Source organism: Mytilus galloprovincialis, chromosome 6, assembly GCF_965363235.1.
Source record: "Mytilus galloprovincialis chromosome 6, xbMytGall1.hap1.1, whole genome shotgun sequence".
Lineage (NCBI taxonomy): Eukaryota > Metazoa > Mollusca > Bivalvia > Mytilida > Mytilidae > Mytilus > Mytilus galloprovincialis.
In genome coordinates this window covers 76,975,863-77,047,951 of record NC_134843.1, presented here as the reverse complement: position 1 = coordinate 77,047,951, position 72,089 = coordinate 76,975,863, and the positions used below count along the sequence as shown (strand labels likewise).

The 72,089-nt window shown below is 32.4% G+C and overlaps 1 protein-coding gene across 2 annotated transcripts; it reads right to left on the bottom strand.

Annotated features, from left to right (window-relative positions):
- Positions 1-47,588: 47,588 nt before the first annotated feature.
- Positions 47,589-63,436, bottom strand: LOC143078330 (fibrinogen-like protein 1). 2 transcript variants are annotated; one of them, XM_076253219.1, is made up of 6 exons: positions 63,321-63,436; positions 57,031-57,275; positions 53,064-53,179; positions 52,706-52,802; positions 50,644-50,808; positions 47,589-48,071 (listed from the first exon to the last, which is right to left on the bottom strand). In XM_076253219.1, exons 1-6 carry the CDS (start codon positions 63,329-63,331, stop codon positions 47,797-47,799), a joined length of 909 nt encoding a protein of 302 aa, XP_076109334.1. In that variant the 5' UTR covers positions 63,332-63,436; the 3' UTR covers positions 47,589-47,796. The 2 variants fall into 2 exon arrangements, with proteins under 2 accessions (XP_076109334.1, XP_076109335.1); XM_076253220.1 differs by lacking the exon at positions 57,031-57,275 and adding an exon at positions 56,896-56,994.
- Between the last annotated feature and the right edge of the window lie 8,653 nt (positions 63,437-72,089).

Genomic DNA, 72,089 nt, shown 5'->3' with positions numbered 1-72,089 from the left:
AAAGGCCCCAAACTGACAATGTAAAACAATTCAAACCAGAAAACTAGCGGCCTTATTTATGTACAAAAAAATGAACGAAAAACAAATATGTAACACATAAACAAACAACAACCACTGAATTACAGGCTCCTTACTTGAATGTTCATAACATACTAAATGTATGTTCATATTGAAATTGATAGAAAACCAAAAAATGGGAATATTGGAAATAAAGGAGGAGGGATAAAAAAAAAGCATTTTCCTGACCCCAATAACCTATGACTTATGATACTTTTGCTGAAATTGTCAAGTCATTCAATATTTTACAAAATTCTTCCAACAACACTTTCCATACTTTAAACTACGCTCTGAATGCCCGCGATCTCGCGGGTGTGTTCTAGTTCCATTTACAATGTAAGATTGAAAGGTAATTACTTTTTTTTTTATCTTAGCCCAATAAAATGACTTCAAGTTAGTCATGGGAATGCAATGACACTTTAGATTACGACAGAAACAATCATTTTAAAAATCTCTGTAAAATTATGTTGTTGCAATTGTAACTGGTTTAAGTCAATAAATAAGTACTAAATGTTTGTTAAAAAAACATGACCGCTCCATTTCTAGTAGGATGTTTCTGAATATACGTGTGCACTTTATACTAATCGATCAACCCATTTTATCCTTGGTTAACTTTTAAAACACGAACATTTCGTAGGTACTTACCACCTAAAGACATCATTTCTACATTGAAATGAATCAAAATGTGATATTGGTAATAGGTCTGAAAGGCAGTTACCAATGTTTCAATTCATCTATTTCAATATAGAAATGAAATTGTTTTTTCAGTTGCCACTACTTATGAAATTCCCATGTTTATAATGCTTATAATGTCCTGTACCAAACAAGACAAATGGCAATTGTTATCTTATAGTTCGTTTCTGTGTGTGTTGTGCATTGTCGTTTTGTTTTTGTTGCTCTTCCGTATTTCTGTTGTTTTGTTGTTTTCCTCTTAAATTTGATGTGTTTAGTTTGTAACCCGGATTTTGTTTTCTGTCAATCGATTTATAACTTTCGAAAAACACTGTTGCCTTTTTAAACAAGTTTTCATATGATCAAATGGGTTTATATAGTTCGAAATTTGTATAAACTGTAAACACATATAAATACTAAATCCGTCATATGTAAGAAGAATTTAAATTGAAAAAAGAACATATTTATATTTAAACGAATGCTGAATAATGAATTTATAAATCGAAAAAATTATTTAACGATGTGAAAAAAATCAGTTTTTGTGTATGATTTTATTTCCGCAGTCAGCTTAATTCTTCTTTTTGATATCCACATATACCACTTTGCGATTATTTGGTTTTAATTTCAATGCTTGATATAACATTAGAAGATTGATATAACTGACATTCCAACATTTATCCACCGGGTACTAAATGATATTAGATGGGACAATACCCCTAAAGGACCTTGAGATGAGGAACACAGATTTTTGACTCTCATTAAAAAATTAGTCCGCCATGCATATGTGGGAGCTGTGATTTTAAAAATTGACATAAATGAACTAGGACTGGTGTTTTATAGAGCTGATGTGATGTGAAAAAAAGTATACAAAAATAAACCTGATAAAAAAATTACAAAGGACATAATTTTTAATGATTTTTATGGTCAGAATTTTGGGATTATTTCCTGTGGAGAGTGACATTTTTCACTATCTTTCGGGGTTGGGCACTTGACGGGAAAACGAATCACACTTGCCACCCCGAAAATCGCACCACACATGTGTAAGTGTCTCAGCTTCAAAACGAGCTATCATACATATCCAAGTTTACGATATGGCCTGAGCAACAGAAGAAAACGTTAACATTACCGCCTATGGAGAATCTATTGCGCATATTGCCCCAGATGTTAGCAGCCACATATCAGATCAGTCAGGCTTTCACCTATTATCTTAATTCACACATTGTTGTAAAAAGTAAAATCACAAAAATACTGAAATCCGAAGAAAGATCAAAACGGTAAGTCCCGAATCAAATAGTAAAATCAAGACCTCAAACACATCAAACGAATAGATAACAACTGGCATATTCCTGACTTGGAAACAGGCATTATCTGTAAGTTATATAAAAAAATATTCACACAAATTCATAATACTAACTCATTTGCATGATTTATAGACACAACAAAAATAACCACCTGATTATCTTACTTGTGACAGACAAATGATATTGTGACTAGTTAAAAACATGATTGTTTGGTCCAAATCCTCTGTTTTGAACTGAACATTGGTGTAACAGCACAACATCTGAACAAACTATATAAAAACTGTCGAAAAGGGCTTGACTAATTAGATCGAAGCAAACCACAAATACTCTATAGACACAAAGTACCGATCTTCGAGAACTCGCAGTTACTCAAATCCGACTCGAAACCGAAATTGAAATTAAAATATCATATATCGAAGACATAAGATCGATCATTACAATGAATTTTGTTTAAAGACGTAATTAAAAGTCTCAGACAAAAATTACCTTTGGCAATACCAAAATTTAAGTATCGAAAAGATGTATTCACTGTATTGCAATGCCTAATAATAAGTATCGAAAAGATGTATTAACTGTATTTCAAGCCAAAATCTAAGTTTCGGAAAAGATGTATAAACTGTATTGCAATGCTTAATTCTAAGTATCGAAAAGATGTATTAACTGTCTTTCAAGCCAAAATCTAAGTTTTAGAAAAGATGTATAAACTGTATTGCAATGCTTAATTCTAAGTATCGACAAGATGTATTAACTGTCTTTCAAGCCAAAATCTAAGTTTTGGAAAAGATGTATAAACTGTATTGCAATGCTTAATTCTAAGTATCGAAAAGATGTTTTAACTGTATTTCAAGCCAAAATCTAAGTTTTGGAAAAGATGATTGTTATTGTCTGTTTTGCAATACATTTTTTTATAATAGTATACGCATTACAACATCTTATTACAGTATTTTAGTAAAAGAGGGACGAAAGATACCAAAGGGACAGTCAAACTCATAAATCTAAAACAAACTGACAACGCCATGGCTACAAATTAAAAAAGACAAACAGAAAAACAATAGTACACATGACACAACATAGAAAACTAAAGAATAAACAACACGAACCCCAAGTTCATACCAAATATTAATATCATTAAAGAATTGATGAAAGCTTTTAAATCGTTTATTGTAACACAATCCCCCAGTCACTGATTTACCTTATGGCATATATATAGCATAGTACAGTAAATGAGGTGGGATATATAGAACCCATAGGTTTGGGGCAAAGGCCAATAATCAATATCTAGATATAGTAACAGGAAGATATTGTTTTATATTAGATTCTTAACAAAGTTATTTCACTTGGGTAAGTTACGACAGTATGTAAAGAAATATCTTTTTATTATTTAACTAAATTATGGTATTTATGTATGTGTTGTTGCAAAAACCAACTAAATGCAATTTAGACAAATACTTACTGAATTTGACTTTAAACTGTGATTCCTAACAAGACATGAACACATCTGCTTTTAAAAGTGCAATGGTTAACAGATTACCTTTAATACCAAAACCTATATAAATGGTGTCAAGAAAAAATAAATAAAACTTCAATAAGATCATCACAGCATAATGTATATTTAAGTATATCTATCTCGTCCACCATTTTATTCACAGAAGAAAACTAAATACGAGTAAGTTGATCTATTACATATGCAAAAGGTTGGAAATGATTTGAAAATGCACATGTATATTATTAATCTGTCATTTTCTTTTACTTTAGTACCTTCCTGGTTTCTAAGAACACAATTATCATATGATTGGTATGCAGATTGGAACATTTGCCAATGTGGAGATGGTGGTGGTTCAAATAAACTTTTCGCCTATGTTAACGAATGGACTTCCTACTACAAAGATGATACTGACGACCGCTATGGTGGTTGTCAAATGAGATGGGGTATTGAATCTGTTGGATATGATAATTGGTTTGATAATGTTTAGATATGTTTCCGATGGTCTGCTGTTGGTTCAGGTGTTGACCAATGTGGACAAGGAGTAGAAAATGATCTATGTGCCATAGTAAATAACTTCACAGACTTCTATAGGGATGATACAGACAGTACATCGAAAGGATGCCAGATGCAATGGAAGTTATCTGTCCCAGACGATGCTCCCGAATCGATACAGAATCTTGAGCTCTGTTACGAGTGGTATACTGATGATAAAGGTCAATGTGGAGGAGTCACAAATGGGACGTCATGTGCTATTGTAAACTCGTTTACCGCCCCTTACGTTGATAATACCACCAGAAGTGGTGGTGGATGTTATATGAGATAGAAAATTCTTCTTGAATTTTAAAAGGTATAATCAACTGCCTTCATTATAACTGGGTTAAAAGAATAAACATCTCAATCTTACGTAATTTTGAACCATTCGCAGAAGCTTTATTTTCTTGCTGTGGAATTGAAAACTGTATATATTTTATTAAATTCATTCTGTACTACTTAAACAGGTTTATATTGCATCAAATACTAAACCTGACAGTTGTTTACTTTTATATGTGTATGTTTTATATAAACAATTTGGCTAGGGGAGGGATGAGATCTCACAAAACATGTTTAACCTGCCGAAATTTTACACCTGTCCCAAGTCAGGAGCCTCTCTCCTTTGTTAGTATTGTACTTTTTTTTTAAATTTTAGTTCATATATATGTTTTGCTGTTTAGTGTGACGGCCATTTTCATTGAACTATTACACAATTTTATTTAGGGTACAGCTGAGGACCATCTCCGGGTGCGATATTTTCTCGCTGCATTGAAGATCCGTTGATGGCTTCAGTTGTTATCTGCTCTTTGGTCGGGTTGCTTTGGTTGCTGTATCTTTGACATATTCCCACCCTCTCCATTCTCAATTTTACTGTAATTTGTATTGGAGTAAGCTGATTTGTTATTGTTGAATGTCCTACCTTATACCGTATATGGAAAATGATTTCAAATCAAGACATGTGACATTCGTAGCAATTTTAACCAGCATAACGTGTTTAAGGTGTTTTTAAGGTGTTGCATCATGTGAGTACTTCGTTTTTATAGACACTAAAATTATAAATTGATTTTTAAGATTTATACAGAGGCAGACTATGTTATATTCAGTGGATACCTTAAGGTCGGTATCATGATTGGCGGCAGTTGTGAAATAAACGAAATCCAGTTTCCAAGTGATTAAATCATATTCTACATTGTTCTACTATCAATTCTTCAAGGATGACTTCGATTTTTAGTTTTAAGATACAAGAACAGTCGTTTGATCTGGTCATTTCCAAATTCTGTCATTTTAAGTCAGGAATTTTTGATAGATATTTGCATGGCGGGGTTTTCAAATACAACAGAAATGAGCGGATGATGTACTAATTTATAAACCTGGTATGTTTGATTTGTTTTTACTTTAACACAGCTAACTATAATACGCTCTATTTGTAATGTATGGTTTGTTGATATGTATTTGAAAACGTTTCTACTTTATATGTAGAATTTTATTATATCTGTTAGTTTTTACATATTTATTCATAGAGGATTAGGAAACAAATTATTTCAACTTATATTAATCCCTTCACACTTTGCTGGTGCGAGTGCTGCCTTGTAGTGGTATAGTTTGGTCTTTTTCGAAATCTACAAGGCTGTCTTTTACTCGCAAGAGATATTGCTCTCTCTTAACACTGATCAGCCATTTATCGTCTCCTTCAGACGGACTAATCATCGTTTGTTTAATACCGTACTCGGAAATAGCGTCAAAGGAGAGCCATAAACATTTAATGTTTTAGTCCAATGCGCTAAAAGAGGGCCGAAAGATACCAGAGGGACAGTCAAACTCATAGATCGAAAATAAGCTGTACAACATTAGGGCTTTCCTATTGTATCTGTTATATGCAATGTTTTGCAATGAGTATTAATTTTCCCAACAACATGCTTTGACATTACATGAAGGAAAATGAAGAAAGCTGTGAAAAAGCAAACATAAAAGAGTAATCAAAAGTTAACAGGAATATAAACAAAAACCTTGAAAATGTGTACCCAAGATTTAGAGGTACACTAATAATGCAAAGTTTCATCCGCCTTACTTTTACTATTTACTTAGCTTAATACTATGTATGTGCTCAACATGACATTTATGCTTCAAATAACCAGTAATACAAAGGAAAAAAACACATTCATTTTATCGAACAAAAAAGTCATACAACCAAATCTTAGAACGTTACATCCAGTTTCATACGAAAAAGGGTCGAAATAAATATTCCCGTGAATTTAACAGTTGCTGGAAATTAATCCTACATTTCATTGCAGTAAAAACAAAATTCGGTCATAAATTTATATCTTGAGTGTTTCAAAGCACCATTATTTTTTATCTGTTGTTTTTTCTATAGAATATCTTAAAAACTTGGTTACTGAAGCTTGCACATGAGAATACTATAACACATTATAGTGTTGTGTTATAGTAGTCTCAGCTTGCACTTAGGGAAAAAGGGTGAACATTTGATTGGTTAAATCCAGTGATGGTTATTTTCTTATATGCAATGACATGATATGTGAAATGTTGAATAGTACAGGACAGGATAAAACTTTACTCATGCCTAGTATTTATTTATTTGAAACAAAGACAAATTCTGCATATTTTTGTTAAAAGTCCAAATTTAACAAATACTCATAGGGGAAATCAATTGGGCCAAGATCCCTAATGGACCTCAGATGACGTTATTCCACCATACAATTATAGATGCTGTGATTTTAAAAATGGACATAAATTAACAATAAGAACTGTTTTATAGAGCTGATGTGATGAGAAAAGAAATATGTAGATTTGACTTTAAATAAGTTATAAGAAAGGACAAATTTGTTATTAAATTTTATTATCAGAGTTTTGGGACTATTTCATGAGGAGAGTGACATTTTTCACCATCTTCCGGGGTTCAGTAATTAGCGAAAAAAGTAATTTTACTTACAAACTCCAATGCACCACACATATTGTGCATGGCACAAACTATACAAACGGCATGCTGAATCTGAAATTGTGGTTTGTTATGATTTTATATTTAAGAAATTCACGTGGAACTATACATGCCTTGCACATTTTACCTCCAACTTAATCAATCTGAAAATACGAGTTTTTAACACAAGTAAAAAACCAAAATGGGGAAAAAGCCCACCCTCATACCCCAAGACACTGAAACATTATAAGCTCACGGTCAAACATTTATGTGTTTTGTTTACCAGTATTGTCTAATTTTTACAGTGGAAGGGGAGTAACTCTTGATGGTTTCATTTACTGTGTCTGAAAATTGGGTCATTCAATCAAAGGAAGTAAACATGCTTGAAGATTTTGATAAAAGGCAGGTGGAAGAAAGGTCCGCTGATGTAGGCCCTGAGGTAATCGATGCCCTCAGGTATCCTAGGGAATTCGTCATCGATTAATTCGGACGAAAATATAGTTCCCTATTTGGATCTATCTTAATACCAATTACAAACCTGCTCGTGCATTTTTCATTGTTATTCAATGCAAAATAATTATCTAAGAAACCGGGGACGATCTTATCTCACAAAGGACTTCTATTGTCTACTTATTGTACCTCGAACTTATTTACCCGATGTAAGTCTTTAAGTTGAGGTTCAATTTACTTAAAGTTAATCGGGCATGACTAATTAGATACGCCCTCTTAAAATCAGGGGGTCCGAAATAGGATCGGGAAAAAAACACCCAGCAAAATACCTTAATTTACGATTTAAGAATTTGTTTGATTCAAAGTGCTTTTGGTTGCTTTAAATATCTCCGATCAATAATCAGGCGGTATTTTGTGGAAATAATAACTTGTCCCGAACCGGGAGATGTTGGCTGCAATAGGAATGTATTTATAAAAAAAAGGCCATATCTCATTTACTTATAGTGGCCGTTATTGATTGTAAATATTCATGCCGTTTTAATTTGTTTATGGCATTCGTCTATCGTGGAGAAAAAGAGGAAAGGAGGGCTAACAGCTTAACTTACGAGTTTGGTCATTAGGGTTCAAATCTATTCTATTACGGCATTCGTTTTACCTCTAGCGAACGCTCTGTCTTCTTGTGAAAAGAGCCACTCCAAATTTGTAAGCAGATTGATCCACTTAGCATCTATAGTCGTGAATATGCATGACATATTTGCCACTGGACACAAAGGAGCAATAAATTAATCAGCTTCATATGTCCTCAGTTGATTATAGTCTCAAAACAGTTTTCCAATTTTTATGTATTTTATTATTATTTACATGTGAATAATAATCGAGGATTACATTGTATAATTTCCAACAAAACTAATAGGGGAGGGGACTAGAACAGAAAAAAATCTTCATTGAGTGGCAATAACTCCTATATTGAAGCGTACAATGACGGCTGTCTCGTCTAGGTGACAACATTTGATGTTTCAAGTTTATTTGTATCTCAAGACTGGTATAATAGTTGTCACAAAAGCAAAAAAAAATATAAAAAAGGTTGACAACAATTTATAAAAAGATTCAACTTATTTTGGGCGTTTCATTTTGTTAATATTGTCTTGCTGATCGGTTTTGTTATATATTTTTTTCATCTACTATTGTTCTAGCAAAAGTCACAAAAAATGTTGTTAAAATCAGGCATGCGACTTATTTGAAAAAAATTAGCTGACCTTTCTTATTGTTTACACATTTCAATCATTCAACTCGTGCGTACATCGTATTTCCGTCTAATGTTTTTTTAGGAATAGATAGTGTGAAATTCTCGGTGCACCAGGCATCGGATATGCATTCCTATTATATTTTGATCGGACAAAGCTGCGTATTTATATATCCAATAAGCCAAACGAACGCACCCATTTAGCAAGGGTATACTATGGGACGGGGGAGCTCCAGAGATGTAAATATTTCTATACCCCGAAGCGAATCATTTGGTTTTGAATATTTTGAATAGATAAAGGTATACATTAATGCGACAGCAACCCAAAGACGCAGATAAATAAAAAAAAAATAGAGTCAACATTCGGTCTTTTTTTTTATACAAAGATCATGCGGATATAATACAGAATAATAAGCTCAAAACCGACCAATGACTAAATAATAGTTATACGGAGTTAATTCAATAATACTTTCCGTCAAATATTATATATCCGAAAAGGCACATTTGATTTAATGTTATTTACCGTCAAAGATAATCACAAGTGTTTGGTTGAAAAAGTTTACCTGCCATATTTTAATTTTGATCTGTGAAAATTTAAGAAGTTGTAATATAAACCAGTAAAAGAAAAACACTTCACTGTATAATATAATGGTAAAATAAATAATGATAATGGATGACGACCAGCGGCAAATAAAATTAATATTCAGGACGATAACATGTAAATATAATAAGAGTATTAATCCCGTTTTTTTACTGGACTGACAAGCTGAGTCTGGTTTTTTTTATCGTGTAAGTTCACAAGATATTAGTTCGCAGGAAGAAAAGTCACCCGACCCGGACACATGTCCGACTCTGAGCCGGCCAGTCTGTGCTCTTACTCCAAGATGCCACGTGTTTAGCGTTGAAATAGAATACCAATTTAATTAACGTCTTTGTTTGACTCGTTTGGGATTCGAACAAATGACCTCCCGCTCTCGAGGCGAACACCCCCACACGAGACCAACCAGGAGACAGTAGTGATCGGTAGTACAGAATATTATACCAAAAACTAAAATACAATACACAAAACACCTTCACAGAATTCTCACAGTTACAAAAGCGAGCTAAAAGTATCTAACCTAAATTGGATGCGTGAAATTATATTGTTACCTACACGTAAACATGGAGCTGCAAATGTTTGCAACTGTCCTTAAATCAGGAATCTGATGTACAGTAGTTGTCGTTTGTTTATGTAATTTATACGTGTTTCTCGTTTCTCGTTTTTTATATAGATTAGGACGTTGGATTTCCCGTTTGAATGGTTTTATACTAGTAATTTTGGGACCCTTTATTGTAGCCTGTTGTTCGGTGTGAGCCAAGGCTCCGTGTTGAAGGCCGTACATTGACCTATATAATGGTTTACTTTTATATATTGTTATTTGGATGGAGGGTTGTCTCATTGGCTTTCACACTGACTTCAGGGTAGATTTTATGGATCAACGCTCTCGGCAAATTAAAAACTCTTGCACCTATTATTTGAGTGGTCAGAATATTGCCAGCTGTTTCAAGTCTAAATTTCTGCCCCTATTCAATATACCCTCATTTTCCAGTGGTATTTTAAAGTTTCACGTCCAACCTCACTGTCGACCTCCTATTGTACGACCTACCTATTGCATTTAAAATGTATGTGTTATAGTCATGAACATGCATGAAATACTTGCTACTGGACGTAAAGCAAACAACAATCAATCAATTTAATTAATTTCTCTGTACTAGTACTCAGCACACAAAGACAAGATCTTGTAAAATGCTATAATTTACAATTTCCATTTATATTTTTATGTTGTTGGGGTTTTTTTTGGGGTTTTTTTTGGGGGGGGAGGGGGGTTCTCTTCAGTTTATCACATAACTGACTGCTTATTAAAAAGTTTTAAATATTTTTTCACTATGGTTCTTATCTACTGTTTTGATACGATTTGTAACATATGATTTTTTTTTTTGTCAGGCAAGGATAAAACTATGAAAGATAAAAGTTTTTTCAGGTGTTTGGGCTTCATTTAGACTTGAAAAGGGAATAACGGACGACTATATTGAAAAGTTTGTTTTCATGTAATGCATTGAAATTGCGAATATATCTCACCTCACACGTTTTGATCGTGCCAGTGAAACCTAGCTATATATATAGTTTAATACGGTTTTATTCATTGAAGTTTGCATAAATAATTTTTATTTAAAAAAAAAGACACAAATAAAGTAAGATCTATTAATTAAATGGACTGAATAGACAAAACTAATTATTTTGCATTTTAACGTAATGTAGGAAAATTACTAAATTACCAAATCAGAAACAAAAGGAACATTACCGGATGAATATTGTGAAGGACCTTATGCATCTAGCACGGCTTGATTTTCAATATTTTGATCAGTTGAATAAGAAAATTGAGATTTAGAAATGTACATACCTTTTGAAGCGGTGACAATTACTCCACTCAAGCACAACCGGAAAATCCTCTCACGGTTTTCATTGCAGAACCAAATGTTCTGCGTGTGTAGATTACCAGCCGTGTCTAGGTCTGTCCGATTAGAAGTTCTGAAACAAGCTGTTTAAAAAGCTAATTGTTGGAAGAGTTAACTTACTGTTTTCTAAGGTCTTTACGAATCTATTTCATGATTACTTCATATATATACAGATCAAAAACATCAAGTATATATAGCATGAAGTTGTGGGGCATACTATGATTCATTGGTCAGTTATAAATGAGGTCTGTATGGGGTTTTGATTGCGTGATTTATTAAATAAAAAATCGTTATTTTGAAAAGTTGGCAAAAAAGTATAAATTCACCCCCTAATTGTATAAAACTATCATTTGGTGTTATTTAGAAGATATTTTTTTTTTATCATAAATAAATAGTTATATGATGCAATGCCATTCAATCCGTCCGTTTTCATTTCAATTTTGTAACTGTTAATTGTATATATCCGTCTGAGTACTGTTTAACTATCATTCAAGTTGAACATATTTAGACTCGTCCAGTTCAGGGGAATTAGGTTTCTACAAGTGCTTTTTATGTACTTTTCTTATATTTTTGCCGGTTTGTAAGTCAGTAAAAGTTCAATGATTAAGTTAATATTGAAATTAAAAGACCTCCTCACAAAAAGGGCTGTTCAAATCCCCTCGCCCTTCGGGCTCGGGGATCTGAACACCCCTTTTTGTTCGGAGGTCTTTTAATATCAATATTAACTTATCATTGAACTTTTACTATTACTAAAAAAAATTCGGGGGAGGGAGAGTGACCTCAGGTAACTCTATTATGAAAAAAAAATACGATCCAAGGGTTTATAATTATACTGTAAGTAATAGTAAAAGTTCAATGATAAGTTAATATTTATATTAAAAGACCTTTTTGTGAGGAGGTCTTTTAATGTCAATATTAACTTAATCATTGAACTTTTACTGACTTACAAACCGTCAAAAATATAAGAAAAGTACATAAAGAGTACTTGCAGAACCCTAATTCCCCTGAACTGGACGAGTCCAAATATGTTCAACTTAAATGATTATTAAACAGTACTCAGACTGATATAAACAATTAACAGTTACCAAATTAAAATGAAAACGGACTGATTTAATGGCATTACATCATAAAATTATTTATTCATGATAAAAAAAAAAAATAGCATTTAAATAACACCAAAAGATAGTTTTACAAAATTAGAGGTTAAATTTATATTTGTTTAGCCAACTTTTCAAAAAAACGATTTCTTTTTTAATAAATCAGGCAATCAAAACCCCCATACAGACCTCATTTATAACTGACCAATGAATATTATGCCCAACAACTTCATGCTATATATACTTGATGTTTTTGATCTGTCAGTAATCATGAATTAGAATCGTAAAAATCAGACCTTAGAAAACAGTAAGTAAACTCTTCCAACAATTAGCTTTTTAAACATCTTGTTTAAGAACTTCTAATCGGACAATCCTAGATCCAAAATGTCCTTCACAATATTCATCCGGTAAATGTTCCTTTTGTTTCTGATTTGGTAATTTTCCTACATTAAGATACATGCGAATGCAAAATAATTAGTTTTGTCTTTTCAGTCCAATTAATTAATAGATCTTGCTTTATTTGTGTGTTTTTTTAAATAAGAACTATGCATGCAAACTTCAATGAATAAAACCGTATTAAACTAGGTTTCACTGTCCCGATCAAAACGTGTTGGGTGAGATATATTCGCAAGTTCAATACATTATATGAAAACAAACACTTTAATTAGTCGTCCGTTGTTCCCTTTTCATGTCTACATGAAGCAAAAACACCTGAAAAAAAAAACTTTTATCTTTCTTAGTTTTATCCTTGCCTGACAAAAAAAAATCACATGTTATAAATCGTATTGCAACATTAGATAAGAACAGTAGTAAAAAAATATTTAAAACTTTTGAATAAGCTGTCAATTATGTGATAAACTGAAGAGCCCCCCCCCCCCCCAAAAAAAAAAAAACCAAACAACAACATACAAATTTAAATGGAAATTGTAAATTATAGCATTTTACAAGATCGTGTCTTTGTGTGCTAAGTACTAGTAATTTAACAGAGAAATTAATTAGATTGATTGATTGTTGTTTGCTCTACGTCCAGTAGCAAATATTTCATACCTGTTAATGACTATAACACATACATTTTAAATACAATAGGTACATGTAGGTCGTACAATAGGAGGTCGACAGTGAGGTTGGACGTAAAACTTTAAAATACCACTAGAAAATGAGGGTACAAAATGTATATTGAATAAGGACAGAAATTAAGACTTGAAACAGCAGGCAATACTTGGACCACTCAAATAATAGGTGCAAGAGTTTTTAATTTGATCCATAAAATCTACCCTGAAGTCGATCATCCATATTTACGTGTAGTTTACAATATTATTTCACGCATCCAATTTAGGTTAGAAACTTTTAGCTCGCTTTAGTAACTGTGAGAATTCTGTGAAACTCTATTGTATATTGTACTTTAGTTTTTGGTATGATATTCTGTACTACCGATCACTACCACTCTCCTTGTTGGTCTCGTGTGGGGGCGTTCGCCTCGAGAGCGGCAGGTCATTAAATTTGTTCGAATCCCGAACGATCAAACAAAGACGTTAATTAAAGTGGTATTCTATTTCAACGCTTAACACTTGGCATAATAGAGTAAGAGCACATACTGGCCGGCTCAGAGTCGGAAATGTGTCCGGGTCGGTTGACTTTTCTTCCTGCGAACTAATATCTTGTGAACTTACACGATAACAAAACCGACTCAGCTTGTCAGTCTAGTAAAAACCGGGGTTAATACTCTTATTATATTTACACGTAATCGTCCTGAATATTAATTTTATTCGCCGCTGGTCGTCATCCATTATCATTACTTTATTTTACCGTTTTATTATACAGTGAAGTGTTTTTCTTTTACTGGTATATATTAAAACTTCTTAAATTTTCACCAATCAAAATTAAAAAATGGTAGGTGAAATTTTTCAAACACTTGTGATTGTTGGGATTATTGTCTTTGAGGTAAATAATATTCAATCAAATGTGCCTTTTCGGATTTATAATATTTGACGGTAAATGATATTGAATTAACTCCGTATAACTATTATTTAGTCATGGGTCGGTTTTGAGCTTATTATTCAATATACGGAATTTATATAAAAAGAAGACCGAATGTTGACTCTAAATATTTTTATTTATCTAAAATTATCTGTGTCTTTGGGTTGCTGTCGCATTAATGTATACCTTTATCTCCTTTTATTCAAAACAAAGATTCGCTTGGGTATAGAAATATTGACATCTCTAGACCTCTCCCGTCCCACAGTATACCCTTGCTAAATGGGTACGTTCGTTTGGCTTATTGGTTATATAAAAACGCAGCTTTGTCCGATCAAAATATAACAGGAATGTATATCAGATGTCTGGTGCAGTGAGAATTCCACGCTATCTTTACCTTAAAAAAAAGATTAGAGGGAAAGACGATCTACGCACGAGTTGAATGATTGAAATATGTAAACAACAAGAAAGGTCAGCTTAATCTTTTTAAGTAAGTCGCATGGCTGATGTTAACAACATTTTTTGTGACTTTTGCTAGAACAGTAGTAGATGAAAAAAAAATATATAACAAAACCGATCTGCAAGACAATATAAAAAAAATGAAACGCTCAAAATAAGTTGAAACTTTTTTATAAATTGTTGTCAACCTTTTTTTATCATTTTTTTTTTGTTTGCTTTTATGACAACTATTATACCAGTCTGAAATATGAATAAACTTGAAACAGCAAATGTTGTCACCTAGACGAGACAGCCGTCATTGTACACTTCAATATATGAGTTATTGCCACTCAATGAAGATTGTTTTTCTGTTCTAGTCCCTCCCCTATTAGTTTTGCTGGAAATTTTACAATGTAACCCCTTATGTGTACTATGACAACGTTTTTTTTTTTAATATTAAAAGAAAAGAGAAAATTCAAAGAGAAAAAAATGGAAGAAATGCTAAGATTTACGCATAAAAATTCAAATGTAAATAAAAATGAAATATATAAAAATTGGAAAACTTTTTGTGACTATAATCAACTAAGGACAAATGATTATAAGTCACTAACTGAAGCTGATTAATTTATTGCTCCTTTGTGTCCAGTGGCAAATATGTCATGCATTTTCACGACTAGATTCAAAGTGGATCAATTTGAAGCAAATGTTTACAAATTAAGAGTGGCACTTTTTACAATAAGGCAGAGCGTTCGCTAGAGGTAAAACGTACATGCCGTTATAGAATAGATTTGAACCATAAAGATCGAACTCGTAGGTTAAGCCCTCCTTCCCTCTTTTTTCTCCACGATAGACGAATGCCATAAACAAAACGTCACGAATCAATAACGGTCACTATAAGTAAATGAGATATGGACTTTTTTTTATAAATTAATTCCTATTGCAGCCAACATCTCCCGGTTTGGGACAGGTTATTCATTTCCACAAAATACCGCCTGATTATTGATCAAGATATTTAAGCAACCAAAAGCACTTTGAATCAAACAAATTCTTGAAATTGTAAATTAAGGTGTTTTGCTGGGTGTTTTTTTTTGTCAATCCTATTTCGGACCCCCTGATTTTAAGAGGGCGTATCTAATTAGTCATGCCCGATTAACTTTAAGAGAATTGAACCTCAACTTAAAGACCTACATCGGGTAAATAAGTTCGAGGTACAATAAGTAGACAATAGAAATCCTTTGTGAAATAAGATCGTCCCAGGTATCTTAGAGAATAAATTTGCTTTGAATAACAATGAAAAATGCACGAGCAGGTTTGTAATATACTTTATTCTAAATGAAGGAATTTATGAGCATGATGGACATTGAATAGTTTAGGTTATGTACTTGTTATGGTTAACTCGAGTTAAGTGGGTTATACTTATTGGTTATTTCCGGGTGACCTCAGGTACCCCTGTACTGACAGAATGATATATACAATGCTAGGGTATATAATTATGCTGTAGTAAACTAATTTCTTCATTCTAAATATAGTTCTGCAAGGACGTTGTATTGTTTATGTTATGTACTTGTTAATATGACATGAGTTAACTTGAGTTAAATGGTTTATATATATGTTGGTTTTCGGTAGGGCGACCTCAGGTACACCTGTAATGAATGAATAAATGATACAATTCAAGTGTATGAAATTATGCTGTAATACACTTATTTCTTCTTATTAGATTTATGACTTCATGGACGTTGTATTGAATATGTAAATTACTTGTTAAGGTGACCTGAATAAGCTTGAGTTAAATGGTTTATGTTTGTCTGTCTTTTTGGGATGACCTCAGGTACCCCATTTATGAAAGAATTAAAGATACAATCAAAGGGACAACTATATAATTATACTGTTATTAACAAAAAAAATTAAGCAATGTCCATCATTTCAAAGAAGTCCTAAATTAAGATGAAAGAAATTAGTTTATTGCAGCATAATTATTTACCATAACATTGTATCCATTATTTTTTCATCGCAAGGGTATCTGAGGTCACCCCAAAAAAAAAAATATTACCCATTTAACTCAAGTTATTTGAACAAATATATGACATTAGCTTTGTAATGTTTATCATGTCCATGAAGTTCTACATTTAGAATGAAGAAATGAGTTTATTGCAGCATAAGTATATACCATAGCATATTATGTACTACTCTTTAATTACAGGGGTTACCTGAGGTCACCCCAAAAAAAACACAAAATGCAACCAAATCATTTTTCACCATCTCAGTTCAGCTTAACAAATACATAACATAAACATTACAACGTCTATGAAGTCGTACATTTAAAATGAAGAAATTAGTTTATAACAGCATACTTATATAACATAGCATTTTATCTATTATTCTTTCATTATAGGGGTACCTGAGGTAACCCACGTAAATAAAGAATAAAAAATACTATGCTATGGTATATAATTATGCTGCATAAAACAAATGTCTTTATTCTGAATTTGGGACTAATAAATTGATTCCTTCATTTAAAAATTAAGGACTTCATGGACGTTGTATTGTTAATGTAATGTAATACCCCAGTCCCACTAGGCCACGATCGCACTACGATCTGCGAAAAAAAAAATGCAAATTTTGATGATCGTAGTACGATCGTGTAGATCGCAGTAAGGTCGTAGCACGGTCGTGGTGAGGTCTTCAAGATCGTGATGAGCGTGGCCAACTTTGAACATGTTCAAAACAATCGTGGTGCGGTCGTGATGAAAACAGGTCGTAGTAGGAGCGTAGTGAGAGCTCACTAAGGTCGTGGAAAGATCGCGAGAGCGTAGCGAAAGCGTGATTCTATTCGGAGAGACTGCGATACGATCTCACAGCGACGTTATTACGACTTCACTACGACTATCAGGTTCTCAACGCGACCCAACTACGCTTCCACTACGACCATACCACGTTTTCACCACGTTGTTCAAGACCACAGTACGATTCAATACGCCCTTGCCGTCCTCATCACGCTCTTCTTACGACCTCACTACGTTCATACTACGACTTTCATTCTTATTGTCATTTTCAGTGGCGAATCCAGTTGGGCTTCCGGTTTGAATGGTTTTACACTAGTAATTTTGGGGCCCTTTATAGTTTGCTGTTCGATGTGAGCCAATGTTCGTTGTTGGATGCCGTACTTTGACCTAGAATGGTTTACTTTTATAAATTGTTACTTGAACGGAGAGTTGTCTCATTGACTCTCTGCTATCGTTCACTAAAATATCGTCATTTGATCTTGATAAACCAGTAATAGGTTGTAATTTAGGTTGCCTTGATCGGTCCGTCATCTCTGCTGGATCAGGATTCGTTATTATCAGAACTCCCTTTGCCTCTACATCAACCCCTACCATCACGCCCACGTTTTCTAGTAGATTTTGGTGACATGACTGTATTGTTTCAGAGAAATCTACGTATTAATCAGAAACAGAAGGAATGGAACTGTATTGATATGGAACACGATGTTGACGTTTTTGCTGAGAACGTAGTAAGATCGCAGTATGAACGTAGTATAATCGTGGTAAGAACGTGCTATAAGCGCAGTAAGATCGTGTTGCAATCGGATAACTCGTGGTATGGTCGTAGTGAGAACGTGATGAGCGTAGAAAGATCTTGATAAGCGTAGTGAGGTCGCAGAATAAGCGCGGTGAAAACGTCGTATAATCGTAGCGGGATCGTTGTAGAAGCGTACTGAGGACGTAGTAGCATCGTGAAAGCAATGGAAATTTACATTTTCATGCCGCTCATACTGCGACCTCACCACGATCTGAATTTATTTTAGATCGAGGTGATCGTGGTCTAGTGGGACTGGGGCTTAATTTTAGATTGACCTCAGGTACCCCCTTTAATGAAAGGGAAAAAGATACAATGCTAGAGTATATAATTATATTGTAATATTTCACAACAGATTACATGAGAGCTTTATTAAACCATTTTCCATACACTACAGATTACATGATTTCAGCTTCATTCAACCAGTCTTCATACACAACATGTTACCTGAGGTCACCTTTATTAAACCAGTCTACATACACAACAAGTTACCTGGGATCACCTTTGTTAATCCAATCTGCATACACAGATTACCTGAGGTCACCTTAATTAAACCAGTCTACATACAAAACATATTATCTGACCTCATCTTTATCAAACAAATCTCAAAACACAACAGATTACCCGCGGTCACCTTTATTAAACCATTTTTCCTACATAAGTTGCCTGAGGACTTTATTAAACAAGTTTTCATACATAACAGATTACCTGAGGTAACCTTTATTAAACCAGTCTTCATAAACTTTGTATTACATACGGTCACCTTTATTTAATCACTTTTCATACACAACATATTACTTGAGGTCCTCTTAATTGAATCGGTTTTCATACACAACACATTTCCTGAGGTCACCTTCATTAAACAAATCTCAAAGCACTATAGATTACCTGAGGTCACCTTTATTAAGCCAGTCTTTATACACAATAACTACCTGAGATCACGTTTATTAAACCAGTCTGCATACACATATTACCTGAGGTCACCTTTATTCAACAAACCTCAATACACGGATTACTTCAGGTCACCTTATAAAACCAGTCTGCATATACAGATTACCTGAGATCAACTATTTTAAACCAGTCTGCAAATATACAAATTACACTGTACCTGAGGTCATCTTTATTAAACCAGTTTGCATACACAGATTACCTGAGGTCACCATTATCAAACCAGTCTGCATACACAGATTACCTGAGGTCACCTTTTTTAAACCAGTCTGCGTACTTAAATTACCTGAGGTAACCTTTATTGAACCAGTCTGCATATACACATTACCTGAAGTCACCTTTATGAAACCAGTCTGCAAATACAGATTACCTGAGGTCACCTTTATCAAACCAGTCTTCATATGCAACAGATTACCAAAGGTCACCTTTATGAATCCAGTCTACATATACAACAGATTACATGAGGTCACCTTTATTAAACTAGTCTGCATATATAGATTACCTGAGGTCACCTTTATTAAACCAGTCTGCATACACAGATTACCTGAGGTCACCTTTATTAAACCAGTCTTCATAGACAGATTACTTGAGGTCACCTTTATTAAACCATTCTTCCTACATAAGTTGCTTGAGGACTTTATTAAACCAGTTTTTATACAAAATAGATCACCTGAGGTAACCTTTACTTAACCAGTCTAAATAGACTTTATATTACCTGCAGTCACCTTTATTCAATTACTCTTAATACACAGCATATTATCTGAAGTCCCTTAATTAAATCAGTCTTTATACACAACAGATTTCGTGAGGTCACCTTATTAAGCAAATCTCAAAACACTACAGATTACCTGAGGTCACCTTTATTAAGCCAGTCTTCATACACAATAATTACCTACACCTATCACTACAATTACCACTATAACAATTCACGACAGACTTAACCACTTGTTCGGTTTCATTTTCAGCAAGTTTTACAACCTTGTCACAAACATTATTTGTTTTTATTTAATATTAATTGAATAAATATGGTGTTTATAAAAAATGGGTTAGTTTTCTCAACAGTTTACAAGTTTGAAATTCGAAAAAATATTTCATCCCATTATACCTTAAAATTCTTTCAACTGGTTGACCAAGATGATGTGTTTATCCTCATTGGAAACGGTACCTCAGACCTAGATCAGAATCGACTGAAATCTACGATGACCTAACTGCATTGGAAGAACAATCGAGACCCAATATCCACCCGGCGCCATTGCTGCAACTGTAAATTGTTCAGAAAACAGCAACAAAAGAACAACAAATCGCGTTTACCGACGAGATTAAAGAATTGCTGTAAAAAGGTAAAAAAAAAATGTTTTCTTAAATGTATAAAATAAGTAGAACAGTGGAAGGGGGTGATACAAATGTATTTTGTAGATTAACACCGAAGCTGTGATCAACATCTTGCAATTAATTCCTCTTCGTTAGGATTAGTATCCATTGTGAACTTAAAGTAAGGTGAGAGGGTTTACTCCATATCGAATTCCTCTTTTTTTTAACTTTGAGATGAAAAACGGCAATTAAATCGCCGTATCTTAGATTTTTCAATGTACTTATAGTAATAATGTGTCAGTACCATAGTAATCGATACACCATGATTTCCTTTCTTTTACTAAATTCTAAATAAATTTTAAATAAATTTTATAAATGTATGACAAATGAAATTGAGAAAGGAAATGTCTAGTTTTTGATTAAAAAAATAATTTTAATAATATATGAATTCTTTCTTATAAACCTGCATAATAACAACAGTCAATTTATGTTGTGTCTATAAAATTCAGAAATTAGATTTAATAACTAAAAATATTTATTTCTAATAACTTTTTAACTGACTGCAGAATGATTTAATTCTTATTTTATTATTGTTAACTTATTTCCTCTTCAAGACATATTATATTGTATCATTTAGGCAACACAAGAAAACTACCAAAATATGAACACATTTAAAACCATCATAGAAATATTCAAATTATTCAACACTCATTGCCGTTTAGCTATTTTCTCAAAACAAGTAGTTGGTCGATAAAAGTTTAAATGTATTAAAATACATTTTCGCACAAAATTTGAAAACACTACACCCTCGTTCGTATTTAGTGTCACAGGATAGAAGTTTGGCAGAGTATTTTATAGATTATAGAGATTCGTTTTTTAGACTGCAAACCATCTAGATTTGTTCTAAATCATGTTGAATGAAAGATTGAATGTTGTTTGATTAACGTCCATTGGCAAATATTTCTTGTGTATTAAGTGTACTTAAGGTAGATTATAAGTATATTTTTTTTTAGATAGAATTTTCTTATACTTTGCCAAAATGAATATTTTACTATGCTTTTTTAATACAAAGTATGGGTTACCGTGCTATTTTCAAAGCTATTAATCGTTGAAATTGACTAAATCTGGTTAGATTGTTCATTAAAAAACACATTTGTGTGCATAAAAAAAGTCTATGAGATAGAATTTTGAAATAAATTGTGAGAAGATAGATTTTATAATATGTTTTAAAAAATTAAAAAGAAAAAATGGTGTCATCGAACTTGTTTTCTTGCTAAAAATTAAAAACGTTCCTATCAGTCTAGTGTAGCTTTTCACTAAAATAGTGTTTTCCCCTTAAAGGCTAATTGGGAAAAAAAATGATTCTAAAATCACAAAATTTAATATTTCTTTAAATATCTTGAATAATACAATAAATCACCACAGTTTCTTTATTTAAATATAAAGTCTAACCAATAAATTACAAATCTGTCTCCAAATTTGCAGACTTGGTCAAATAACTAGACAGATTTTGTACTGCGCTTGTACAATCCAAGATGGCGGTATGCAATAAATCTACCTTAAGATTAAATTGTATTTTGAACAGATATATCATGTTATGGAGGGGTATTTGCGAAAAATACCAGTCAAGGGACTGTGAACTTACCCGAGCCGCAAGTCGAGGGAAATTCTGTCCCAAGACTGGTATTTTTAGCAAATACCCCTCCATAACATGATATATCTGTTTAATTACACCGAATAGTTTTGGATTGAAACGCTCTGTAATGGTGCAGATAAATCTTTTTTTTTTTTACTTGTAAGATGTCATCATGTTTATGCATAACTTTGAGGATAGGTGGATATTATCATGGAACCGCGGGAATTATAAATGTACTAATACGCGTTAGCTCGCTTTCTTTATGTAACGTCATATCCGAAAATCTTTGGCGGAAAGATGCTCGCGAGGGTAAAAACGGAATATTCAAAATGACAAACACCATGGTATTTGAGGCATATTCACCAGCAGTGGTAAAAACAGGCAAATTAGTTTTAATTGAGGAAACGATGTTAGAATTGGAGAAAAATACACTGGCTACCAACCAATCAAAATCTTGCTTTCTTAAATAAGGTGTAATTAGGAAATCATTCAATTAGATAACGGTCTCTAATATAGTAGTAAGATGTTATAAAAAATAACAAATTGTCTTTTATTTTCAGTGCTGCTTATAATAAAAAGAAAATTTTGAGATGGGCTATAAACGTTTTTAGAATGTGGCAGTTGGAAAGAAAGGAATTTGCGAAACCCGACGTGAATATTAGTTGTATCCAATCTGATCTTGAAAAAATGACAAAAAGTGAACTGTGTTATTCATTATCACAACAAAGGAAATGTAAAAAAAAAGTTCTGAATGACGATTTTTCAAAAGTTTTTCCCCCTTGAGTGCCAGGAATGTTTGTGATTACTCCCTTTGAGTGCCAAGAATCGGCCCAACATAAAGTTGTTTTTTCGTGAGAACGTCATAGACGTAATTATTATACAACGTCATAAACGTCAATGGAATTAATTTGTTCTGTGGACAGGCATTTTTGAGACAAGAAGACAGATAGAGAGAGTTCACTTGTTGACGATTTAAAAATGCAAACAGATATCTGACATTCGAAAACTATGCATATGTTTGTTTTTATACTTTCTTCGTTTTAGATTGTGTACTTCTTCATCGTTTTGAGTTTGTAAGGGACAAACCATTTTACTTATAAAAAAGGTTTTTTTTTCCTGTCTCTCAAAATTATTTATGTTTGAAAACGAAGCAACAAATTATATTTTATCGCAAAAATTTCTCTCTCAAAATATGTTTTTCTTCCCTTGTTTTTCTACGAAAAATCCTTGCCCCCTTTTTGAAAGTTAAATTGTCCGCCTCAAAGGGATCAACTTTTTAGCTAAAACAAAATCTCTGATCAATTATTTTTTTTTTTTGACGTGGTGCAACATTTCCCTCATAGTTTGGCATCATAGTTTATGTTAAACATTCCCTTTCAGAATGTTTTCTTCCCTTGAATGTCAGATTATTTTTTTTTTAGTAAAGAATCAAATTATTTATTTCCGAAAAACAACCATGCACTCCTTCCTCCAAGTTTAAAATGGTCGTTCCATAAGTAAAGGAATTGGCAATAACAATTTGACGTCGCCAGTGCCAAATTCTGTTGACGTCGTCTTTTTTGGCGTTTTTTATTTTCATTTTTAATTATATTTAGTTGTTTTTCTCATAAAGCTGGTGTCCAGGAGAAAATTTTCATATTGCTTTTTTGACTGATTAAAATCTTTCTATACAAAGTTGCATCTTGATGGACCAAGGAGATTTATGAATGTAAAGTTCACGGATACATTTTTGAAAATACTGTGGAATTTGTGCAATTTGTAAAATAAGTATTATGCAATTCGTATTTGCCACCTACAATTTTTGACTACACATTTTCATATCATAACAGTTTTTAAAAATATATTTCAAGGTATTTATGGGCGGATTTTACCAAACCATGTGCTGAAAGACACGGAATTGTCGGAAGTATATTTGTTTATTTGGTCATAATTTTATATTCGATTGTGATTTTTTTTTACAGATATGAACATTTATAATATATATTGCAAACCAATTTGTGTAAAATATATATATGGCAAATTTCAGGACAAAACAAATTGTGTGTATGTCACCAGTAAAAGATAATTGTTCAAGGAGGAATATAACCTGATAAATAAATAAGATATGTGATTAATAAAAAATCTATTGGTTGATTGAAATCTGATTAGAATAACTTTATAATTTTTTTTAATGTAATATATAGCCAAAAGTTGTTCGTGAAAAATACTTCTCGCCACTGTATAAGGGTTTGTACATAATTTCTTCTAAAAGGGGCGCTGTGGTTGTCATGAATAAAACAGATTATATAGCAGAGGGGAATCGCCAACTTTCAAACTCCAATTTTTATAAACAATTAACCACAGATCCAACACTAAATACTATTCGAAGGATCAACACCATCCTTCAAGAGATGTTCGACAAAAAACATATAGACAATGACACCTTTGCTTATCTCCGACCTCTTGAGAACGAAGCAAAGGCCGGAAGATTCTATATGTTGCCTAAAATAAATAAAACGGGCAATACAGGTCGACCAATTGTGTCAGTGAATAGTCATCCAACTGAAATGATATCAGGAATTTGTAGACCATCATCTAAGACCTCATGTGAAAGAACTACCCTCTTACATTCAAGATACAACTGATTATCTAAAGAAAATGGAAAGCCTCAATCCTCTACCAAACAATACTATACTTGCATCCATGGACGTGTCTTCTTTATATACCAACATTCCACAAGACGAAGGAATAGCAGCGTGTGAAGAGGCATGGAACACTCGTAGTGAAAAAATACTCCTACTGAGTGCCTTGTTATACTTCTGAAACTAGTGCTTGAGAAAAACAACTTCTCTTTCAATGAAAAACACTATCTCCAGATAGACGGTACTAGTATGAGCACAAAAATGGCCCCGTCATATGCCAACATATTTATGGGTCAACTTGAAAAACGCCTCTTGGCTAGTGCTCCATACCAGCCCTTATCATGGTTCCGATTCATTGACGATATTGATTTCAAATGGACAGATTCACAAGAACATCATAATAAATTTCTAGAACACTGTTACTCTTTCCACCATTCAATTAAATTTACATATGAATCATCAATGGAGAAAATAACCTTCCTCTATACTACGAGTTACATCAAGAACGGAACCATTATAACGGACCTTCATACCAAACAAACGGACAAACATCAATTCCTTTCTCCTCAAAGTTGCCATCCTAAACACTGCTCCCGTGGTATCACATTCAGCCAGGCATTGCGAATCAAGAGAATATGCTCTACTGAAAATACGAAAAATGCTAGACTTGGACAACGACGTAAACATCTATTTGTTCGTGGATACAATAACACCATCATTGATAGCGCTTTCGAAAGAGCAAACGGAACTAGTCGCCAAGAACTTCTAGAGTACAAAGATAAGAAAAAAGCAGCTAACAGAACACCCCTTGTACTCACTTACCATCCTGATTTTAAAAATCCATTGTTCAGAAGCATTGGAAAATTGTAGAAAATGATTCAAATCTAAAAAAAAAGTAATTTCCTCACCACCAGTCATGGCCTTCAGAAGACATAAAAACATCCGTGACAAATTAGTGACATCTGTATTAGTAAAGCAGCCTACTCCATCTCCTGGTTGCTACAAACAATGTGGTCGAAAGAATTGTTTTTGTTGTAAAGCTGCCAATACAAGCAGTTCTTTCATCAGCTCCGTTACTAAACAAAATTATTCAATCTACTCAAATTCCGACTGTAAAACGGAGAACTTAATTTATATATTAACATGTGACACTTATGGCATTCAGTATGTGAGAGAAACAATGGACAAATTTAATATTTGTCTCAATAACCATCGTTCATGGTACAAAACCAAGAAAAATTGTCCTCTTACAAGACATCTTCGTTCAACGAAACATACTTTTGAAAATGTTACTTTCCAAATCATAGAAGTCAACACCGAGTGGGACACCACGGTGAGAAGGAGAAAAGAAAACTTTTGGATCCACCAACTCCACACTTTAGAACCTGAGGGTCTTAACGAAACAAACGAGAAAAGATACAGGAAAGATAAAGAATAATTTAATACACAGCATCGTCCTTTTTATCCTGTAATATTGGCCAATGGACGTTGCTAACTTCGACTTCCAATTTTGTAAAACTTCATCCAAATTATGTATTATTTTCAATGCAGCTAAATTCAAGTTCAACATATACATTGAGCTGCTAAAATTTCTTATCATCTACATCAGATTTGCATAGATTTGGATAGATGCACGCTTGATAAAGCTAGTTAGTCTAGCGAAATATTGCGTTTATTTTCATCATTTTGTAAATATTTTAAACATTCTTATATTTACATACTAAATAGTGGGTTAAAATTACATTGTTAGGCAATCTATATATATATAATTTACAGATCTTACATTGTTGGGTTGATGTTTAGACAAGTTGTATGTATATGTATATATAGAGAAGTCTATAAAAAGGACCAACCAGCAAATTTACTATGTACCGGATCGTCTAGAATAGACGATACTATGCAGATAAGGAAAAAATTATATCAGTCTAAAAATTTGCACAATGGTACTGATATAAGATGTTATTATACCTTACTTAAAACATTGTTTAACACTTCCAAAAGGTAAAACAAAAGAAAAAGCAAGCAAAGATTTATTTTCATTAAGTATGAAAACTGTTTTGTGAATACACTTCTTTACATTAAAATATATCCTACATGTTGGCCCCTTAAAACAGTAGCTCATTATATTTTCAATGGAAAAACGAAGAAATAGATGTCGTTATTAGTTATTGTGTTGGTTCGAACTTTGGATTAAAATCAAATGTGTATTTAGAATCTATTTAGATACATTATTTCAGTGTGGATTACAAAAAGGATATAGGTAAAGCAGCTAATAATGGCAAGTTATATATATATCATATTTCAAAATGTAGTCCTCTCCTATAAGTTTCTTGTTTCTTCTCGGGTTTCTTTTTTTTACAAGGCTAATGAGAAAAAAAAAGAATAGTATATGAAGACAGGTTCTTGTTAATCCATATCGAATGCACCGCCGTTGATTTTATTTCAAATACATAATTAATATGAACAAACGAAGAGCAAACAACATGCAATCAGTTATATTCTTTTGTTTGAATTTTCAAGAGAGTTATTTTTTTACTCAAACGGTACCACCTGAATTCTCCTCCCCCCATCTTTTTCTGATTTTTTTTTCTTTCTGCAAGGTCGTATCGCTTTTTTCGTTAATTTGTGTATTGAGTCCATTGCGTTTTTAAATGTTACCGAAACGTAATTTTGTCTCGATTTTCTTTTGAATATTTTTTTTTATAAAACGATAACTGCGAGCAAAGTGCGAATCAAACACACGATTGGTTTGTTTGACAGTTAAAATGCAGTAATGTCTTCCTTTATTCTACTTCCCAAATTCATCGTCGTTCATAAGCGAAGTGCAGCAATACATTCATATTTAAACAATTACTTAAAAAATCAACAACTTGTAAATCAACGCCGAAAACTGAAAATTCTAAAAAGTATTATAGTCCCGTAGTTCATGAAGTAAGTTCTAGATTCGCACTTTGTCCACATGGTAAGGTTTAGGTTGTTACTGGTCCTTGTATTGCGGCATGATCTATCAAATTTAAGAAGCATTACTTTATTGTTTTTTTTTTTCATTTTAATTGTACATTTGTAATTATGTTAGGAAGAATAAGAGCAACACTAGAGGTAACGTTTGAATACATAAAGACGGACGAGAATACATCTTTTGAAAAAAAGAAACAAGACTGGCAACAAAAACAAGATTTACAAGGAGCATAATCAACTTATTGAATTACTGTAAATAGAGAAAACCCCAAAACATAAAACAATGGCTGTGATATAGGTGTTGATAGTGTTAAAAATCCATTTGAAAGTGATTTTTTTCCTCAATGCGTGTCATCTTTACATGATGAAAACAATTAGGGTAATTAATAGCTTTTCTATTGTAGTGATCGAACTATCATTCACTTGTAAGAATCCGTTATGCTACCTTTAGCTGTCCAATATTTTTAAGAAAGAGAGGGGTTTTCTTAAACATATTGGACAGCTAAAGGTAGCATAATGGTTTCTTACAGGTAAATGATAGTCCAATCACTATAATAAAGAACAGGTACAACAATAGAATGACGTCACAACAATGTTTCAATTATCTATTATCAAATCGTTTTTATGTACTCAATCTTGAATGTTGAATAATGTTTTTAATAGACAAATTCGGTGATTAGGTACTATCAAACTTGATAATATATTTGGCCATCAAATTATATTATTTTATTATAACAGAAATATCGAATAAAGACATTTATTTTAAGTTATAATTTTGGAGAATGATAATTCCTTATTTTAATATAGGTCTGAAATGGTAAGAACCAAGAGGAAAGCAGTTTTCAGATGTTATAATCTCTTAAAAAAGGAAACAACTACAAAAATCAATGTACCAAACAAAATCTGAGAGAAAGACAAATGGAACGAGATAGGATGTTTCTACAGGTTATATTAAGTGTGTCTCCTGATATTAACGCATCACCTAACATGCATATCAAAACTCAGTCAACATTCATAATTAGGAAGAATACACAATCGATCAAATTTTAGGCAAACAAATATGGTGGTAACACAAGATCTATGTCCATGAAAATCTATATCGTGAGTGAATTGAGACACCGACCGATCGTGACGGTCAATCTATTTGTGATGATGTTGACCTCAACCGTTTTTCTTACTTATTCCGATCAGCTTATTTGTAAGACGCACAACACTTGCAACAGGGTCAAAATATTATATCGTTTTAAATGAAATATCTAAACGCCTTATGCTGAGCAGAGGGTATATTGATGACAAAAACCAAGGACTCTTTATATACACATCATTCGTAAATATAGCTCAACATGCAGACTTCTAATACGTTCAGGTATTTCACATCCAATTTTTTATGGAAATATTCTTTATAAAGCACAAAGGTGTCAGTATTCACCTCAGAAACTTACAAAACCTTTGAATATACTTATTAAGAAGGGATATAATTACGATACTGTTGTCAAGTCATTAAAGATTGCATATTCTGGCGTTAATATTGAGTCACTGATAAGGTCTTTGCATCGGAACTAAAGACATTTATTCTAAAAACAGTTGTTGACATGACACGGGTTATGTTCTTCTCATATATGTTATGATGGTATGATACTAAACCCCTAACGGGAAGGATTGTGCCTGATGTTCATATGATGAAATCATAATCTTTCAGTCAGTTTAATTGAAGTCTGGAGCTGGCATGTCAGTTAACTGCTAGTAGTCTGTTGTTATTTATGTATTATTGTCATTTTGTTTATTTTCTTTGGTTACATCTTCTGACATCAGACTCGGACTTCTCTTGAACTGAATTTTAATGTGCGTATTGTTATGCGTTTACTTTTCTACATTGGTTAGAGGTATAGGGGGAGGGTTGAGATCTCACAAACATGTTTAACCCCGCCGCATTTTTCCGCCTGTCCCAAGTCAGGAGCCTCTGGCCTTTGTTAGTCTTGTATTATTTTAATTTTAGTTTTGTTGTGTACAATTTGGAAATTAGTATGGCGTTCAATATCTGAAACCCAGCAAAGTGCTATTAATTTATGTGCATGGAATATTTCAAAAGGCCTAGTGCGAAAGCTACGTGATAAGGAATTTGTTCAAATTGTTTCTGAATACGACGTTTTATGTCTAAGTGAATGTTGGATCAAATGTCCGGATGAGCTTGAATTAGATGGCTATGAAAAGAAATATTTGGCTAGATCAAAATGTGGTGGTGGTGGAGTAGTATTGTTCTATAAAAAATGGCTATGTCAATTTATTGATGTAATTAAATATAAAGTTGATAGTATGATCTATTTAAAATTTGACAAACGAATTATGCCAAACAATAAAAATTTATATATGTGTGTTATTTAAATGCCACCTGATCGAAATGTGTATTATAAAAAGTATAATATAGATGTATTTGATGTTTTACAAGAACAAATTGAATTATTTGCAACTTTAGGAACTGTGTCTGCCATAGGTGATTTGAATGGAAGAGTTGGTATAGAACCAGATTTGATTGTAGAAGACACGTTAGATAAACGTTAACTTGACACTATTGACTTTATAAGTTATGTTTCTGATGTTAAAATTACAGATAGATTGTCCGAAGACTTAAAAGCCCCAAATAGTTTTGGGCGTCGTATACTTGATATATGTAAATCTACAGGTTTACGAATATGTAATGGCAGATTTGGTACTGATAGTAGTAAATATACTTTTCAAAATAAAAACGGTTGTAGTCTAATTGATTATATGTTGATATCACAAGACAGTATTTTTACTTTAATCAAGGCATTAACTGTTAAAGATTTTAATATGTTTTCATGTCATGCTCCATTAAGTGTTGAATTATATTTAAATGTTGATAGAAAGATTAATGATCAATGTACTTGTGTAAAATCTGTTTACAATAGAGTGAAATGGAATGAAGGGTTTAAAGACGGTCTTGTAAATGACATGCTGACAAATGTTCCAAAGTTTGATGATTTAATGTTAAATTTAACGGAACATGAGAACGATATTGACAAATCTGTTGGCGATTTGAATAACCTGCTGACAGAAATTTGTGAAAACAAAAACAGAAGTTGAATTTACAGATTATTGTGAACATTGCATAGATAGTAATGCTAAGAAAAGTCGAAAATCGTTTGTTAAAATAGATAAACCGTGGATTTCAGAAGATTGCAAGAATCTTTATAGACAATACAAATTAGCTTTGAATATTTTTAATGCAAACCATTCTAACGACAACAGAATAAGACTTAACTTAGCTAAACAGAAATATAAATGTACGGAGACTAAACTTAAAAGACATTACAAAAACCAACAAAGTAATATATTGAAAAATTTGCGAAGAAAAAACCCAAAGAAATTCTACCAGAAATTCAAACGACCAAAGACCGAAAACGGACATAAAATAACTTTGGAACAATTTCAGAAACATTTTAAAAACTTAATGTCAAATAACTCAGAAACGAACAAGGCAACGAATACAGAAACTTTACCAAACGTACACGAGGAACTAGACATTCCATTTACAGATACCGAATTAGAAAAATGCTTGAGGAAATTGAAATATGATAAATCTACTGGGTTCGACAACATCATGAACGAATATCTTATTGCTGGAAAAACTGTACTTATTGCAATATTGTGCAAACTTTTTAATAATATTCTTAATTCCGGACATTTCCCTGAAATATGGGTTAACAGTATTATCGTACCTGTTTTTACAAAAGGAGACGTGAATGATCCTAACAACTACCGTGGAATATCTTTAGTATCCCATGTTGGGAAATTCTTCACCTCGCTGCTGAATACAAGGTTGCTACAATGGAGTGAAAAGAATAATGTGTTGACAGATGCACAATTTGGTTTCCGTCCTGGATTTGGAACCGTCGATGCCGTCTTTGCCCTTTATTCCCTTATCACTAATTCTTTGAGTAAAGGTAAACGTTTATACTGTTGCTTTGTAGATTACACTAGAGCTTTTGATAGTGTCACACATTACAAATTATGGCAAAGATTAGTCAGATGTGGAGTAACTGGTAAACTTTTAAATGTCATTAAATCTATGTATAGCAAATTAAAAACTTGTGTAAAACTTAATGGAAAATTTTCTGAATTTTTTGAATGTACTGTTGGTCTAATGCAAGGGGAATCCTTATCTCCTCTGTTGTACTCATTATATGTCAATGATATGGAGATAGAACTTATTACACAAAATTGTAAATCATATGAACTTAAAATGTTAAATCTGTACTTGTTAATGTACGCTGACGATATGGTTTTATTTAGTGAAAGTATTACTGATCTACAAAAGATGATCGATGCTGTAAATGTTTATTCAAAAAAGTATGATTTGTACATAAATTTGTCAAAAACCTAAATTGTAGTTTTTAGAAACAGAGGGAAAATTAGATTAGAAGAGCAATGGTATATAAATGGAAAGGCTATTGATATATGTAACGAGTTTATGTATTTGGGAATTTTATTATATTATACTGGTAGCTTTGCAAATACTCAAAAGAAACTATCAGAACAGAGTAAAAAGGCTGTGTTTAGTATATTCAATAAAATACATGATGATTATTATAATCCTGAAACTTTGTTGTCATTATTTGAAACTTATGTAGCAAGTATACTGAATTATTGCTCGGAAATATGGGGATTTCATATGGCACCTAATATCGAAAAAGTTCATTTGTATTTTTTAAAACGTGTTCTTAAAGTCAAAATGAGTGCTGTAACTAATATGATTTATTGTGAATTAGGTAGATTGCCAATGTACATTGAAAGGCAGTATAGAATGGTCAAATACTGGTTAAAAATTTTGAGTACAGAAAATTGTATATTAAAGAATTGCTATGATAAGATGTATGACAGAAGTGTTATTAAAAAGAACGATAAACAAAACTGGTGTTGTAAAATTAGAGATATTTTGTTTAGATATGGATTAAATTATGTTAAACCAAAGTGTAGTTTGTAAAGACATTTTTCTATCGCAATTAAAAGAAAGAATGCTTGGTGTATTCATTAGTGAAGTAACTATGTTTTTTGAGAATTCAAATAAATGTCATTTGTATAGATACATGTATAGTACACACACATTGCAATTTTATTTAGATAGACCTGTAAATTATATATACAAACCATACATTTGTAAATATCGTATATCAGCTCATATATTAAGTATAGAAACAGGTAGATATTATAATGTTGATAAAAATAATAGACTATGTACAAATTGTAATACTAGCTCAATTGAAGATGAATACCATTTTATACTTGAATGTAAAAAATATAGTCAAATTCGAGAAAAGTATATAAAAAAGTATTATTGGAGAAATCCTTCTACATACAAACTTATCCAGTTGTTATCTGTCAGAAATATTAAAGAATTGAACAACTTAGGTATATTTTTAAAATCTGCAGAAAAACTTAGAATTTAATTGCAGTAAATAATATTTTTGTTCTCACTTTATTTAAGTGTTATATCATTATATCATTCTCCGCTCGTATTTCGTATTTTGTATTATGTATTATATGTTCTTTCATGCACAACTTATATTTATATATATTATATATCTCTTGTAAAAGAAGAGGGACGAAAGATACCAAAGGGACAGTCAAACTCATAAATCTAAAACAAACTGACAACGCCATGGCTAAAAATAAAAAAGACAAACAGAAAAACAATAGTACACACGACACAACATAGAAAACTAAAGAATAAACAACACGAACCCCACCAAAAACTAGGGGTGATCTCAGGTGCTCCGGAAGGGTAAGCAGATCCTGCTCCACATGTGGCACCCGTCGTGTTGCTTAAGTGATTACAAATCCGGTAAATAGTCTAATTCGGTAGGTCATATTCATGAAAGGGAAGGGGATTGTAGTTACGACGTAAGGAACATATCCGATATCATTTGTGAAACGGTTATTCCATAACGGTCAACCAACTCGTGATGGCGTCCGTAAAATTTACGAAGGGATGATTTCAACTTCACCATTTGGAACTCTTGGTTTAATAGCTTCCTTGTGAGCAGCAAACCTCTATCAAGAAAATCATGATAGGAAATGCAAGCACGGGAATATCGTATCAATCGGGAGATATATACCCCGTATGCAGGTGCTGCTGGAATGTTGCTACTTAGAAATGGAAAGTTCACAATTGGAAAGCTGAAATCATCTCTTTTGTCGTAAAGTTTTGTTTTCAACCGACCCTCTAAAATTCTTATATTGGTATAAAATTGTGTATATGTATCCTATAAGCTGTATTGCTTTCGGAATAAATTATTATTATCACTGGACTAGTATATATTTGTTTAGGGGCCAGCTGAAGGACGCCTCCGGGTGCGGGAATTTCTCGCTACATTGAAGACCTGTTGGTGACCCTCTGCTGTTGTTTTTTATTTGGTCGGGTTGTTGGCTCTTTGACACATTCCCCATTTCCATTCTCAATTTTACATCCTATATTTTGTTATATGTTTAATGAGATGATGTAGTGAATCTTTCGGATTATCAGCGGATAAAGCAGTGTAAAACGTAGAAATTGTACCGTTGTATGTCGATGACATTGTTGTTTAAAGCAGAGGCTTACATCGCCTGTTTTATACTGACATTTTGTACATGATTTATTTATAGGTGATTTACCTTAAGTTTTCCGTGGAATTTATGAAAATTTATACGAATCTGGTGAACCAAATTATAAGCCTTGGATATTCTTTTCTTTAAAATGACTGCAAAACATTTTTTGATTTTGTTTTACAACTATACTTGGTGATTTGTTATATTGCTCTTGCCTTCATTTTGTATTTGAAACACACCTTTGATGGATGAATCATGGATTAAATGATTAATTTTTATTTTATTTATTTTCCACTTCATTTTGAAAATAAATCGAAACTTTCCATTTCTATTTTGCCGAGCATATTTGATATTTGCATACTGAGTCTTACAAGCTCATTTAAGGTATATAATTGTTGTAAGAGAATATAAAAAAGAAGATGTGGTATGATTGCCAATGCCACAAAAGACCAAAATGACACAGACATTAACAACTATAGGTCACCATACGGCCTTCAACAATGAGCAAAGCCCATACCGCATAATCAGCTATAATATGCCCCGATAAGACAATGTAAAACAATTCAAACGAGAAAACTAACGGCCTTATTTATGTAAAAAAATGAACGAAAAACAAATATGTAACACATAAACAAACGACAACAATGACCATAATTTATTTGTTTACAAAAAGTAACTATTTATTCGCTTCAAACCAAAGTCGTTGTAAACATTCATTTCACCTTTCACAAAATTTCAAGAGAAACAAATCTTGGTATCTTCAATATACTTTACGATCAATTGTTTATTAAAATGTTCTTTGTAAACTATGTGTACAATGCATACAACTTTTTGTTGGTATGCTTGCATTTAATTTTCAATTGATAATTGATTTGAATATTTTATTTCTTCACTATAACTTTAAATGGCAACAAACGCAAGCATCAAAAGGAAAAATATAGAACAGGTGCCTTCATACTACCGATTTAAAAACTAAGGACTAGTTGTTAACATAATAGTAACCCTATAACAATGGAAATATGAAAAGACGCAAAAAAGGTCATTTAAATATACCATATAAAAGTGGTCCAAAACTAAGCCTATAGAGGTTCTTTTGAAAATAAAATTACAGTTAGGATGAAACAACACTTTATTTTAAGTTCTAATGTATTGTATTGTTTTGTTTTGTTTCTTTTTAATTTAAAAGGGATTTAACGTAACAATTAATATTGAAAACAATGCAATGTAGGTCAAGAGTTTGATGTAATGTTACACGCGACCAAACATCTAGTAATTGCATTGATGCCAGTAGGAACATGACAAGGAGTATTTTCCCAAAGGGTTAAGATTGGCTCTAAGAATTTGATTTATTTTTCAATAAAACCAATACTATAAATTTCACTTAGAAATAGTTGTGATATGACAATAAATACACACAAAATCGTTTAAGAACACATTAAAATTAAGAACAAATGACTTCTCAAGTATGAATTACTTGTGTAAAATCATCAGTTTTCGTCGAATTTTCAATAATTCTTTATACTTTTGTAAACAATTTACTTTGAACGCCATCTTTGATTTTTTAAATGGCATAATTGGCAACGTATGGCTACAAAAAAAAATTAGTATCTATGTTGGGGTCAATAGTTTTATCAACATGTTATTCCTGTATAAGTATTCGTTTTTTGACGATATATTCAAAATGGACTGAGTTTGAAGCCAAAAATGCAATATAATGAAGAGACGTATTTAATCTAGTGGCAGGCTTCTGAATTAGATCCAATTAAGATTCAAAGTATGAACATTTTGATACTGATGATTTAGTTGAATCCCAAGCCATATTTGGCCTAAAGTAAACCTTTTCCCTTCAAATACACAGAGACAGTTTATGGTTTGTGATGCAATTAAGCAAAAGGTTTAATCACCTTGTGATATCTTATTTTCAATCCTGTTTTAAGCAACGAAAACATTACATTCCTCGAAACCCACAACTTCATTACCATGAACCAGGGTGAAATATATACTCAATGAAAATATGAAAATTGACCATCACCATCAATGAAAAAATAATTAGCAATACTGGAATGTAAACTTGTCCCGTAAATATATATTTTGGGATAGATATTACAATATTAAATTCTTATATCAAGGTCCTGAAAAAAAGATCAATCAATATCACTTTTTGTTTGGTAGAAATGAGTTGATTTAGATAAACTTATTTGTATAGTTTAGTGTTGGAAGACCCGAATAATGAATACCAAAACAATTAACAGAGAGGTGACCGAACGATACAAGAGGGACATTCAAACCCTTAAGTTGAAAATAAACTCAAAACACCATAGCGGAAAAGGAAAATAACCTACAAAAATAAAACAGTACATAACAGACAACATAGAAAACTAAAGACAGAGAAGCATGAAATCCACAAAACACTGGGGGTGAATTGATGTACTCTTAGGAAGGGTTAACAGATCCTGCTCTATATATGGCACCCGTAGTTTTGTTCATGCTAGTACACACCCGAAAATACGTCTAATTGGGAAGATCATATTCGTGAAAAGAGAACGGGATTGTAGTGACATCATTAGGAGCATATCCGCTATCATCAATGAACTGATATTCTAGAACCGTTTAATTCCTTCAATTGTCATTGTTTTGATATAAATATATCATCGCGGTAACTTATGAGATTATTTATCTAGTACATTTGAGACTTAAAGGGAAATTATCAACGATATATAAAATATAATTCTATAATATTCGATATAATAATACAAGAATTCTATAAGTAACAACGGTAATACATATACTTTCTATCCGACACTATAATTGCACGTGGTCACTATCTGTTTAAATTTATATTTGTATTTATAACAGTGGTTTTGACCGTCGACAGTCTTCGGAGGTAATCTCGATGGTTAATTACATGACTTTGATACATATTATTCAGTCCATAAAATTGTTATTTGTTTATCGTAGACTTTCAGTTATTTGAATATACATTTTGTTATAAATCAATTATGAGAATTTAAGTCAAATCGGTGAGCATGAATTTGACAGGTAATGTCCCTTTAATGAACATAGGTAGTTTCCAATTTTCCGGAAATGAATAAGCACGGAGACACTTTGAATATCAGATTGAGACAAAATCTTAAATAAACATAATTTGTATAGCTGTGTATTAAAACATGCATTGAACAGTTGTAAGTTGATTATATCTAGGATTTTGGTTGCTTTATATTTTTCGTATTCGTGTGGAGTCTTCAATTTATGTTAGTCTTGTATGTTGTTTTTTTAAATTTGGTTTATTAGTATGTTTCAGATTTTAATGTGAACTCCATTTTCGATGAACTAGTACACATTTTTGTTAAGGGACCAGCTGAAGCCTGCATCCGGGTGCGAGATTTTCTTGCTGTGTTGAAGACCAATGTGTTGACTTTTTGTGGAGTTGTTGCCTCTTTGATACTTTCCTCGTTTCTTCCTCAATTTATGATATTTGGTGAACGTAAATGTAAAAATGCAAATCGTTAATCTCAAAGGCTCAGTAACGATATTTGAAACTAAATGCAGGTTTAAATTTTTTGAAATGCAAACTACAATGTAAGTGTATACATTGCGGTACTATGCAGACATGAACTGAACGTATAGAATTAGGATAATATATAACGATAATGTCGAATGACACATCCCTATATTCGTGATAAAGAACTGCAGACATTTCTTTTTTCTTTTTGGTTGTTGATTGCGTAAAGCTTAGCTGGAAATATTTCGTGCATGTTTAGGATGAAAGTAAACTAACAACTTATTCAATAGGCAGGTCATGCAATAAGAGATGACCGGCATGGAGCGTCGTCTATTTGCAGCAGCTATACACCTTTGCAAAAGGTCACATGCAGAACCCTTAATGATTTGCTGCAAGGATAATTAACGTGAAAACCACTCGACACTTTATATACTCGAGGCAACAATTTTTTTTTGTCCCCATTCTGATCAGACTTGTATGCAAATTCATACATTTCACACAGCTAAAGGATGCCCCATTGTGGCAAGTGGTTCGATGACACCCCAAAATAACCATAGTTCTCTCACTTAGTCACCATAAGGGTTCGTTTTATCTGAACACTTAATGTTATACCTGTTAACCAGTTAATTGGTTGAAAGATTATGAAAACAAGCGGATAGGTAGAAAATGTCTAAATTGACAGCACTAATATATCATTTATTAGTAGTATATTTGTACATTGCAAACTCGTTTTCCTGTTGATTGTGTTCTGCATTGAGTTTATTGACAATAAACAGGTATACTTTTCTAAAAGATATAGATAATTAATGGAAGGTAACGCCATGCTTTTGAATAAGTTAAAAAAAAACTTTAACAACGCTTGTCATCTTTTTTCTTTCATGGCAATTAAATGCTTTGTTCTTCTCTTGCACTTATTTAGTTTATATTTTAAAATTTATTTAAATGCCATTTTGAGCACCGTTCTGATTCCTTAATACATATGAATTCTAATTTCGTCTAATCTATAATTCATTATTATTATTTTATGTTATTGCTGAATGAAGCTGTCACAAAATATGTAGGCTTCCAACCATTTTCAATTTTATTAACTTTGATATTTAGAATCGGAGTTTGAACTTATAACTTCTTATGATATTTGCACTCACTAATTTCTAATGATGCAATTCTGTCGTAAGTGATTTCTGATACTGCAACAACATTTTCAAGGCCTTACTATTTCAATTCAAAGAAATAACGGAAGATACAAAACTAGACTTTATGGTGATTCAACACATATAAATTAAAAAAAAATCGTTAAGACCGTTATGCTTAAGTATAGATATAAGAAGATGTGGAATGAGTGCCAATGAGACGACTCTTCATCCAAGTAACAATTTATAAATTCAAACCATTATAGGTCAAGGAACGGCATTTAACACGGAGCCTTGGGTCACACCGAACAGCAAGCTATAGAGGGCTCCACAATTTACTAGTGTAAAACCATTCAAACGAGAAAACCAACGGTCTAATAGTCATTTTTAAAAGATTTTGCGTTGTAGTAGATGTTTCTTTACAGTTTACCGCACACCTCATTTTTTATCTGTACTGAATCTTAGACTAAGTCCTGTTTTCCTTAATATCAAAATACGAAAATTATCGTATCAGGGCTAGGCTTAAGTGTACCTACTCACAATACAGTTTTTGAGCTTTTATAATTGTTATTAGATAATATGACACAAATATTCGAATAAATAGTTACGTTTTGTGTAATTTGATTACATTCATGTGTAATAAAAAAAAAAAGAAAACTTTACCTGGTTCAGGGGTCTTTTTCGTTATTGAGCATCCTTCTGCATACTCTGTCGAACATGTCGAAAATAATGAACACAAGTTTGAGTGAGTGTCATAGCTGCTGGAACAGCAGCTTTCATCACTGGTGCATACTACTGAACATTCTATGCCTGATCTGGCCTTTGATGGGTTTTTTTATGCATCACTAGAAACTATTCGTGTGTTTTTCGTTTTGATGAATTTTTTTTTAAAACACAAAGAGACATTTAAAGTGTCATTAGTATTATTGTTTTGGAATCAGACATTGTTTAGTATATTGTTCAATCAATCTCAGTTTTTATCTTAACAACGATGAGTATACTTATACCCGATTATCTGACTGAGTTTCAGTATTGTAATGTTTTGTATATGTCTTTTTAACAGTACAGATATTGCTCTTTCTGATTGAATCAACGGTGCTTTAATTGATCTGACATGTTTTACATGTATCAAATCAAATGAACATCACTTTATAGCGAGAGTAATCAATAGTTGTATGTAAACAATTGCCATATACAGGCCTAGGCTTAGTGGAATACAATAAAAATTATGTGATTTTTTTATTATTTGATATAGCGTTACAAGCTTTTCAGTGCAAAGCTTGGACAAACGATATATTCTCAAAGGCAAAAGCAATTCATTGTGTTTAAATGATACTCCATTTATTTTTTGATAGTCCAATTTGATATACTTTAGAAACTGTAAAAGAGGGACGAAAGATACCAAAGGGACAGTCAAACTCATAAATCTAAAACAAACTGACAACGCCATGGCTAAAAATGAAAAAGACAAACAAACAACAGCACACACGACACAACATAGAAAACTAAAGAATAAACAGCACGAACCCCACCAAAAAACTAGGGGTGATCTCAGGTGCTCCGGAAGGGTAAGCAGATCCTGCTCCACATGCGGCACCCGTCGTGTTGCTTATGTGATAACAAATCCGGTAAATGGTCTAATTCGATAGGTCACATTCATGAAAGGGAAGGGGATTGTAGTTACGATGTAAGGAACATATCCGATATCATTTGTGAAACGGTTATTCCATAACGGTCAACCAACTCGTGATTGCGTTCGTAAAATTTACGAAGGGATGATTTCAACTTCACCATTTAGAACTCTTGGTTTAATAGCTTCCTTGTGAGCAGCAACCCTCTATCAAGAAAATCATGATAGGAAATGCAAGCACGGGAATATCGTATCAACTGGGAAATGTCATTTTGTTCTTTGTGTTGCTGTCTCGTTACAGATTGCGCATAGTCTCCTTTTATATATACATAATCATCACAGCAAAATGTATAAGCCTTGAGCTAAGGTTGAAGGAACACAAAGAAAACTATTTTTTTCGACTTCTAATTTAGTGCATTGTCATTTTAATAAGCCTACATGCGCTGCTTACAAGTGGCGTTAAAACGCCAAAAATCAAATTTAATCATTTTAATAGTTATTTCCGTTTGTTTATAAATGTTTGCATGCATTGTGTAACCTGTTTGTCTAACTTGTTTGTTGCTTGTCTGTTATCTTTGATATGTGCTTTGTCTATATGCCTGTTTTATGTTTGTTCGCATGGCGTGGCACTGTACTTTTACATCCCTTCATTGCGTAATTGAAATTTGGTAAATTTTGTATTCTTGTCCTTAATCCTTACTAAAATGCTTGGTCTGTATGACATTTTGCGCTTCTTTGTTACATGTTTGTATGTGTTTTTAGTGATTAGGATTATGACACGATGTTGACTGCTGTCTTACTGACATTTTAACTATTATGTGTGTTTGATTTGTTCCCGTATCGTTGTGAATGTAATGTAATTTGATGCGACTGTCATACAAGGGAGAGGTTTAGCTAGCTATATAAAACCAGATTCAATCCAAATTTTCTACATGAGAAAATGCCTGTTCCAAGTTTGGAATATGACCGTTGTTATCCATTCGTTTGATGAGTTTGAGCTTTTGATTTTGCCATTTGATTAGGGACTTTCAGTCTTCATTTTTCCTCGTAGTTCAGTATTTTTGTGATTTTACTTTTTATTGTACAGTTTTATAGGCATTTATGAGGGGTGAACTAGTCTAAATGTTATGCATAAAAAACTTTGTTTTTTTTGGTTCTTCCTTTCGAAATGTCTTAAACTATGAATTAACGAGCATTTATTGTAATCAATTCTATTTTTGTAGAAACAAGAGGCTCTCAAGAGCCTGAATCGCTCACCTTAATTCTTTTGATTAAATCTCTCATCAATGATTATTTTGGCTTTTCAATTTATTTAAATGTTTTTTGGATCATCGTATTTTTTTCAAAAGCCAAAAAAAATAATCATTTTCTCCTATGTTCTATTTTAGCCATAGGAGCTATGTTTCTTGACATACAAGGAAATAAAATATAAAATTTATACTAGATACTCTGAAACTCATTTAGCCTAAGTTTGGCTGAAATTGATACAGCAGTTTCAAAGGAGAAGATTTTTTAAAGTAAGTCAACATGATGAACAAATTGTGAAAAAAGTCTTTAAAGGGCAATAACTCCTTAAGTGGTCAATTGACAATTTTGGTCAATTTGACTTAATTGAAGATCTTACTTTGCTGAACATTATTGCTGTTTACAGTTTATTTCTATCTATAATTATATTCAAGATAATAAACCAAAACAGCAAAATTTCCTTAAAATTATCAATTCAGGGGCAGCAACCCAACAACAGGTTGTCTGATTCATCTGAAAATTTAAGGGCAGATAGATCTTGACCTGATAAACAATATTACCCACGTCAGATTTGCTCTAAATGCTTTGGTTTTTGAGTTATAAGCCAAAAACAGCATTTGACCCCTATGTTCTATTTTTAGCAATGGCGACCATGTTTGTTGATAGATCATAACTTCGGATACAATTTACAAACTAGATACCCTAAGGAACATTCAGTTAAGGTTTGGAAGTATTTGGCCCAGTAGTTTCAGAGGAGAAGATTTTTGTAAAAGATTACTAAGATTTAAGAAAAATGGTTAAAAATTGACTATAAAGGGCAATAACTCCTAAAGGGGTCAACTGACCATTTCCGTCATTTTGACTTATTTGTAAATCTTACTTTGCTGAACATTATTGCTGTTTACAGTTTATCTCTATCTATAATAATATTCAAGATAATAACCAAAAACAGCAAAATTTCTTTAAAATTACCAATTCAGGGGCAGTAACCCAACAACAGGTTGTCTGATTCATCTGAAAATTTCAGGGCAGATAGATCTTGACCTGATAAACAATATTATCCATGTCAGATTTGCTCTAAATGCTTTGGTTTTTGAGTTATAAGCCAAAAACTGCATTTGACCCCTATGTTCTATTTTTAGCAATGGCGACCATGTTTGTTGATAGATCACAACTTCGGATACAATTTACAAACTAGATACCCTAAGGAACATTCAGTTAAAGTTTGGAAGTATTTGGCCCAGTAGTTTCAGAGGAGAAGATTTTTGTAAAAGATTACTAAGATTTACGAAAAATGGTTAAAAATTGACTATAAAGGGCAATAATTCCTAAAGGGGTCAACTGACCATTTCCGTCATGTTGACTTATTTGTAAATCTTACTTTGCTGAACATTATTCCTGTTTACAGTTTATCTCTATCTATAATAATATTCAAGATAATAACCAAAAACAGCAAAATTTCCTTAAAATTACCAATTCAGGGGCAGCAACCCAACAACAGGTTGTCTGATTCATCTGAAAATTTCAGGGCAGATAGATCTTGACCTGATAAACAATATTACCCACGTCAGATTTGCTCTAAATGCTTTGGTTTTTGAGTTATAAGCCAAAAACAGCATTTGACCCCTATGTTCTATTTTTAGCAATGGCGACCATGTTTGTTGATAGATCATAACTTCGGATACAATTTACAAACTAGATACCCTAAGGAACATTCAGTTAAAGTTTGAAAGTATTTGGCCCAGTAGTTTCAGAGGAGAAGATTCTTGAAATAGTTTACGACGACAGACGACGACAGACGACAGACGACGGACGACGACGGACGCCAAGTGATGGCATAAGCTCACTTGTCCCTTCGGCACAGGTGAGCTAAAAAAAGTAAGAATACTAAATCCTGTCAGCTTTTTCGAAACAGCTTTTGATTTCAATTTTCCGCGTTCGAAATGACAGACAAAAGCGGATTCGCAACAAAAGGGTACGTATCTCTTTGTATGCGTTACAGACGATTCTCTGTTGATTTGTACTATTGGTCTGTATATTAAAATGAATTCATGAGTTTACATCTAGCAAAGTTGTCGTTAGTTAACATACGACATTCTTTTTATGTCCCATTTAGTCATGATCATATCGCATCTCACGTTTGAGATATTAATACCTCCTTGAATTGCAAATTTTTGGTTTTGAGCGTCTTTAAAATTAAATCCAGAAGAGCTCTTTTGACACATGCAGTTTACAGTATGTGTTTATCAAAACGACACTGAAAAAGAAATTTTTAACTTTTTTGAATGTTCTTTTGCTGATTATCAATATCAGAATAACTGGTGTCATGTTAACGGATTGGTCTAAGCTTTAAGTCGGGATAAGTTTGCATCAGTGGGTCTCGAATCAAAATTTGCACATTTATTACAAAAATCTCCCAAGTGTATAACGGTTAACAAAGACATTGAGAGGTTGTAGAAATGTTCTGTTTATGTGATTATTTGGGAAGATGCCTCGAACATCAAAATGGTTTTCTGAAAATCATGTTATACTCTGATTTTTGGAAAGGATAAACATGTATTAACATGGATTGATAAGATGAGTATAAAAACGTATGATCGCCAATGAGACAGGTCTTCGCCAGCTGATACCAAATGACGTAACTGTAGGCAGCTACAGGTCACCGTACGAACAATGAGCAAATCTATTCCGCACAGCAAGCTATATAAGGCTGCAAAATTACAAATTAAAACACTTCATTTATCCAATTATCTTAGTTAAAGTCTTGGTCGAACTATTTTCGTTGTATATTTATGTTTTTTGTTCATTCGATTACCTTTTGATTTATTCATATGAGGCATACTTCATAGTAGAGCTTAGCAGGAAAGAAAATAGCATCACGAGTTGTTTGACCGTTATGGAATATCTGTTTCATGTAACCTCATTCCTCCTCTCTTTCTTCTTTGTGAGGCAACCGAAAGACACATGCCACTAAATTTGTGCTTTTTGATGACTTGTTTGTCTTTCTGACTTTGAACCTTTTTTTGCCATAGCATTGTCAGTTTCAATTCGACATTATGAGTGCTGAAAGTCCTCTTTGCATCTTTCAGCTTTTTTCAAATAACAGCGTTTGAAATTGTTGGTCATAGGAACATACACATTTATTATCAAGATCATACGCCAATAAAAATCTTCGTTTTACCATAAAAAAAAACCGTAGGAACTCCAAAGAAAAGGATTTACAAAAGAGCAAAAACCTAAATAAAAAATACAAATTGCCAGAAACGCAACTACACAAATTAATTTGTTCATATAGATTAGTTTAGACCAAGGTACACTTTATAAATTCCAGTTTTTAACACGGTGCTTGTGGCACCATACGAGTTGCAACAAGACCTTTTCCTCAAGGTAGACGTTCGATCTTCATTGTAACATATTTAACGCGATAGTATGGTATTGAAAAATTCCATTGGTACCAAAAGCAACCAGAGTGATCAGGTTCTGTTCCAAGAAAGTTAGTCCATTCGGATTGGCATAGGTACAACATTTGTTTTACCATCCATCTGTCTGTGTCAAAGCACACTGCCCATTTGAATCACCATCATTGTCTCGATCTTTTGTGGAAAATCGTTGTCCGCTCAAATATAATGGCTGATTACTATACAACATAGTATCACCTGTATTAATCACAACACATTGATATTTTGCTATATCTTCATTTTCAATTATACACGAGGTTTTCAACATAGAGCATCTTATAGGCTGTCTTTTGTTTAATACTATCTTGGCATAACATATCGTTAGTTTATAGAATCGTTTTCATACAGTGTAGACGCACTCAGGTTATTAATTGACTGGGTCAGATTAGGTGAACGTTCCTTTGTAACGCTAAATTATCACATTGTACTTGTTGAAGACATTTAAACTGTGAGGTCGCCAAAGATTCTCAACGCATCAATCAAATAATACGAATAACTAGCAGAGGACTAAACCTTGTATGTGAATACTGAAACATTCTTTTGTTCTTCTCATGCACATGCATGAACTTAACTCTTTTCTTTTATTTAAATACCCACTGGAAGGCCACTGACAGACTGAGTGAGCGTAAAATCAATATTACCGTTAGCCAATGACAAAGAAAATATAGGTAAATGATTCAGTATTATTACCAGCAAAAGAATTGCGGTTGTCCACTGTTACGGGAATACATCTAATAGTACCAAAAATGTCAGGTTTGGACACCCACCGTCATATGAACGTCACATTACTGAATTGAATTCGGTAATGACATGATGTATACCATATTTTCTTAAATAGTCCGTCGATAAATTAAGAAACTTTAACCCGTTTCAACTCCCTTAGTCAAAAATTTCCTAAAATGAATTTGTCTGTTCTTTTTATGTGTCTCTCATCTTGCTCTAGGCGTATTATCTATACTATTAAACGAGAAGACCTCATTTTTGGTGTCGCTTCTCCTCCTTTCACAATAAATTAATCATCATGCCTCTGTGTCCTATAGGTAACATGTATAGTCGCATTTGTCATCCATTCTTATGATAATTAAGTTTGGGTTATTTGGGATAAAAAACGAAAAAGAATGCGTCCGGATATTTCCCCGTCATTGGACAAAACTTTAAGTCAGATTAGACTTCCGGTTTGTGTTTTTCTGTACTTCGAACATACAAAGACTATGAAATAAAGTATATGAATTTGCTTTCTGCTATCATTTTGAGTACTAGCATGTATCATCCTTGCTTAACGTGTTTCAGTTTGGGTTATTTTGGGAGGAAAACGAAAATAAATAATATTTGCTATTTACTATCAATTAGTTTACAGTGGCGGATCCAGAACTTTTCATAAGGGAGGGGGCGCTGACTGACCTAAAAGGGGGTGGGGGCGTTACTCTCATGCTTCCCCATATAATCAACAATTTTTTCCAACGAAAGGGGGTAGCCCCCCCCCCCCACCCCCCCTGGGATCCGCCTATGGTTTACTATCAACGGCGGTCACTGCGGATATATTTCTATATACTTCCATACATTTACTATGAATTACTGTATTTGTTATAATTTACTATAAATTCCAATGGTTATCTTGGGGGGGGGGGACTCTTTACTATTCATGGCGTTCACTGATGTATATATATATATAAGTACCTTTGACTTTTGATACCTCTCCTGAAATTCTCTGAGTAATTAAAGTATATATGCATGTTCATAGAGTCACGGTACAGAAAAACAGAAGGTATAAAAATCGGTATTTGGAAAATAGGAGGAGGGCAAAAAAATGTGCCCAGTCCCTAAGTACCTTTGAATTTTGATACCTCTCCTGAAATTCTCCAGTCAGCATATTTTTTTTTACAGTTTACATACGCTCTATTTCCCCGCGATTTCGCGGGTGTGTTCTAGTTGTATTTATAAGAATGATACAAATTTAATACCTTAAATTACAACTGACAAATGAATTGAACTGTTTTAATCAAATTGATAAATTTAAAAAAAAAACACATATCAAACAAACTTTGTTATTCTTCCAAATGCGTATTTTATTTTTAGTTGATACGAGATTTTCTAGTTTTTTATACCTCCCACACTGAACCTATATAGATAACACATAGTTGAAAGGGTGTTAGAGAAGATTGTTACGCCGAGAAAACATTGTCAATCGTGAAGTATAATATTATAAAACATTAAATTTAGTTCACAGGTTTCCCTCTATTATTTTTACAAATAGAAAGTAATCAACTTTCAAATAAACCAACAACAACAAAAATATTTTCATATTGAGGTTTGTAAAAAGTTTATTTCGGGTCGGTTGGGACAAGAAGAGTTTACAAAAGAAAAAAACTAAATAAAAAAAACAGGTTACTCGAATCACAATTACACAAACTAATTTGGTCATATAGATAAATTTAGGTCAATGTACATTTTGTAAATTTCAGTATCAAACACGGTGTTTGTGACGCCAAACAACCTTTTCCTCAAGGTAGACGTTTGATTTTCATTGTAACAGATTTCATGCGATAGAAGGGTATAAAGGCATTCCATTTGTACCAGTATATACCGGAGTGGCCAGGTTCAGTTCCAAGAAAGTAAAGTCCATTCGGATTTGCATAGGTACACCATTTGTACCACCATCCACCTTTCTGTGTTAAAGCACACTGCCCACCTGTATTATCATCATTGTCGCGATCTCTTGTTGAAAATCGTTGTCCGGTCAAATTTAATGGCGGAAAACTATCCAACATAGCATCACCTGAATTAAAGGCAGAACATTGATATTATTTGATATTATTTGTTATCTTAGATCTAACATGATTAACAGCATAAACCATTTTTAGGAGGACAAACACTGACTTTATTACAAGTTAGACCGAGAGTTAGGTTGAATGATATCTTACCATAAGATATCGTAAGGTTATATTATTACGCAAAATGTCAAGTTTGGACATCCAAATTCATATGAATATCACAAAATTGTATACTTACTCTTGAATCGAATTCGGTAATGACATACTTTCGTATTAAATTATAAGCATGGTACCTTCCATAGCTATATATTCTTAAATATTCCGTCGACAAATTAAGAAACTAGAACCCGTTTCAACTCTCTGTCAAAGTTTTCCTAAAATAAATTTGTCTGTTCTTTTTATGTGTCTTTCATATTGCTCCCCGGGTATTATTGCATTTATAAGAATGTCACAAATACCTTAAAGAACAACTGACAAATGAATTGAATTATGTTAAGCAAATTGATGAATAAAAAAAGACATATCAAACAAACTTTGTTATGCTGCCAAATTTGTATTTTATTTTTAGTTGGTACCAACAAGACGATGTTTTTCAGTTTTTATACCTCCCTCAATGACACTTTAATGTACCCAGTTCCTTTAAATCATGCCTGTATTTACCTATTAAATCTATGTCTGCATAATATTAGGCAGATTGGGAGATCAGGGGGCTCTCACCATTGCCCTGTGCCCTATGTCCTGAAATTTTGACATTTTTTTTGCTGAAAAGTGACAATGTTAGACCTCCGTAAATATCGAAGATGACATTATTCTTAGAAATGCTTTTCATACAATCTTTATTTATACAGAGCCTATTAATTCGTCAAATTTTGTGGTTATTGAAAGAATAGGGGATCTCACCGTCATTTTAGCGGTCTCAGGTAGGTTTTCGCTATATATTTTGAATATCCAGTTGGCACTTTGGGCCCTCCGTAAACATAAAAGACAGAAAGTGTACCCAAATTCCTTTTAGTCACGTTTGTATATACCTATTAACTAAATGTCTGCATAATATGAGACAGATTGAGAAATCAGAGGGTTCTCACCATTGCCCTGTGCCCTTTGTCCTGAGTTTTTTTCATTTTTTCGCTGAAAAGTGACAGTCTTAGCCCTCCATAGATTTCGACGATGACTTTATTCTATGAAATCCGCCTAATACAACCTTTATATATATAAAGTCTATGGTTTAGTAGAATTTTATGGACATTGAAAGACCCTAATTTAAGCCGTCTCAGGTAGATTTTCACTGTATATTTCTGTTTTTTGGGCTTTCCATTTATATTTCTAATTGTATTTCTTAATATTTCATGAGTGATTGGGTTTTGTTATGTTTTTAATAAGAAATATAAGATATAAATTTACAAATTTTGTGTCGTTTTATTGATAAAAATCTAAATTACATTAGAAAAATATGCAACTTTACATAAGTATGAATAAGGGTTTGTATTTGAGGACAACGAGAGTTTAAGACAACTTGAAGACTGAGGTCATAAAACGATTTCCTACGAGTCTTTTCTATCCTTTCAACTATGAAAATCATGCTTTTAATGTTATCAAATATTTTTTTTTTTTATGATTTTCAACTAAATTTGTATCTCGAACCGACTGCTAGCAGCCCGTTGGATATCGAATAACGAATAACCAACCGGCCGCTAACTGCACATCCATATAACATTGTCAATCGTGAAGTATAATATAATTTATTTCACAGGTATCACCCCTATATATTTTTTCTTCACATAGAAAGTAAACAACTTTCAAAAAACCAAAATCCAATTCAAGGTACCTCCTGAAAACTCTTTTATTTTATTTGATTTAAGGTTCAAAATTAAAGTTCACGAATAAAACTAAGCTATAATACAATTGTGTGTAATATTATGATAACATTTATATGCATGGTTCTATGTAATTCCGCTACTTAAACAAGCCATTTGATAATATAATTTATTGTTAATTTACCTTAAAACTGTATTCATTTTAATTTGTTATCGACAGGCTAATATAAAAAGAGGGGCAAAAGATACCAAAGGGATATTTAAGCTCATAGATCGAAAACAAACAGGCAATGACATGTCAAATCAGGAAATACGACGTGGAGACATACATAAGTACACAAAACACTACATAAAACACAGACAGAGCGACACAGACCCAACAAAACACTGGGGTTGATTTCCGAACGGATAAGCAGATCTTGCTGCACATATTACACACAACGTGATGTTCATGAAAGCAAAAACCTTGTGTCAAATTTGGTAGTTCACATTAGAGGAAATATGGATTGGATTGAGACTACATCAATTGTATAATATCCGTCGTCTTCTTTTAAACATTTATTCCATTTATTTCAACCAAATCATGAAGTCATCCATAGAAATTTTCAACGGATGATTTCATCTTACCGTTTGTGGAACATCTCGAACTGATATAAAGTATTATTTACCAGCATTCTCGCTATACCCTGCCAATGTTAGTTCGTAATCTGCGGACTCATTTGCTTTACTGAACATCTCGTACAATTAACAACTGGGAACTTACCAGCATCCCCGCTGTACCCTGTCAATGTTAATTGGTAATCTGCAGACTCATCCGCTATACTAAACATCTCGTACTGAGCATAGCGCCTCACTCCAGACCAGTCTTCTAAGTCAAACCTTAAACTGTACGACTTCCCATTCAATATATTTGAAATGTTGTCGTTACCTACAAATGTATATTAGATATGATATTAACACATTTTACCTTTAATTAGCTTGTTATATACACATTGACTAAATAAGTCAACATTTGATGAAAATAAAAGAAGGTCGTTATAAATACAAATGTATATTGCTTTAAAAAGACAAAAAAAAAGATGAGGAACTTTTCGCCGGGTGTAAATTTTCGCTTATTTTCGCGGATAGAACTAAATAGCCAAAATAAATTCCGCCAATATAAAAGTGTACATTCAAAGGTATTGATGAAAGATTAGAATCCGCAAAAAAAATACTAGTAACCGCCAAAATATTTCGTACATCTTATTAAAGGTAAATCGCAAAATTTTACTCCCGCAAAGATTACCAACAATACGGTATCATTAGATCTGCTTCATTTTTTATCCATAATATACATAACGCTGTGTGTTCTTATCGGATGGTATGACTAAATTATGATGTCTTTATGAACTTTCTATTATGATGAAACATAATTCCAGCAGCATATACATATGCAATACATATCTGCAGGTAGATATTCCAGAGCTTCAGTTAACTGTCTATGATTTCTTTGATTAAGTCTAGTTGCTTATAGGGAAATTATGACCAAATAATTGTTTATCAATCCAGCGTTTTAAATGAAGCTTTTTGGGAGTCATTGTACAGAATTTTTGCCTTTAAATTAATCATGGTTTTATAGGTCTGTTTTGGTGTTTTATTTGGTTTTTTTTTCTACATGTCACTGCCTTGAATTTAATAGAATTGGATTTGTTTGATTTGTTTAATTGATCCAATTCATATTAATAAGAGGAGATTTTCAGAGTATTTCAATTGGACAGTACTCAATAACTACACCAACGACATCATTATGGGGAGGGATAACAATGAAAGTATGATCAATTCTCACTTTGAGTTTTGTATATTGATGTCTTCGAATTGAATCGTGGGAATTTATAGACTGTGTCTAGATTTTAACTCTAGCAACCTGCCACATGTAGTATGACTGGCAATGAGACATCTATCCATCAGAGATAAAATGAGGTGGTAATAAGCAATAATTGGCCACCATATGATCCTCAACCATGAGAAACCCATTCCGTATAGTCTGCCATAAAGGGCCCAGACATAAAAAAATGTGAAATGTAACGGTCTAATTTATAAAACTTTTTTTATATTACGAAAAACAAATATGAAAGGATTGAACCAACGACAACCTGTACTACAGGCGTCTGACTTGGGATTTGAAACAGTGGTTTTACAGCACAGCATAAGAACAAACTGGTATCATCGGTTGCAGCTGATCTCATAAGATTTGTACGATGTACAAACACAACTAACATTAAAATAATAAACACCAAGCGCCGAATTAGGAGTACTCGCAGTTACTGAAAGCTAGGAAGAATAGAGACTAAAAATAAAGTCGAAAGTTATTTTATTTCAAGACAAACTTAAGGATGTTCGCCTGTCATGTTTTGGGATTTTTGTCAGATTTTCGGAATCCTCTGCTTTTGCCCATTTGAATGCCTTAAAATATTTTGGCCATTGACCCCACTTTTTCATTTTAAAAATCTTTTACATCTTTAATTATAAGTCATCTGTAAAAGTTATAAACAATCTTTGTTATTTTTAAAAAGTTTTGAGAACTTGTCAATGATAAAGCTATGAACAATGAAGAGAAAACATTTCCCCGCCAAAATTTCAATGGTCAATACCTCGAAAACAAGCACACTGGTCTATTTTTTTTTTAATTTTATTTATTCCCTATCAATTTATACTAGTTTTAAGAAAAGTTTGTTATTTTGAAACTGATGACCGATCTTCTTTAAATTAAAAATTCAAATAAACATGAATCCTTGAACTGAATCTGTAACTACAAATATCAATGACTAAAATATACATTAATTTACCAAGCCAATATTCTCCTGAAGGATCACCAAATCCATTCTTATAATCCAACCAGTCTCTATAGAAATCTGTTGAACCATCTTGTCGTCTTTGTATCACCTGTAAAAAAGTTATTCAATGAAAAAAAAAATAATCAAAAATCGGTAGTTAATAATACAAATTCAAATTGACTTCACTCTGGCACTTTGAAGTTTTATTTTTGGTTAATAATTTATTTTGTTTGATTTGAAAATAATGTTACCGAATTTCTGGTATTTGTTTTTCTATTGTGAACCAACTTTTATCTATTATTCATAGATATTCAATCATTATCCGAAAATTCGAAACTCATACTTAAACTAAATATTTAGAAACACACACCGTCCATTTATCCACCATATCACAGTAAACATGTATACAGTCGTTGTTTACGGAAATTGCGTAAACCCCGTCGTTAGTCCCATCCGGAAATTCAGAGCAATCAGCCGGAAATGTCACTGAAATTGAAATCAAATCTTATTATCACAGATTTAAAATTTTGACTTCAATAATGTTCCTAATTTTGCCTTTTTAACATAACAGAATGGTAAAAACACTGGTATTTATCTAGTTGAAACAAAAAACATTAGGAAGATGTGTCTTAGAAAAAGAGACACTTTAGTTGAAAATCTAAACATGTTTTGTCCTTTAAAGCTCTGAAGCCATAAGGCTGCATAAAATCTAATTACGATAAAACAAATTGTCATGAGCATGATGAAATTAGAAGCAGTGAAGAATGCGACTGATTCGGAATGTAATAAAATTAAATTGAGGATCTGGATATACAATTGAAACAAAACACATATCTTAGATTAGTGTTTGTATCGGACCAATCATTGATGTTGTTATCAGTATATGAAAACATAAACAAATATGTTATTGCAATACAGTTAATAAATCTTTTCAATTTTTCGATTTTGCATTTTAGACTGTTAATTGCGTCTTTAAACAAAATTAATTGGATGTTTAATGATTGCTATTTTGTCTTACACTTATGATATTTTATTATATTCTAATTATGGTTTCGAGCCGGATTTCAGTAACTGCGAGAAATCTCAGATCGGTACTTTGTGTCTGTAGAGTATTTGTGTTTGCATTGAACTATGGGCAAGCCATAGTTCGATGCAAGCCTTTTTAAACAGCTTTTTTTATTGTTTGTTCTGATGTTGTGCTGTTACATTACTGTCCCAGATTAGGGAGAGAAGTTGGACCAAGCAAACATGTTTAAATCCACCGCAATATGTATTTGTCTTTCAAAATTAAGATAATTAAGTGATCGCCGTTTGCTGCTATATCACGTTTTTGCCACGCTTCTATTGCGCTATTCAAGACCATAGTACGATTATAACACACCCATACCGTCCTCATCACGCTGTTATAATGACCAGACTTCGTTTATACTACGATCATGATGCTCATTGTCGTTGTAATACCAAATCTATACAAGTTTGAGCTTTCTAAATAGTTGAGGACTGTTTCGATATATCATAATTTAAGGATTATGTACCCTTGTGTCGATTCAATGCTAAACATGGGAATTTTATAGAAAATCCAAAGCCTTTTCCCTTGTACTCTCATATTTGGCAATTTAATGCTTGATAGATTATTGCATGCAGTGCTAGCAATGATTTCTTTAAAACAAGTTAAAACTTTATAAATTTTGATATTGGTTAAAACAAATATGAATATGGACCAATTCATGTACACCTTTTAGGGTACGTTCAACTTTAGTGACTGATCAGCACGAGGTGATTTGGAATTTAAAGGTTGTTTAGGACGTTTTGTAAACAATAACCACTAGCTAATCATAGAAAATCTATGTTTAAAATTTTATAACTCAAATCTCTGTATTCAAGTCTGTGGATTGTCTACAAAATTCTTGGTTCTATTTTCACCAAATTCTCTTGTTCTACATAATGCAATTAAACTATGAATACTAATGCTTTGCACGAAGTTTTCCCTTGATATATGTTCAAAATGGTCCATCTCTATTGGTCATTATCTTTGCTGTTTTGATACTTTTGCAAATTTTGTAATTGACAGGCTTCAGAAGGGGTCATAAACCGTAAGGTAATATGCGTGCATCATTAAGAAACCAATCAGAGCTTATTTTTGAAAAGTAATTACTTCAAGAGTGCGTGTATGTCAACTAGAACTTCTAGCTCCACACCGTGATGCGAAAAAAAGCTCTCCAGCTTTTGTTTGTCTGTACGTAATTTGGACCTCTTGTCCTTTATCTTTAACGGCTCAATCCTTCTTGACACATCTATGTCATCGCTACTAGTGTTCACTTAAACATCGTCATTTGATCTTGATATACCAGCAATAAGTGGCGATTTAGGTTTGATTAGTCGGTCCGACATATAACTTCTGGATCATGATTCGTTACTAATAGATCTTCCACTTCCTCTCGAGAATCTCGACGTACATGTACCAATGAGCAATAGAATGAATGATACAGTTTTTATATGGAACAAGGTGTTGACATAATTGTTGGGAGCGTAGTAAGATGAACGTGGTATATGATCGTTGTATTGTCGTGTTAAGAGCGTGCTATAACTACAGTAGAAGCGTGGTAAGATCGTGTTTTAATCGGATAAATCGAGGTATGGTCGTAGTGAGGACGTGATGAGCGTAGAAAGATCGTGATAATCGTAGTGAGGTCGCAGGATAAGTATGGTAAGAACATGGTATGATCGTAGCGGGATCGTTGTAGAAGTGTAATGAGGACGTAGTAGCAACGTGATTGAAACGACAATTTACATTTTCATACCGCTCATACTGCAAATTCACCAGGATCGGAATTTCTTGGTGTGATCGTGGTCTAGTGTGACTGGGGCTTAAACTTTGTTTACTGATATTTGATAATGCGTGTTATCATTATTATATATGTTGCTGTATGTGGTGTTCCATGGAGAGATACTGATTTGTGACACGTTGTTTTAAAAGATATTTCATTGGCTTTAACCATATACCATTGCAACAAAACTATTTTAAGAGAAATTTTTAAAATGGATTTTTCTGTCATAATGCGAAGTATCATCGCTTGTCCGTGACTGAATTAAAATAGGACGTGAAATTTTAGTATTCGTATTTTCATTTGCTGATTTCACGCAGTGAATTAGGTAGACAGTATCTCATTTTCTCTGCTCTCAATAATTTTTTGTATGAATATGTAATTGTTTTCTAAATGTGTTCCTTTTATCGGTCTAAAATGTAAAAATAACAATAATCAAAATCTCTTTAAACAGATATGTTTAATGAAATATGTCAGTTATACATTGCGCTGTTTTTGAGATGTCTTTTTTTAAGAAATGTGCAAAATTATTCACTATTTTTCTGTTTATATAAATCATATTTAAAGAGAATGATTAATCATTTGATATACATTTTACAAATTTACAAATGTAAAAACTCAAATATAATTATTTTTTAAAAGGGCACTTGCAGTCAAATTCATGTTCACCGATATGACTCAAACTCTCATATTCGACTTGTTACATCATAAATCGTATATTCAAATAAAAAAGTCTAAATGAACAATTTACGATGCATAAACTCGATATAATATATCAGTATTTCGTTTGTATTTTAGTCTAGACGCCATCTTATTTACCATTGCGGTGACCATCCAAAGACTGGCGAGGGTTATATAACCCGATATAAACATAAACATAGAGATAAATAGATAGCGAACTCGTGCTTTTGGATTTTTATTTTTTATTGGTCTGTTTGATTTCATATTATAGATTTAAAACAATATGTTAATAATCGTTTTTACCTGTATCAGAATGAAGTTTTGTAGATCGAATCAGTCAATCAAATGGTTTACCCATGTTTCACTTTCAATGTTGCCATTCTTTTTCCTTTTACTAGCTGAACTCGCCTACCTCATGCGCAACCCATTTCTAACTAAGAGATTTAATTCAAGTTCACTTGAAAATGGATTTAATAAGGTCGAATTATTCACTTGCGAATGAATAATTCATTGCCGAAGATTCTTTGCTTCTCTCGACAAAACTGAATCAACCTGGCTGCTAAAAGCGAATTTTCATTTCACTATTTCACTTTCATTAATGATTGAACAAGAAAACACATTATATTTTATTTTCTTGTATAACTCGAAGCTAGTTCACCTTTATCAAACTAAATAATAGAGTTAACATCATCTTACCTTAATTCGTCCAATAGTCTGAAATTGTTATAGGCCATCTTTTAGTCTAGTTTGTGCCGACTATTTTGTTGTATCATTGAATGCTTTAGTTCGATTGACCTTAATGTAAAAAAAAAATAATAATATAAATTCTACCTGGTTCGGGAGTCTTTATCATTATTTCGTATCCCTCAGCATATTCTGTTTTTTGATGACATGTCAAATATAAGGTACAAACTTTCAATTTTGTGTCATAGCTACACGAACCGCAACTTTCATCACTGGTGCATACCCTGGAACATTCTATTCTTGAACTGGCCTTTATGGTGCTGGGTGAAATTTCACTAGATACTATTCGAGTGTTTTTCATTATGTTGAACTTTTGAAATTTCTCATCGATACTGGAAACACAAAGTAACAACATTGCCAATATGATTACTGTTTTTAAAACACGCATTTTGATTTGAACTATTGTATCAATGTCCTTTTATTTACATTGACAAAGTGGCTATTCTCGATCAACTGCTTTCTTATTGACCACGATTCTGGTTTTATTAATTTCTATGATAAAGAATACTAAAGCGTACGGTGACCTATAAATGTTAATTTCTGTGTCATGTTGGTCTCTTGTGGAGAGTTGTCTCATTGGCAATCATGCCACATCTTCTTTTTTATTCTATATGATTGGCTAAGATACTTATTGATTAGTCATGTGTTTCTTGAACAAAAAAATAAGACATGGTATTTTTAAAGATCCATATTCAGAAAGTTTAAAGTTCCATTCAACTAAAACGTTTGAATGATATATAATAGGATTGTTACTACAATTTCAATTTTTTAAAGATTGATTTTGATGTTAATAACCTCAACTGCTTTGTCCTAAGTTTATCATTATGAAACTGCGCGAACTCTAGATCTGCGTTGATATGAATTCACAACCAAGGCTATTAATTTTCATTTCAGCATTTAATTGTGAAAATTCATTACCACATGTTAAATACTATATATATGCTTTCATCCTTATTTAGTTTACTTTTATTGTGTATGCTTAGCTGAAGAATTGGATATACAATGCTGCAATTTTAATCATTAACGTATATTCTGTCCGTTACCCTTTTAAAAAATATTCAAACAATGTTAAAATATTTAGCTGAAGTGACATTTCATTTGGGGAAATAACTCATTCAGTTGGAAATGCGTTTGAATTTGACACTTTCATGAATTGTTTGTAATCCTTAAGTTACATTATGTGGTTTTAAATCAGATGTCACCTTAAAACGAAATTTACAGATTCATTTCTATGAATCAATATAAGATTCATATAAACCTTTATTCCCAAAGTCATTTCAATAACTTTATGTTATTTACACATTGAGTCATGTCGATTGTTAGACAGATGTCACACGAGATACCCCGGTTTTTGATCGAATTCGCGTTACTCAGTCTCCTTCTTTTGTGTTTAGTGTTTTGTAGACTTTCATTCTCAATTGTCAAGCGTCACTGATGAGTCTTATGTAGACGAAACGCGCATCTGGTGTACTAAATTATAATCTTGGTACTTTTGTTATCTGTTTTTCTTTTAATTGGTCATGTTTTTATCTTCTGAGTTGTGATTCTCTTTTTGGTATCTTCCACTTTTTCCTTTATAAATGCTCTACGTCAATTTACCGTTGTAGAAGCGAATGCATGTTGGGTAATATCTTTTAATCGAAATTCAACCGATGACGTGATAATCATATGATTTGTATTATGATTTATAAATTGAAATAAAAAAATGCCGATAACGAAAAGGCGGTAATAACCTACAATTACATTGACTTGTCAAACACTTATTACTATTATTGAAATTTATTGTTTGGAACAAAAATAATTATTATTAAAATTACTATGTTTATCGCTGAGTAAACTCTGCAACTGCTGTTTGTCTAACATGTCTAATTACTGGGAATTTTTACGGGTATATATTTTATTCAGGTCCTTTACAATAAATCTTCTAAGGCCCAATTTCAGAATCTAGAGCTCATACAATAAATATTTTTGAATAATATCTTATGGACTTTTCTCAAATAAATAGCTCTTCTTTGATGACGGTTTTGTTTTTGTTTTTCATTGATCTCTTTTGTTTAATCAATTTAGTGGTTGTCGTAGATTGATCGCGTTTAGATAATAGCCAATCATTATGCTGTATGTTTTTTTTCTATAAAGGACCAAGAGTTTTTAATTGGACAACTTATACAATTTATTTTTATAACAAATGTTCGAATTTTCAAACAAATCACATAGAACAATTGTATCTATTTGTAAAATAAATTAGACGTTCCTATTTTCCTAAATCCCAAAAATTCATCAATGCATTGTTTTTAAAGCTATTCCTTCATTTTAGCATTTTGAAAGCTATTCCTTCATTTTAGCATTTTGAAAGCTATTCCTTCATTTTAGCATTTTGAAAGCTATTCCTTCATTTTAGCATTTTGAATCATTTGTTCATTTTATGCAGGGAAATAATATATGTCGATTCAAGATTATACAAAATGAAATGACATAAACTATTGTGTCGATTATCTCTCCTTTTGTATTGGTAACATACTCAACTAATGATAACTAAGCATTATTAATGATAATCCTCAACATGAATGAAACATTCGCACAGCCTTTTTAGAAAATAATAATTAATCAATCAATAATTTCTATTGATGAGTCCAATACTTAATTTTTCTATCGTCTTTCATTTTCAATAGTGTAAGCACTCTATGCATCTTTGGTTTAAAAGTTGATATTGGAATTAACAGTGTTTGTCCTTTGTGTTCGAGGTTTCGTTTTGATCTGTTTAACCATATTGTAACAAATATCTTAAACTTGTCACCAAGAAGATACATTCTTTTTAATAAAACAAAAAGGTCTGCTCCGCACCTTCTAAAAATCAATTGGGAGCCTCGGCGACAGCATTTTATCAAACTATAAGTCACCGTACGTCCTTCAACAATGCGCAACATCATTACAACATTGTAAGCTACAATGTATAACTGACCCCGAATTGATAGATGTAAAACAATTTGAACTAGAAAACTAACGGCCTGATTTATGTGCAAACTAATGATCGAAAAACAAATATGAAATACAGTAACAAATGACAACAACTAAATTACAGGTTTCTGACCTGGGACAGGCACATTAAGAATTAGAAAGGCTACACATTTTTACTGGCGACCAAACTCCCTCAACCTATCAAAAGCGTACAACATTGGAACAAACTAAAAATCGTTACACAAAATTGGTCTAGTTCTAAAAATATAAAACACTATCAGAGTATGACAATTTTCTGAAAGCGGTTTCTGTTTTTGAGTGGCTGACTCCAAAAATAGGAGGTATCAAAATGATATATATAAGAGTGTCTGGACGGGTTTACAGAATAGATAATACATTGTAATAATCGACAAGGAAATGGTTAAAAAAATAGAAGAAAAATAAATAGAGACAAATGATTGAAAAAACTAATGAATGCAAAAATGAAGTATCCGTTTGGGTGTGTAGTATTTTGTAGACTTTTCGACGTTTTTGTGGTTTATTCATGATTTTTTCAAGATTTTTTATATTCCCACTTTTTTTCATTTTCCGCTTCTTTTTAAAATGCTATACGTCAACGACAACTAATAGTTATATGATATTTACTATAATTCATCTATTGAAATCAATGATGTCGAAATCGAAAAGATAATTATTACCTGTAATTACTACGATACGTAATACACCTTTAATGATATTATTTGCAACAATTATTGAAATTTATTTAATGAACATTGAAAATGTAGAAAGTAAGATCACAAAAATACTGATCTCCTAGGAAAATTCAAAACGGAAAGTCCCTTATCAAATGGTAAAATCAAATAATAAAACACATCAAACAAACAGACAACAACTTTCATATTCCTGACTTTGTACATGCATTTTCAAATGTAGAAAAAGGGTGGATTGAACCTGGTTTGATAGCGCTAAACGTCTCACTTGTATGACAGTCGCATTCACTGAGTAAACTCCATAACTGCTATTTAATTGATAAATAGGAATATTTATGACGGGTACATATTGTATTTAGGTCGTATACAATCGGATAAATCTGTACAATAAAGTAAAACAAAATATTGTATCGCTAGAAAAAATAGTATGTTACTGCGAGCAACTTATCATATTTGTGTGTTTGTCTTGTTTATAGCCTTTTGAATATAAATTCAGACAAGCAAGGCGTGGGAGAATTTTAACTTGTTTATCTTATCACGTCGATTAAGGGTGTCATCGATTGATCATGTCCGAATGATTATCATGTTGGTTTATGAAATAAATGATAATTATTAGTTTCCAATTTGGAGATCATGAAAAATAAGTTAATGTTGCCATGTTTGAGACGTTGTTTTATAGTCCGAACTGTTACATAAACTGATACATGCAGTGGTAAATAAAAACTGTTGAAGTTTTTGTTATTGATGATTTTATCCACTTGTCTGTCTTGCATCTATAGAAATATTTTTTTGTTGTTGCACATTTGAACTACTACAGTAGCACTAAAATAATGAAGGTGAGTAACATGACGCTTTTTATTCCTCAGAAGTCTTATACCTGGATGAAGAAGAAACGCTAAAAAGAGTGGCAAATTATTATGTTATTACGTTTTCTTTCTCCTAATTGCAAAAGGAACTTAACTTAAGATGATATGATAACTTATTATATATACCTAATCGATACTCTTGATACAAAGTTTAAATAGCATACTCTTCAGTTTGAATTAGATGTTGATACCAAAAAATTTAAAAGAACTTTTAATTGTTGTCTTTTTGATGCAGCTCCCGTTTGCATTCTCTATTCTAATAACAGTGTTTTTCTTTTTGTCCCTAGTTTACGAGTATTCTACTTTTCTACTCTTTACAAAATTGTTCCTCATTCCAAATGTAAAAACTAGAAACGGTGGTTTACCTATGTTCAAATCTTATAACCAGATTACGACAACAAATGAATGTAACAAACTTAATGTTATGGATTGCATGAACTTTTAAAAGGAGTGAAACTGGATGGGGGACAGCATACTGTATCATGTTATACATTTAACGACCTTTTGGTATTTACAGATGTAAGACATCGACATCATATCGTTAGAGACTAAGATTTATCGTGTCTTTCGAAAAAATCGTAAGGTTGACATAAAAACTTATAAAGTATTGATTCCATTTTATCTTTTCTGTTGAGGTAATTTTTGTGTAAGGAGATAATTAATTCCATATAGCATAAAAAGTCAAAAGCGTAGGGTATCAATTGAGATATGTGGACGCTATTTGATAGAGCAGAGGGTTTATGCTGAGAAAATGGAAGTTGTCAAGACATGCGCTCGGCTAATTGGCATCACATTAAAAACATGATCTTAGACCTTCCAATTTCAGAACTTGGTAGCACCAACAAAAAGCACACACCTAAAATCGTGTTCTCATATATCAAAGGCATAAACAATTATAATTCTGGTGTAGCTTCACTAAAACAGATGAATTGCTCATAACAAACACCAAAGATAAGGCAATCATTCTCAACGATTAATTCCAAGAACAATAAACTATTGGATATTTTAAATTTCATACCCGTGTCTGAATATCCTGATTATATGAAATGGAAGTTATGTGGTATATATTTTATAAAAGATATTGCAGATAGTCAAAGCAAATTATTGTTAATATTCAAAACAAACAATTAATATTGAAAATGTTTTGATATAATGCAGTTTAACATTCCAAGTTATATCAAAAACTACATCAAATATTCTTCTAATTTGATCTTAGAACATTTGATTCCTTTATATGCATTTTCGAAAAAGATCATGGAAAATAAGAAGTTGAAATTCTTTACATAGATTTTGTAGATAAAATATGCATACTATCAAATAAAAAAAAAAAGAAATGAGAGGAGGTGACAAATTCTGAAATCTTTGAATGAACGAAGTACTCGCTTGTTCTATAACGACGTTGTAAAGATAGATATTTAAAATCATTTCAGTACAAATTACAACACAAAGTTAAACCTATAGATACATTTTATATAAAATTAAACATAATAAAAAGGCAATATTCTAGATAATCTATAGTATAGTGCCTACCACGATTGTGTGAAGTAGATGAAATTGTAAAACGAATATGTGAATTTTGAAGTCCAAAATTATTGAGATCGGACATATTGTGACTTCATTTACTAACTTCCTTTTTTAGGGATTACTTGTAATGGTAACATTATATTTTTTTGTAAAGATAAACAATAATTTTACCTGTGTGTAAAATATATTTCGGCATTTTTTTCTCTCGAAAAAATGGAATAAAACGTATGATCTTTTTTTCTCCGGAATAGGCTATTAAAAATTATGCATCTACTCTATATGTGGAAAATTTTGTGAAAATTTAAAAAGTGGAAATTCTTACCTTTCATTCATTTAGTTTCATTGATAAAAGTAAATATGTACTTGGCCAGTGTCAAAATTGAAGATAATTCAAGTTACTGTACACAATCATGCATGTTCTGTTTTAATCAATTTACGTGTATGAAAAAATAAACAGTGTGGATTTAAACGAATAATAACTTAATCCGATCAAGTAGCATAATATTCAATAAGAATGACCGGTCCACATCATAATAAGTATTAGGGGTAAACTGATTAGGAAGAGAATGTCTGATTTTTTAAGTTCATTTTTGAATAACGACTAAAATTTTGTCAACAAATCGTTTTGCTTTAATTTCATTAAATTAAATTTTTGACACCGCACAGGTTTCTGACACAGAATGAATGTGGTCTACTAAACTTAAAAAAAATAAATTTACCTATTATGGTCCAAAATACATAATCTAAATATTGATTCAGCATATCAAAGAATCCCAAGAATCAAACACATTTTACTTTGAACCCTGTTGACCTCAATGTGGAACGATTTGATAACAGGGTCCAACAATCAAGATCTAAAAACATGGTTAGATTTGGCAAATCAAAGAACCAATTTGAAAACGGGACCCAATACTTAAAATCTTTATACAAGGTTAGATTCCGCATATCAAAGAGCCTCAATAATTCAATGTTTGATGAAATCAAACAAAATTTAATTTTGGACCCTTTTGGCCTCATGTGGGTCAATTTAAAAACGGGGACAATATTCCAAAAACATTCACGGTTAGATTTAGAATATTAAAAAACCCAAGAATTCAAGAATAAAACTCCATTGAAATTGGTCAAGAAATAAGCAAGTTATACAAAGTATTAGAAAAGTATTGTTTGTGAACCCTTTTTGGCCCCTAATTCCGAAACAGTTAGGGCCATAACCCCCTAAATCAATCCAAACCTTCTTTTTTTGATATGGAACATCGTGGTACAATAACAGAAAGATCCATACACTTACACACAAGTTACTGTCTGGAAACTAGAAAAATACTTATTTTGACACCTTTTGGGCCCCTTGTCCCTCCTAAACTGTTGGGACTATTACCCCCAAAACCAATCCCAACCTCCCTTAGTGATTATAAACCTTGTGTTAAAATTTCATTGAATTCTATTCACTTCTACTAAAGTTATTATTCGGAAATCATCTGCCTTCCGACGACGACTACGCAGACGACGACACAGACGACGACAATGACAAGGTGATAGCAATATACGACTAAATTTTTTTTATTTTTTGCGGTCGTATAAAAACATGTCGTTCTGTATTGGTATAGTTTACGGATCTTTCATTTGCTTATTTAAGGCAATAGAAAGTTAGGGCTTAAAAAGTAGACATAATTATTGACTTTATACAGAAAATTCGCTATTTTAAAACTGAATAATTCATAATTAATACATTGATACAAAATGAAATAATTTCTAAAAACACATAAAACATGAATGTGTCCCAAGTACAGGGATGCCCCACTCGCACTATCATTTTTAATGTTCAGTGGACCGTGAAATTGGGGTAAAAACTCTAATTTGGCATTAAAATTAGAACGATCATAATTATCATAGGGAAGATGTGTACTAAGTTTCAAGTTGAATGGACTTTAACTTCATTAAAATTACCTTGACCAACATTTTTAACCTGACGCGCAACGAACTGACAGACGAACGAACGGACTCACAGACCAGAAAACATTATGCCCCTCACTATCGTAGGTGGGGTATAAAAAACATTCTGATTGGTATAGTGGTATTGCAATAAATTGTGTTGAAACGACCGTGGTATAGCAAACATCGTATTCCCTCATAAAATGATATCACACACTATAACACAGAGATAGCACTTAGATTATTGTAGATAGTGACTTACTGTTTATCATGGGATACATTGAATATAGAGTCTTTGAAAACAAAATTGACGTTTCGTATCATCGTTTTGATATGTCAATTCGTCCAACGGCAAATGCCCCGTACTGAATATTATAGTACTTATAAACATGGCTACGGTTATTATTAGGACCATACAGTTGACAAACTTTACGACAAAACAGATGATTTCAGCTTCCCAATTGTGAACATTCCATTTCTATGTTGCAACATTCCATTTCTATCTTGCAACATTCCAGCATCGCCTGTGTACGGAATATATATAGCATGGGTTCAAATCCCGGCGAGGGAAGAACCAAAAGCAAATTTACAGATCTAACATTGTTGGGTTGATGTTTAGACGAGTTGTATATACATTATGTACACAGCCATGTATCACCATCATTGATGGCGATCCGATGGATACTTCTGTTGTAGAGTTGTCACTGACTCAGACGTACTTATGAATATAATTATTTTCTGTGACTGTATATTACATTAATTTGTAAGATCCTTTACTATAGATAATTTAGCTGATCTGTAACAATAACATCTTCATGCCTTATATATCATGTACTGCAGTACGCCGCTAGATTAAAACTGACGTGGAAAGGTAACACACGGCCAGCGAAAGCTCTTTTTTGAGAGCCCAGGTGGTCGTGTGGTCTAGCGGGACGGCTGCAGTGCAGGCGATTTGGTGTCACGATATCACAGTAGCATGGGTTCGAATCCCGGCGAGGGAAGAACCAAAAATTTGCGAAAGCAAATTTACAGATCTAACATTGTTGGGTTGATGTTTAGACGAGTTGTATATACATTATTTACACAGCCATGTATCACCATCATTGATGGCGATCCGATGGATACTTCTGTTGTAGAGTTGTCACTGACTCAGACGTACTTATGAATATAATTATTTTCTGTGACTGTATATTACATTAATTTGTAGGATCCTTTACTATAGATAATTTAGCTGATCTGTAACAATAACATCTTCATGCCTTATATATCATGTACTGCAGTACGCCGCTAGATTAAAACTGACGTGGAAAGGTAACACACGGCCAGCGGGACTAGCGAGACGGCTGCAGTGCAGGCGATTTGGTGTCACGATATCACAGTAGCATGGGTTCGAATCCCGGCGAGGGAAGAACCAAAAATTTGCGAAAGCAAATTTACAGATCTAACATTGTTGGGTTGATGTTTAGACGAGTTGTATATATATATATATATATATTCCGTATATTAAAAATAATTTGTTAAGTATTAAATTTATATTTAGATCCATTTTGTTACATCTTGTGATCAATTTTATTTGGCAATCGCAAAAGGCAGTCATCAGGGTTAAAGAACATCAGTTGTTCGACCTGTTAGTCAAATGCGTTTTGTTTAAATATACTTTTTCACTTTTTGGTCTTTTGGAAAATGTTGTTTGTGCTGTTTTTATACCCTTCTACAACGAAATTTGTTTTACATGCACACGTATAAAAATTGCGGTTTTTATCCAACGCAATCATAGGTTTGAACGTAGTTTTCAATTTAGACTCGTTTATATATATATATATATATATATCTTCCCAGTTGATATGATATCCCAGGACTTGTATTTTATATTATAATTTCCTTGATAAAGAATTGTTTCTCAGAAGGAACCCAGAGGTCAAAGTGGTGAAGATAAAGTCATCCCTTCGTAAATTTTACGGACGGCATCACAAGTTTGTTTACCGTTATGGAATATCCGTTTTTCAGATGATAACTGATATGTTCCTAATGTCGTAAATACAATCCGGTACCTTTTCCCCGAATGTGACGCCCCGAATAGATTTATAACCGGGTTTGTGATTACATGAGCCACACGAAGGGTGCCATATGTGGTGCAGGATCTGCTTACCCTTCCGGAGCACCCGAGATCACCCCAATGTTCGTGTTGCTTTGTCTTTAGTTTTCTATGTTATGTTTTGTGTACATTGTTTGTATATTTTGGTCTTCTTTTTTAGCCATGGTGTTTTCTGTTTATTTTCGACATTCTCTCTGATATCTTTTGTTTTCTATACGTTTGATGTTTTTGAAACTTTGATTATGTCATTTGATAAACGCTTTTCGGTATTATAAACCACAAATGTCAACAAGTATAGCCAAAGAGCTTTGATGAAAGAGTTATAGAATTATTTTCAAATAAAAAACCCGCACTATATGTTTTTCATCCCGGCACCGAAATATTGACTACACCCAGTGACCAATAGTCCTCATTCAGAGGTATCGACCCATTGATTGTAATGAAATTAACGGTTACAATTTTTGCATCAGATAACGTTTCATTCTTATTATTTCAGAAAACGTAAAAAAAAATAGATGATGCATTTATGTAAATCAATTCTTGAATTATACTCAATTATAACCAACAATTATATCGTGTATATATGGTTTGTATATTGAAATCAATTATATCGATAGTAAAGATGCATTTATTACATGTAATTACCACGACTCTCCAAACATTGTAACTATCATTATTTTCAACAATTATTGAAATTCGTTGTCCAGAGCCAATGCATATCATTGAAATAACATGCAATGTGTATCGCTAAGTAAATTCCGTAAGTGCTATTTAACTTATTACTGAGGATTCTGTTTATGTATATATATTATATTTAGGTCTATTCAACAAAAATACCAATTTATTAAAACATGAACCACAATTGTTTTTAAAAATTATATAGTATGTGCATATTATCAAATAAATACCTTTGATGTCGATTTAAAAAAAAAAACAATTCGATTAAGTGGGCTTTGTTGATTGATCGTGTTCGAATAATTATCATTCTTTGTGTTGACTGTAAATTTCCTCATTCTGGACGGACAGAATAGATCTAATTGGACTACAATTATAATTTTTTTTACCACATTTTCTTTCTGATTTATATACAAAATAATAGATGACCATCAATTTTTAAGAAAATATCTATTTTGAAGATCTCTCTCCTTGTATTTCCAAATCGTTTCGTACATTTGATTTTTGCAGATATCTGAATCAGACCGTTTAAAGTTTCTTCACTTTCTTATTTTTTCTATTGTCTATTTATAGAGATAAACAATATCATCAGATGCCTTCTACATAAGGTAGACAGCAATCATTTGCAATACTAGTTTACAGTATTGTAAATGACTTTTTATACCTGATGTAGAAGGCGTCTGATGATATTGTTATCTCTTAATCAATACAGAGGACAGAAATCGCATGAATCAAAGACGGAAACCCTATAAACCATAAACAGAGTTCATATATACATAGCAAAATTATATATATTTTCCAACACGGAATTATGTTGTCATAAAAATATAATTATACACAGTTTGTCTGATGTGTACTTTTCAGAACTATGAAGGCCGTGAATGTGTTAAAGAGTTTTTATTAGAAGGAAATAGCAGTGAAAACCCATACCGTATAGTCAGCTATAAAAATAACCGACATGAAAAAATTGGAACAATTCAATTGAGAAAACTAATGACTAACTTTGACAAATTTTGAATCGGGGAATACTTTATAACAAAGATATACGACGAAATGTAGCTATAAAATGAAGAATATGCTTAAACATTGACATGATTAGATAAAAATCAAGGAAACATGCTTGTCCTTGTTAATTGATAGCCGGTTTTTTTAAGAAATAATTCATGGGAGCCATAGATATGTTGGAAATGTACACATAGCCTGGACCGTGATATTTGAATGTTGTCCTTAGCGTAAACGAGAGATAAAACTAACGAATATCACGTCCCAGTCCATGTGTAAATTTATAACAAATCTATGGCTTCCATAAATTATATCGATGATTTTGTACCATAATGTGGAGTCTTGCCACCACTTTTAGACCAAATGAGATTTAATAGTCCAGTTATGGGGTTAATCAATGCACAAAAACCTGCTTGTTTGTCTTTTAAAAGAAACATATGGTTACATAAGCAAGGTGATTTTAATGAATATAGACGCATATTGACCAAAACCAACTGGGAAAGAATATTTGCTCTAAATGATGTTGATAAAATTAATTCAAAAATTTCCATACCAAATAGAATCGTAACTATTCGAAAAACTGACCCTTTGGTTAAATAACGATTTAAGAAAACTCATAAGGAAGAAAAACCGTTTACACTCTAAAGCTAAGCGGTTTAATCGACTCGCCGATTGGAAAACAATTAGACAAAATAGAAATAAAGTGACCACTTCAATAAGACAAGCTCGTATCAAAATAATCTTATACAAAAAGGGTCAAATAGTAACCTATCGGCAATAACTTTGTGGAAAACTTGGAACCAAATTTCTGGTATCAAACCTACGCACTCGGGTATTCCTCCCCTGCTTAAGGATGATAACTTGATATTAAATGATATTGATAAAGCGAATGAATTTAATAACTTTTTTGCGATGCAGTCAACATAGATGATACCAAAGCTGTTATTCCTGATTTAACCGTTCCAGACTATACACTAAATGACATTACACTTTGAGATAGTGAGGTCGAAGATGTTATGGAGATTTTAAATCCAAATAATGCCTCGGGTCCACCCTTGATAAGTCTAATATAGTTAAAAGAGGCTGTATCACAGCTAAAATTCCGACTTTGTAAACTATTTAATTTATCTTCATCTAAAGCTATATTTCCGGCAGATTGGAAAAAAGCAAATGTAACTCCTGTTTTTAAGAGTAACAATTGTAATGAGGTTAAACATTACAGACCAATCTCGTTGTTAAGTATATTAGCAAAGTGCATGGAGCGATGTGTCTATAAACATGTACACAACTTTCTAATTGAAAATAGGATAATCACCCCTAATTAATCGGGTTTTACAAAAGGCTATGCTGCCAGTAATCAACTTATAGATAGTTCTAACTACTTTGATAGAACTTTGGATAACGGAAAAGAGATTAGAGTGGTTTTTTTGTGACATCATCAAATCTTTTGATGGGGTTTGGCATAAAGGGCAATATTTATCAAAACTTAAACAATATGGAATTTTTGGAAATGTACTAAATTGGTTTTGTGATTATCTATCTGATAGGAGTCAACGGGTGGTCTTAAATGGGAGCAATTCAACATGGAGACAGATAAATGCAGGTGTCCCGGAGGGCTCAAGTTTAGGTCCGCGACTATTTATTATCTTTATTAACGATATAGTAACTGATATTAAAGCTACTATCAAATTATTTGCAGACAACACTAGTATTTATTTAACAGTAGACACCCCTGAAAATACTGCTGAAATTCTTAATGGAGATCTGAATAAAATTCATATGTGGTCCTTAAAGTGGCTGGTAAACTTTAACTCACAAGAAAACAGACATCATGTTTATTTCAAGAAAATCAATAAAACGTAGTCATCCGATCATCCGATCTTAAAAATGAATGACACTGATCTTCAAGAAGTTTCTACTCATAAACATTTAGGTATTATTTTTTTCAAATAATGGGTTATGGAATATTCATATTGAATATATAGTTTAACGTGCATACAATAGAATAAATATCCTTAGGAAGATGAATAGGTTCACTTTAGAAAAAAATGTATTTTTCATATATTCGACCAATATTAATATTAGAGTACGGGGATGTCATTTGGGATAATCAAACACAATACTTGATTAATAAAGTGAAATTTGTTCAAATTGAAGCTATGAGAATTGTAACGGGTGGGGATGAATTAACTTCTATACAGATGCTTTATTATGAGGCAACAGGCTGGGAAACACTTTCAGAAAGAAGGGAAAAACACAAGCTCACTATGTTTTATAAAATGGTGAATAAGGAAACTCCAGATTATTTACAAAACTTGGTACCAAATCAAATAGTTAATTTAAATAAACATTTCACTCAGACTAAAAAAACTTCGGAAATTTGTAAAAGAACCAATCTATACTCCGATTATTTCATTCCTTCGTCTATTATATTGTGGAATAAGTTACCAGACCAAAGGAGAAATTATACGTCTTTAAGCATTTTTAAAAGTCGTATAAAAAACCCAAATAATAAATGCCCAAATTTTTAATACACTGGTACAAGAACTACTTAACAACGAGATTGGTCTGTAATTTTGACTACACTGGTACAAGAACTACTTAACAATGAGATTTGTCTGTAATTTTTTTTAACTATTTACAATTGTTACTTTTGCTTTTTTCCAATCTGCCAGAAATATAGCTTTAGATAAAGATAAATTAAATAGTTTACAAAGTGGGAATTTTAGCCTTTTTTAATTATATTGGACTTATCAAGTCTGGACCCGAAGCATTTTTTGGATTTAAAATCTTTATAATATCTTCGACCTCACTATCTTTATGTGTAATGTCACTTAGAGTATAGTCTGGAACGTTTAAGTCAGGAATAACAGCTTCGGTCTCATCTATGTTTGTCTGCATTGCAAAAAAATTATTAAATTCATTCGCAAGTTTCCACCAAGTTCTTGCCGATAGGTTACACTATTTGACAATTTTTGTATAAGATTATTTTGATACTGTTCGCGAGCTTGTCTTATTGAAGTGGTCACTTTATTTCTATTTTGTCTAAATTTATTCCAATCGGCGGGTCGATTAAACCGCTTATATTTAGAGAATAAATGTTTTTTTCTTTCTTATGAGTTTTCTTAAATCGTTATTTAACCAAGCAGGGACAGTTTTCCGAACAGTTACGATTCTATTTGGTATGGAAATTTCAGCTGCATCAAGAATACGATTTATTATTGAAGTGGTCACTTTATTTCTATTTTGTCTTAATGTATTCCAATCGGCGGGTCGATTAAACCGCTTAGCGCCAGACTGATCAACTAAGTTGTGAGAGTGGTCATACAAAAGTACAAGAAGATAACAATATAAATCTACACTGTCTATAAATAACCATTCAGTAGAATA

What these genes read in the sequence shown, in the direction of transcription:
- LOC143078330 (XM_076253219.1), bottom strand. An exon ending in GATAAAGACTCCCGAACCAG is followed by an intron (nt 53,180 to 57,030) that starts GTAGAATTTATA and finishes TTTCAATTTCAG; the next exon opens with TGACATTTCCGGCTGATTGC. An exon ending in ATATGGTGGATAAATGGACG is followed by an intron (nt 52,803 to 53,063) that starts GTGTGTGTTTCT and finishes ACTTTTTTACAG; the next exon opens with GTGATACAAAGACGACAAGA.